Here is a 72089-nt window from a genome sequence, read left to right on the forward strand (position 1 = left end):
TCAAATCCTTCTTACTTTGGGTCCCACAACCTGATTTTTCGTTTGGAGGATAGTAGGTGACTACTAGTGGTGGTCCAAGTTTGTGATCAAGAAATAGACGATTGTTTCAGAACTACAATGGTAAATCTTCTCCTAAACCCTAATTCCTTTTAGTTTAGGGTTGCATGTTAATTAAGTACAATTAGGGTATTTTTTTGTTTTTTTTTTTTCGTGCGTATGTCAATTTTCTATCATCCCAAATTGTTACAAAAATAATTAATTTCCAACTCAACCAATCCATCACAAGAAGTCAACTGGGAGCCATTTGAATCAACCATAAAGAGAAAAGAATTACGACCCATACGAGAACAAACAAAATGATGGAAGAAGGCAGTATTCTGATCACCAAGCTCCGACCACTAAATCCTGGACTTCTGATGCAGAGAGGCTTCCTCCAATCTAACAGCCACCCAAAAGGCCTCAATGGCCAGACTTGTTTAATGACTCAAAACATCAGACACAAGATTCCACTCAACCTTTCTTTAAGCCCTATCCATGGACTCTTTAGCAATACAAACCTCCTCATTAAGGTGTTGGATATGCCTACAAAAATGTCTATGAAGGGCAGGCTTGAGGTTATGTAAATTCCTCATGAGACCACTAATGGAGAAACACCCTCATAGTGAACCCAAACCAAAGAGACAACTCAGTAAAGAATGGATTCTCCACCCAATGGTTAAAGAATCGAAATAATACCACCCTTCGACTCTACTGAAAGCTAGAATAGAATAAATTAGGGGAATGATCTGAAATACCCTATGGAAAAACACTAACCCTCGAGTTAGGCTAAGCAAATAACCAGTCATCATTCACCAGAATATGATCAAGACGGCGCAACACACCAGACCCATGAACTTTACTAGTCCAAGTAAACCAATTACCCTGCATCAATGGCTTAACTAAGTCAGCATCATGAATAGCAATATCAAGTTCCTCCATATCACTCAGAGCAGAAGACCTTCTAAAAGCTTCATAATACAATCTACTAACATTAAAATCTCCCATGACGACACCCGAACCCGACCAACCAGAAGTAATCTCAACTAAACGATTTTAAAGCAATCGTTTCTCAATATTACTATTAGAGGCATACACATAGAACACCTTCACACTAACACCAGAATGCATATCAGTTAAAGAACCAATAACAAACTACTCATCCACAACACGAGGCGGAAAAGCGAAGGGACTTCGGTTCTACATCACCAAAATGCGGCTAACACCACTGTTGCTGTAACTACAAGAATAACCCCAAGAATCACCGAACCTCCTAGATACTTGTCCAAAATTTGCTTCAAGACCACTAGTTTCTAAGAGACAACAAAACCCCATAAAAGACAAACCTAAAAAATCAAACACTGCCTTACACTTCACCTAGTCATTCAGACCCCGCACATTCGAAGTACACCAACTAATCATGGGGATCATAAAAAATATGCATTCCCACAGACCACCCTCTGAATTCAAACCACTCAAAATAATAACACTATCATTCACTTGTAAGGGAGGTGGAGATCCATCCACAAAAGATAAGGCCAATTTTTCACCCTCTTCTAGCTCTAATAAACTGCTAAAAGAGTTAGGCATAGTCATCTCCAAACTTTTACCACGATCTCTTATAGAAACCAACTCCCTCTCTTTACGAGTCACAAGAGTAAATTCATCTTTTTTACCTACCTCCCTCTCCACCTGAGTAATAGACCTATCTGGAGAACTTCGTATTCCACCTTCCTTTTCTTCAGAAGAAAGAAAGGGGAGCAGCATACGTAAAGATGTACGATGACTCTTCTAAGAAACCTAAAGGTACTATGCATAATCTCTTTGTGAAAGAAAATATATATTCTTTTTTTCTCAAAAATCCTTTTGGTTCCTACAAACCAAAACTTTTATTACTCAGAGGATAGGTTGGTTTTTTTTTTTTAAAAAAGGTAATATTATTATATAACAACAAGATGGACCTCATAGCCTGAGGCCAAGACACTAGAGTAGTAAACGCTCATAAACACAAGAAGAACAACCAAAGCACCAAAAGAAAGACAATAACAACTGAAAAATAATTCCACAAATCAGGAGAAATAAAAACAACATGAAGTGAACAACCCAACAACTCAAGGACAAGCAGACAAGAAAAGAAAAGAAAATAAGCTAGATAGATCTTGAGCATCCTCACACCAAGGTATATCACGAGCACAAGTCCGAATAAGTTGAAATAGGATAATGGGCTCATAAGCCTAACCACCATGGAGACGATGATTACGCTCCTGAAAGATAAAGTAAATCGTAGCACACTAGAGAACATGCCATAACTTCCTCCTCACACCCTTCCCAATACCTTGACTACAAATTTAAGACAACTAAATCCCCCAACCCCCAATCTTGTTAGAGGAAGCCATAACTTGAAGGACACGAGACCAAATATCACATCTAAAAAGACACGAAGAAAACAAATGATCACGAGACTCAAAACCCCCCCACACAAAATGAACAACTACAGAACCAAACTACCCCACATACGCAACCTATCTCCACTACCCAACCTATCTTTAATGGCCAACCAAGCACAAAAGGAATGCTTAGGAACATTCCCCCGCCTTACAATAAACCCGTCCAACGAACCCAAACACTACGAGGATGAATAGTATCCCACACACTCGCGATCGAAAAACCACCCTAACGACCTGGAACCTAGAGCCACATATCCCTAACACTCAGACACGGACAAATGACTTGAACCTTATTCCATAAATTAGTCAACTACACCCATGACCACCTCCACTCCCCATCCGGAACTATAAACTCTGAAAGTCTAGTCTCCTAACAACTCACAACATCATAAAGCACCCTCTCCCTAAACTGTTCAAGGATTAAACCACCTTGTAACCACAGGTCAAGCCATACTCTACATCGCCTACCATCCCCAGCCTCCATCTGAACATGATCTTTCGGACTATCCCACTTTCACAGGATAGCTCGAAGACACCAAGATCAACCAACCCCACAATCAACTGCCGATAACGACCTCCCCTTGTGACTCCAATTTTCAAGTGGTGACTCCAAGTAGTGGTGACTCCAATTTTGGCTATTAGTAGATATAGAGTCGACAACGAGAGTAAGTTCCTTTTTCTTTGTATTACTAACTTTTTTAAAGCATGCTTAGCTTTTAGGTTTCGTAATTTTTCCAATGCCCTGGTTTTTATAAATTCCAATTGAATATGAGTTTGATGGTTCTAATTAATCACTTCCATTGCAAAATGTTTTTATCTCTACAATTTAGATCGCAGATATTGTTTCATGGGTATAGATATTAAATGTCTAGGATTTTGTCTGAGTTTTAAATGTCTGGGATAATTAATGTTTGTGTTTAGATATGCAGAATAATTAGTGTCTGAAAGTTAAGAGAATATATTTGATTTACCAATTTGTATATAAAATCCAAAACTAAATAATTATTTAATGAAGTGGAAGAGAACAAATAATGTAGTCATAAATTAGATGAATATTATTAGTTAAGTATTATTTAAATTATATTTATTTAATAATTAAATAAATATAATTTAATTAAAATATTAATAATTAATTATAAATCTTGTATTAAATAGTTTTATATAGTTAAAATAACATAAAATATCAATGATAGATGTATTAGTTAAACATTTATCGAGTATAAATAATATATTTATATTCAATAATTAATTAAAATTAACAATAATGATTAATTAATATTAATTTATTAATTAATCAAGCTTCATTCATTTCTTAGGTATAAAAATTCCACAAGTTTGGATAGCATTAGAAAACTCATGTCATGTGGGTTTTAATGTTTCCTGAAAAACTCATGTCATGTGGGTTTTAATGTTTCCTGAATATTAGTATCTTAGGTTTTAACATCTAAATTTGTGAAACAAACAATGATAATATTTGTTTAAAATCCCACGACAATTCTCGTGAAACAAACAAGCCCTTAGATATTATTTAATATTCTTGTCCATGAAACAAAACTAATAATTAGACTAGTTGTAAAAGAAATGAACATAAAAGCAACCACTCCATATAAATGAAAGTCGTAAAAATATTAGATCTTACCTTTTATATCATATACGGTGGATCAATGGTAAAAATAATATAAATGTTGTCTATCATTAAGGGGGTGTTTGAGGTAACGAATAAGTTATTATAGTCTTAGGTTATTATTGTGAAGTCCAAGTTCAAGAGTAAAAAATGTGATGAAGAAGGAAGTTAAAGAATACCTAGAATGACTCATTTTAAGGAAGAAGGATGAGTTATGGCTAGTCGACAAAAGGAAGGGTAGTACATGTAATACAACTAGGCGATGTGCTAAACAAGTTAATGTGAGAAGGGTTGTTTAGTAAGCATTTTAAGTTAGGCTAGAAAGAGCTAGGCAAAGAAAAGAAAGTTGCAAAGAGAAGTGACAACAAACACTCAACCATTTATCAAGTGTGTGAGCTAGGTGAGGAGGAGTTAGTTAAGTGTTAAACCTAAGTGATTAGTCAGCTAAACAAGTGTTAAGCTTGAGTTAAGCATGTTTAGGGGAAATATTAGACCTACATGTGTAAGGCGTTAAGTAGGAGTTGTCGATCTAAGATGAGTTTAAGGATGACTAATCTAGTTTAGGATTTGTATAAATAGGCCTAGTGAGTTCAAAGGAAGCACTAGTGGAAGCTCTGCCAAAAAGACATTATGTGAGGAAAAGAAGAAGAGTGTTAATTAAAAAGGGGGTTAGGATAAATCATTTTAGCTTTTGCTGAGTGATTCTTCCAATGAAAAGAACATAGATTTCTAGAGCTTTTCTTTCAATGTCAAGTCATGTTATGTTATGTACAAAGAAGAGCATGTTATGTATATATTTTTATTATGATTCATAAGAAAAGTATGATTGTTTGAAAATTTGTTTCGAAGTTAAAGTACTCATTTTATGATGCTTGAATGAAATGCTTGTATGTGAGTAAACCATTAGCTTTATTCCTATCATTAGCTAGTTATTATCTACACATAAAAGTAGTGGCAACCATGCATTGAGTGGTCCACATGGTAGAAGGTCGCTGGATGTGTTGAGTGGTCCGCATTTGAGCTAACCACCCGAGTAACTGGAATTGAGCAAGAATTCTCTATCGATGTTGATAGTGAAATGAATGATCACAGTAGTCTATGCATACAAAAGGTTCAATTAGGCGAAAGGAATAAGTAGAGGCTAATATAGTGTTTATTGTTTAGTGCATGTTGAGGCATTGAGAAGTTCTTGTAAAATGTATTTATGCATGTACTTGAAATCATTTAAATACTTTGAAGAAAACACACTCACACTACTTAGACACTTAAACTTCAAAGGCTTCTCTTCTTCTTTTTCTTGCATAGTCTTCTCGCGTAGACACTTTGGCAGCACTTCAACACTTAAACTTTTCTCTTCAAATTCTAAAAATAACCATGACTAATAATTTGGCTGAAGACGCTTATTTATACTAATCCTTAAACAAGCTTAGTCACCCTTAAGTTCTAGATAAGTCACCACCTGCTACTTCTTAGTGCTACACGTGTAATTTTAAGATTTAACTTAATCATGCTTAACTTAAACCTTACACGTGGCCCATTAAGTAAATTAGGAAATTTCTGAGAAGTTTCCTTGTTTCTTCTCACCAAGTTCCATTTCGCGAAGAACTCTAATCTCCTAACCTTTTAAAAGTCTTCTTACATAACCTTTCTCGTGGACTAACCAACTTCTTCTCGTGTAGATCACCCAAAACGCATGTTTCAGGACACTTAGTCAAATTTTACTTCTTGTCTTAACTACTAGTTTTAACTACTTGTCTTAGTTACGAGTCTTATCTACGAGTCTTAACTACGGGTCTTATATTGGGGCTGTCCAAGTCGCATTCACATCGGGAAAAGCAAGGGAGGGACGCATTCCGAGTGGGGATGTGACAATTATACTTGAGTTATAATAGTTTGTGTTTGAGGGATGATTATTTTACTTTGGGTTATAATAGTATGCATTTGTGGTGTAGATTATTTTTGTTTAAGAAGAAAATAGTAAACAGTGTAGAAAATGATAAAAAAATTACCAATGTCAAATAGTAAAACCTATAGCAAATAGTAAATACTGTTGCAAATTGGAGGCTTTGAATTAGTGTTTATTGTAGTTAATTGAGAATTTTTAAATAGTGTTTACTGTAGTTAGCGGTGGTTATTATAGTCTTGTATAATCCTCATCTTAAATGGCCCTACTAGTTCATAGACTTCAATAATTGATAAATTTCTATCACCAATAAATTTACAATATTGATATAAAGATCTGTAACTTTTCACCTGCTTTAATCTAGAAGATGCTTAAAATCGTGCCATATTTACATTCTTAGTAGACTTGTTATTATTTTGTGTTAAATTACTACAATAACATGAATAAAGAAAACCAACTTGCAAAGAGAGATGTTCACGACCTCGCAGGGACCCACCCCAAACAAGATGGGGAATCCCTGAATACACGGGAAATAGGAAAGGAGTGAGGATTATATTTTTCCTGTTGACATTTCGGGATAGGGGACGAGGAATACATCCCCTGACCCACCCCGAAATATATATGTATATACATACATATATATTTATATATGTATATATGTGTTTATATAATATATATTGTGTTTAAATATATATTTATATGGTGAATTTTCATAAATATAGCAAACTACTAAAATATTTACGGCCCGTGTAACAAAGCCTATAAAGTTAACTATTTTTTAAATATTATAGGTTTACCTTTCCGTATTTCTTCTCCCATCCTCTTCGATTTTTTCTATTGTCTTTCTTCTTTTCTTCTTTTTTTCCAATTCGATTTTCTTTCCATCGTCTTTCTTCTTTTTCTCTTTTTTTTACGTCGTTTAGATTTGGGTAACCAAATCTGATTTCTTTCAATCATTTTTCTTCTTTTTTTTGCTACGATTTCTTTCTATCGTCTTTTTTCTTTTTCTCTTCTTTTTTTTATCTCATTTTGATCAGGGTAACATAATCTAAAAGATTACAGAATCTTGAAAAAAATCCTTTAGATTAAAATAGCCTAATCTAAACGATCGTGTACCAAAAGAATTTAAAAAAAATATTTAGCTAAATCCAAACGATCGTGTAGCAAAGAATCTTGAAAAAAATAAAAGATCATGTAAACAAATATAAACGATCGTATAGAGTGAAGCGGTCGATTAAGGTGCCCACGATTAGTAACAAGCTAGCAGATATGATGATTATTCATGGAGGAAATATGGCCAAAAGCCAATCAAAGGTTCTCCACACCCAAGGTATAAAAATATGATTGCTTTACTTTTCAACTTATTGTGTTGATGTTGCTTATTTCTTTATAGATTGATATTGGTTTTCATAATAATGTTATGTAAAAAAATGTTGATCATTCATTTGGCGGGCAATATTATGAGCTAATCAATTACAAGAGTTCATAGGTTGCCACATAAAATGTTTTTTTTTTTGGGAAAAGGATTGTATATGATTGCATCTATGGAATATTTCTAATAATAGATTGAAGAGATTTAGGAAAGCCTGATGACTGAGGTAGACTAAAAAGAGTTATGTGGATTGGGGTGTGAATATAAAATCTTAAAAACTTTTCATCCTTCTCTGCAATTTTAGTACTTCAAACAGCTTTGTTATTCTATATAAAGGGTTTATTTGGATATTGTTTGTAGATAATTGAAGTCATATCGGGTTGAAAGCTAAGCGATTGTGCAGAGATTGCCAAGCGACCGTTGAAAATTGAAGACTGAGAAGGCATTTAGGATTTTTAATTATTTAATTCTTGTATTAGAATCTTTTTTCATGTACTATTGTAGAATGTATATACATAATATTAAGATTTTATTTTGTGTATTCAAATGTAAAAGACAAATATTATAGTTTCTAACATAATATGAATTTCATTGATTTGTTGGCGTGTGAAAAACATATTTATCTACATTGATCCAATGTCGGTCTATAGGACAATAATGTGACAATTAAATAAAAATAAATTTGTAAAAATGAATCCAAAAACTAGGCTTTAATGTCGGTTTTAAACCGACATCAAAGTTCAACCGACATTAAAGGGCTTCAATAACACTATCAAAGATGTCGGTTGAAAACTGACAAACCGACATTAAAGAGGCCTTTAATGTCGTTTTTAAACCGACATTAAAGCCCAACCGACATTAAAGGGCTTCAATAACACCATCAAAGATGTCGGTTGAAAACTGACATTAAAGGCCTTTAATGTCGTTTTTAACCCGACATTAAAGAGGCCTTTAATGTCGTTTTTAAACCGACATTAAAGCCCAATCGACATTAAAGGCCTTTAATAACGCTCACAAAGATGTCGGTTGCCAAGTGACATTAAAGGCCTTTAATGTCGGTTTTAAACCGACATTAAAGGCCAAAATTCTTCTAGTGCGTGTACCAAAATAATCTTGAAAAATTTCGTTAAACCAAATTAAACGATTGTGTAACCAAATTAAACAATACAATTGAAAAAACAAATCATCTAGATTCGACAAATATTTTAGGTTTGTCTTTCCGTATTTTTTCTCCCCTCCGCTACGATTTTTTCTATCGTCTTTCTTCTTCTTTTTTTTCCACTTCGATTTCTTTCCATCGTTTTTCTTCTTTTCCTTTTTTTTTTACGTCGTTTAGATTTGGGTAACCAAATCTGATTTTTTTATATCGTCTTTCTTCTTTTCCTCTTTTTTTACCTCGTTTAGATTAGGGTAACAAAATCTAAAAGATTAAATAATCTTGAAAAGTCCTTTAGATTGAAGTACCAAATCTAAACGATCGTGTACCAAAGTAATCTTGAAAAAATTTGTTTAACCAAATTAAATGATCGTGTAACCAAATTAAACGATACAATTGAAAAAATAGATCATTTAAATTTGGAGTGTGTATAACCAAGTCTAAATGATTGTGTACCAAATATATTATGCGCGTTGTTGACGGCGTGATTGATGAGGCACTTTTGGTATTTTCTATTGTAGGCTTATGAACTTTTTTCGTTTTCGAAATTGTTCTATAAATATTTTAGGGAAACTTTCATAAATATAACAAACTACTACAATTTTTACAGCTTCGTAACAAATCGCATAAAGTTAGCCATTTTTTAAATATTACAGACTTTCCATCTTTCTTCTCATGTCTGCGATTTTTTATCGTCTTCCTCATTTACTCTTTTTTTTTAACTGTGATTTCTTTTCATCTTTCATCTTTTTCTCGTTTAGATTTGGGTAGCCAAATCTGATTTATTTCTATCGTCCTTCTTGTGTTTCTCCTTTTTTTCGCTGCGTGCATCGTTTTTTTTATGTTGTTTAGATTAGGGTAACCAAATTGTATAAAGAACTTTGAAAAAAATCGTTTAGCCATTTAGATTAGGGTAATCAAATTTAAAAGAGCTTAAAAATCTTTTAAAAAATTGTTTAACCAAATCTAAAGATCGTAAAAAAAAAAAAATTCATTTAGATTTAGGGTAGCCAAATATAAACGATGCCAAATCAGGCTACACGATCGTGTAACCTAATTAATTAAACTATCATGTAATCAAATTAAACGATAGAATTGAAAAAACAAATCTAAACGATCGTGTACCAAACAAGAGTTAAATCTAAACGATCGTATAACAAATATATGTATTTTTTATGGCGGGCTTGTAGGCGTTTTTCGTTTTTAAAATTGTTAAATATTTCGAAGCATTTTATATTTTTGAAAAGATACCTATTTATATTTATAAAAAAACAAAAAAATACATTGGAACAAAAGTGGAAAGTCCGATTTCCCACCGCGTTTCCGTGAAAAAATTCGTGAGAAAAAGGAACGGAGAAATGGGATAGGGTGGTATGTGCACATCGCTAGTTTGCAAACATTATTTTAGGAGCAAAATTTAAAACTCAATTGTTTTTTAATTGTTTTTTTAACTTAAAAGGAGAAAGATTTTCTGTAATGGATTGGCTGGTAAGGAAACGGAAGAACTTTTTCATAATCGATCGAATCAGCTCTGCAAATAACGCGGCTCGGGGAACCGAAGGCTCACACCATTCAAATAATTCTTCCAAGGAAGACTGTTCCGACCTTAATATTAAAAGGGCAAAAAGAAAAGAAAAAAAAAAAAAAAAACAGTACACACACATTCATCTTCTTCCTTTAATCTTCAATGTCACTCCTCAATCAACTCTTTAACAGAGGTGTCTTTGCCGGAAAATGGTCAGCTGCCGATTCTTCTAACTCTAAACCTTCTCACTATTTCATTGACTATTGTTCAATTTTGGTTTCGATCCTCAGCATTATTTTGAGTTCATTGGATTTGTTGTTCGTAGGTGATCTTTCCGTTTCGTTAACTTACAAAACCCAGTACGCACAAACCGAATTTGGTTTATGATCAGCACTCTCTTTCGTTCGCTCAAACTTTGACAAATTTATATAATAGAACTATTTTTCTAGTTTCTGTACAACTTCGTCATTTGAATATTGATTTATGGGCTTTGTTCTTTTCCATCACTAATTAGACTGGGCTATTCTGATTTAACAAATTTTTTTGTCGAAATCTCTAATAAAAACCTGTTTACGTCTTTTGCGTAATATTTATGTCCTGGTAAGCTAATAGCATCCTTGCATTTTTCTGGGAATGATAAGTGTTATGTAAAACTGGTGTTTTTGTAGCAAAACTTGCTTGAGCTTAGCAATCTCGCGGATCAAGTTGCTGCAGAATAAGAGGGATCTGCAACTGAAGCTTATGCGAAAGGAGATTGCACAATTCTTGCAGACAGGGCAGGAACAAATAGCTCGAATTCGGGTACCCTTTAGAATTTTGGTGTCAGTAATATCTGTACAAATGTTTGGTTTTACTATCTATTAAAATAAAATGTGTCGTTGTCTTCTCTCAAAATTCATTTTGTTTTGGTTTTTGACTTCTTAATGTGGTTTGTGAGCTCCTTTTCTTGTTTATTCAAATTTCTATTACTTTCATTCGAATAGGGAAGCGACAAATGTGGCCTCTCTTCTTTCTTTGCTCAAGAGGCACTCTTTATGTGTGGGAGAAGGGATGTGAGGGACTCTCCTTATGTTGTAGGAGAAGGGATGTGAGGGACTCTCCTTATGTGTGGGAAAAGGAATGTGAGGGACTCTCCTTGTATAAGTCTTTGTTTCGTAGTTTGGTCGATCCCTCTCCTTTGTGAGTGTTGATCTTTTTGGTGCTTTGGAAGATTAAGATTCCTAGGAAAGTGAGGTTCTTTACCGGGCAAGTTTTACACAGCTAACCCAATGGATTGGCTTGTGAAGACTTTGTCTTCACTTGTTGGACCATTCTACTGTATCCTCTTTTGGAAGGCAGAGATATTCTCTAGCTGTGAGTGCGAGTTTTGTTTGGGCCTTTTGCTTCTAGACGTTTGTTTCTAGCAACAAGGAGTTCCTTCCTTAATCCACCTTATCGGGAGAAGGGTCATTTTTTATGGTTTTGCTAGAGTGTGTGCACCCTTATGTGTTTTGTGGGGAGAGCAGAATGGTAGGGTGTTTAAAGAGGTGGAAAGGGACCCCAGTGAGGTTTTGGTCCCTTGTTGGCTTTCAAGTTTCTATGTGGCTGATTTCCATAACCTTTTGCAGTAATTTTATAGGCCTTATTTTGCATAATTCAATTATTTTTTTCTTTGTCAAGGGAGTTCCTTTAATTAGGTTTGGTTTTTAATTTGTCCTTGTATTCTTTTTTTTTTCTCAATGAAAGTTGATTAAAAAAAATACATAACATGTGTTGTTATCTATTTGGGCAGGTGGAGCATGTAATACGGGAACAAAACATATGGGATGCATATGAAATTTTAGAGCTGTTTTGTGAGTTTGTTCTTGCACGTGTCCCAATCATCGAAAGCCAGAGGTAATCTATAGCTACCATATTTGTTCTCGGTTGTGTTCTGAACAGTTGGAGTTTCTATTGACATTCAAATCAAACACACAACACCAACACCACAATTCACATTCAAATCCATGTCGATTATAAGATTTGGTTCCTATACCTTACCTGTTGGGATTACTGAATTTTAGCCAACCAAAGTAGCCAACAAACTGTAAATCTTTTCAGTGTTGGTTCCACTGAACTGGTAACTCAAGATTTTTAGGATTTTAATTTTCAACCCTTGGTGCAATGCTCGTCTGATGGATTACTTATGCTGATGGATTACTTATGTTTGGAAATTGTGATTGGCTCATATGCATCTCAATTTTCTGTTTTTCTATCCCATTAGAAGTTACGTAACCATGAAACTAACTTTGAACTCATATGTTAAGGCCATTTTGAGCTAGGCTTAGTATATAGCACAACAATTAGAATTACCTTAAAGTCGATAGTTTGATATCCCCCCTGCCAAAAGTTCGAAAGAAATGCAAAAGGATCCTATGTTATCGGGAACACAAAAGATGTTTCTAATAAGTATCAAAAAAATCTGATATAGTAGAAATATGGTATTATGGTCAAATCCTTATCTATTTGGATTAGGATCAGTTTATTTTATTTATTAAGATTAGAATTAGTTTCTTTTCTTAACTAGGATTAGGATTAGTTTCTTTGGTTTATTAGGATTAGGATTAGTTTCTTTTATTAATTAGAATTGGGATTAGTTTGCTACTTCTCTTCTTGTAGTCACAACTTTTAAACATTAATAAAATTCTTTCATTTGGTATACATCAATTTGTGTATTAGAGTAGCCGTCTAGGCCAACATTGACTGCCACTGGTGGAAAACTGAGAAACTCTTCGTGATATGGAAAAGGTAGCAGCATAATTCTGGGCTTGATTGTGGGCTGGAGTTGTTTGAAGGTCATTGTTACTTTCAAAGAAGATATAGGCGTAGGGGCCCAAAAGAATGACTTGAGTTTGGAGCAACCATGTAATCAAGGGGTTATGGGCCTAGCCCATTAGGGAAGAGATTGGTCAATTTGAACAACAATGCCAGTGAGGTGGAGATAGCCTCGTGGAAATATTAATTAAAGCTCAAATGTTAATAAAGCTGAAGAGGATGGGGCTGGTGGTCTGTTTAGTTTTTATACATTAGAAAAAAGAAGTAGCTCAATTTTGTGATTGTGTGTTGGAAGCACACATTGAGGACAAGGTGTGTTTGAAGGGTGGAGTGTTGTAAGACCTCTAGTTAGGAAATAATAGGATTATTAGTATGGTTATTTGAAGTGGCATATTAGTAATTTGATAGTAAGTTGGTTAAGGCTTTTTGGTTATAAATAGTAGGAGAGGGGTTGGGGTAAGGTGTGAAGAATTTTGTAGCAAATTTCCTTGGGTGGGAATTTGGGAGAGTCTAGCCCTCTCGAGAGGCTAGGGGTTACTTGAGCTTATGATATTATAGCTTATATTTCAATAGATTTTCCATATTTCCTCATTCTTGAGTTGTGTGTTCTTGAATCACTAGGTTGGGATCCTAACAGATTCCTGTTTATTACTTCTCCTTATTCAAAGCCCCTAACTCTATTTGCAAAAGAATCGAGAAGCTTATGAGAGATTTTCTTTGGGAAGTTATGGATGAGGGGAGGGGATCTCATTTGGTTAGCTGGCAGGTTGTTGGGCGCCCTATAAATCAGGGAAGGTTGGCACAGGATACCTCAAGGCTGAGTAACACAGTCTTGTTGGCTAAGTGGCTTTGGCGTTTAGCCCATGAGCTTGAATCTTTGTGGCAAAGGATCATTATGAGCAACAAGGCCTGTGAGAAATAGAATAGTTTGGTGAACGATAGAAGAGTAATACAAAGGAAGAAGAGGATGGTTAGAAGAAGAAGAAAAGTCGGGAGATACTTTAGAAAATACAGATCCAAAGAACAGAAAAGGCCGTAGAAGAAGAGTCTCATTTGAGACATCTGTGTTGCTGCATGAAATTGTACCACCGTAACTCTCATTTTTTTCTAAAATAGTTAAATTTTATATTAAAAAATAATTTTATGACATTCATATGCTAAGATTTGAGTATTTATTATTATTTTAAATATACTTCTCTGCATCCTTCGTTCAGCTATTGGTTGAAAGGCAATTGCAAAATAGCTTGATGTCACGAGTCCTGCCTTAAGGGATAATTATAGTCATTGGGAGCTTTGAGCCTTACGTCCATCCTTGATGGACCACTCACTCCTATGACTATGGTAATCCCTATGCTCAGCCATGGTATTACTATCACACGCGAGCCCCGGCTCACTTATTCTCTTCTTCCCCAATGGACAAGTTGTATTCTGTGCTATGGAAGTTTAGCAGCCCAAGGAGGGTTAACATTCTTATTTGGATAATGTTAAATGGTCATCTTAATGCATCCTCTGTCATGCAGCATAAACTTCCTACCAGTTGTCTTTCTTCTTCAATTTGCCCTTTATGTTATCGACATGGAGAAGATCCATTACATATCTTCTTCATGTGTTCGTACGCAAATCAGTGTTGGGAGAAGCTGTTTTTTTTTTTTTTTTTTTAAACTTATTTTGGGTGTTTGGTGCTAACTTGCAAGGAAATATCCAGCAACTTTTAGCTAGTGTGCAATTAAAAAAAATCCCTTGACCACTTTTGGTACCTGTAGTAAAGTTGCTTTTGGCGGCATTATGGTTTGAGAGGAATCAAATGGTATTCCATGATAAATCCTTTGTTTGGTTGGATCGTTTTGAAATTGCCCGCAAGAATGCCTCCTCGTAGTGTTCTTTCTTCAAGCCTTTTGAGAGCTAAAACATTCAAGATATCTACTCAAATTGGAGATTTTTTATTTTCTCTACTCAATGTACTTTGTTTTGAGTTTAATTTCTTTTTGCACTTTTTGATTTAGGTCTTCTGTATGTTTCAATGTTGAAACCTTTGTAAGGCTAGTGATTTATCGTTTTTTTGTCCTTTCTGTAATGGCTGAATATATAAGTCGTGGGTCATGATTTTTGATGTTTGTTTGAAGGATATGACGAGGGCGCTAAGGGGTGGTCAACGAAGTTGAGATGTTCGGGTGTGCCTGTTGATTCTGTTTATGCTCTTTGTATAACCCTCATGTACTTAGAGCATTACTCGCTTTTAATTTATATCTATTTGAATAAAGAGACTCGTTTCCTTCTCAAAAAACTGATGCGGTTGGAAGACGAAGATCTCACTTAAGGCCACCACCTGAGGGGAGGAGCAGAGACAATGGAGGAGATCAAGTTCAAAACAACAAAATGGGGATGATCAACAAGTCGAGGGTACCAAAGTTGATAGATCGTTTGTAGGGAAGTCGGAGAACACAGGATGAACTAAAGAACAATCAAATATGAAAATATATGAAATATATTCTATAATACCACAAGAACAAGAAACATAGTAACCCCTAGTCTTTTGAGAGGGCTAGACTCTCCTAAATCCCCTCACAAGGAAATCTCTCTACAAAATTCTTTACACCTTTTGATAAACTGACCAAGCATCAAAATATTAATTAGATTTTATTTAATAATTTTGATGTAATTTTAGTATTTTTACATTTTTATGATATTCAAGTAGGGTCGGTTTAGTTTTTTCTAAATGATGCATTAGGGTTTTTATTGGAAGACTATTTAAGTCTTGCTATTCTGTTGTTTTAAGTAGTTTTTGACGATGAAGTAAATTTTAGCCTTTGTATTTTATTTGCAAGATTAGCATTAAAGCTTTTTGAAACTTTTAAGAATATTCAAGTGAGATTGATCATCCTTTCCTCACTTCTGGTGAATCCATAACTCGGAAGTACTTTTCCAACAAATTCAACCCGGCTTTAGCATTGGTTGGGTCCGTAGAACCCTCATATACTGTGGCTCCTAAAGCTTTGAGCCTTTCTGTTCCGAACTTCTTCTCAGGATCATTGGGCACTGATCCTATCGATTGTACTAACCTTTGGGCAAATCTTGTAAATGTCCTATGCTCTGCCTCAGTTTGAACTTGCAGTGTACTATACTCCCATTCAGACTGTCTCTGGGTAGAATCTCGTGTCCCTTCTAGTCCCTGCCTACCCTGTTTGCTATTATGTGGCAGCATGACTCCTATAGCATGATGCCTCTAACTCAAATGCATGATACTTAACTAACTTTAACTTTGACTTAGCTTACTCTTTCTTACTCTTAGACTCTCTTAGGTTTCCCCAAACCTCTTGCTTTGGTACCAAATTGTCACACCCCCTTCCAGACTACTTCTCTAAGCCTAAGAGACGACGTGAAGCCAGCAAATACAGTTCTCCTCTCAACAATACCTGTTGACCCTTAAACTAGAACTTTAACTCTAACTCATAAATGGGACAACTTAACCATAATATAAACTCCAGACTTGCCAACAACGTAAACTTACCTAGTAGTGTAGCCCATAACATAACACTAAAATTTTACTCATGGTAATCTAACGAGGTCTTAAGTAGACATAAACTAAGGTTTAACAAACAACTAGACAAAACTTAAGCGTACCATATGGGAATTTCTATACCACTTCCAAAACTCTCATAGTGTAAATATATACAAACCAGATGCATGGTTCAAGTACAAACATACTATGATAGAAACTAAAACTTGATAGCAGATATGCAGCGGTATGATAGAACACTAGGAAGTGTGTTCTTTTGTATTCAGAAAATACCCCAAATTTTACAATGTAACAGCAAATAAACAGTCTAAACACAGTGCAAACCTATCTCAACACAGAAAATTACAAACAAGTACAATCCATAAAACCAGAACAGTAATTCAATAGAACAGAAAGTAAATCTACTGAAACCACAAAGTTAACTGATCACATCTGCTTTCCCAATTCTTCAGGAAACTAGCAGCCCACCATTCCAGAACAAAATAACCACCCCTCTCTTCCCTTCCTCCTATCCTTTTAATACACCCCTCATGTAACTAACTGTGGTCCCCACCAAGATGGTTTCCATTTCCTCCACTTTCGACCTTCTGTGCACGTGCCACTTCACTTTTTTTTTTCCTTCTGCTATATTGCATTATAATTGGTGGTCTATCGTTACTCTCCCTCTCCAAACACACCTTGTCCTCAAGGTTGAAATGAGGAAACTGCTGATAACCAAAGATATCTGCTGGTTTCGCCACCTATTCCACATTTTCAGTCAAGAACGAAACTAGTTGATGTACATCAGTATGATTACCAATCACTTTCTTGAGCTGGGACACATGAAATACAGGATGAATGATAGCTGCAGATGGTAGTTCTAGTTTATAAGCAACCGGTCCCACTCGTGCAATCACCTTGAAGGGCCCAAAGAATTTGGCTGACAACTTCTCATTCGTTCTCTTCCTCACTGACACTTGCCTATATGGTCTAAGTTTAAGAAATACCATATCTCCCTCTTGAAATTCTACGTGCCTCCTTCTCTGATCAGTGTATTTTTTTCATTTTATCTTGTGCTACCTTGAGATGCTCCTTCAGTGCCCCCAAAATCACATCTCTCTCTTGCAATTGTTGATCCAACGTTGAGTTTGGTGTCTTCATATCTCCATAATAGATGAGTGGTGGTGGAAGTTGGCCATAAACTGCTTGAAAGGGTGTGATGCCAATTGGTCTTTGGTACTTCGTATTGTACCAATATTCAACCCAGTGTAGCCAACACATCCATTCTTTCGGCCTTTCTCCACAGAAACATTGCAAATATTCTTCCACTCCTCTATTGACCACCTCTGTTTGTCCATCCGGTTGAGGATGATAAGCAGTGCTTCTATTCAATTTTGTTCCGGATAGCGTAAACATCTCTTACCAAAAATGGCTCAAAAAATCTGTCATGGTAAGACATGATGGACTTAGGATAGTCGTGTACGTTAACTATCTCCTTAACAAAAACTTCCGTAACAGTCTTTGCTGTGTAAGGGTGTTTCGAAGCTATGAAATGACCATATTTACCGGCCTATCTACAGCAACAAGTATTACCTCATGTCCTTCGGATTTAGGTAGGTCATCAATAAAGTCTATAGATACCTCACTCCAAACAGCATCTGGTATTTCTAGGGGCATGACTCACGAGTAATCTGATAGGTGATAAAGCCAGTGTTTTGTTGCATTGACAGGTCAAACATTTCTCACAATACTTTTGTACATCAGCTTTCATTCCTTCCCAGTACAGCTCACCTGTTAATCTTTTATAAGTTCTCAAGTATCCCGAATGTCCTCTAAAAACTGAATCATGATAAGTATGAAGAATTGTAGGCAATAAGGTTGAATTCTTTGATATCACCAGCCGTCCCTTATACCTCAGCATGCCTTGCTGCATAGTAAATCCAGAAATTGCTTCACCCTTCTCAAACTTGGCTATGATTTCCTTCAATATCTCATCCCCTTCCACTTTTGTTTTAAGGACTGATGTGTCTAGTAAGGCTGGAGCAGTGAGATGATTGAGGTGTACCCGTGACAACGCATTTGCTGCTTTGTTTTCAAGGCTCGGTTTGTACTACATCAAAATTGTACCCCAATAATTTAGCAATCCATCTCTGATGTTGAGGTTGAATAACCCTCTGCTCTAATAAAAACTTCAATGAGCGCTGGTCCGTTTTAACCACAAATCTCCTTCCCAAAAGATATGGTCTCCATCGTTGCATAGCTAATACCACTGCCATTAGTTTCCCGTTCATAGACTGACTTGGCTCTATCCCTCATGGCGAAAGTTTGACTGAAATGAGCAATTGTTCGATTATTCTGAGTAAGGACAGCACCTTCAAAGGCCATAACCTGATGCATCAATCTCTATTTTAAAAGGCAATGTAAAATCTGGCTGTGCTAAAATTGGTAGAGTCATAATGGCCATCTTCAACTTTTCAAGGTCTCTTGTGCTTCTACTGTCCATATATAAGCTCCTTTCTTCAACAATTGAGTCAAAGGTGCAGCCACACTCCCATAATTCATAACAAATCTTCTACAATATCCTATCAATCCTAGGAATCAACGAACTTCACGAACATTGGTTGGCACGGGCCATTCTTTGATGGATCTGATTTTCTCGGGATCTACCTCCACACCTTTGCCCGATATTACATGACCAAGATACTCCACCATCTCCTTTGCAAATCAACATTTATTTTCATGAGTCCTAAATGCCGTTTTCTCCACATGTTATTTACACATTTGTATTTGATGATATCCTGCTTTGAGATCAATTTTCGAAAACGTACTAGCTCCATTGAGTTCATCAAACAATTCCTCTATAACTGGAATAGTAAACTGTTAGGTTTCCCAAAAAGAAAACTGTAATAACCTAACTTATTGGCAGGAAAACAGAGTATCCTCTGTAGTTTTATTTATTTATAATGCCAAATACAGTCATAAGCTTAAAGCAGTAAAGAACATCAAGGAAAAACAATAACAATAGCATACCAACATGTAGTCTACCCTAGGGTAACCTTGGCTACAGCAGCCGCCCTCCCAAGCTTTTATCAAAATAAAACCTACTTCCCCAATCCCCAAAAGATGCTATATATAGGCATTATCCAACATTCTCTCTCTCCCTGGGTCCCACACGCACGATCCCCCATTTATTTTCCTTTTCCCACATTCCTGTCCAGCTGAATTACTTTTCTGTCCCTCCTCTTATATGTGTGCAATATGGGAGGTCTTACAATACCCCTTGGTTCCACATTCACCTTGTCCTCAAGGTGGAAAGAAGGGAATTGTTGATTCATTTGATAAACTGATTCCCACGTAGCATCACTCTCCTGTAGGCCTTGCCATTTGATTAACCACTCGTTAGCCCCTAACTCCTTATTCCAACGGATTCCGAGGACATTTTCTGGCTGAAGCTGTAATTCAAAGTTTTCTGTCAACATGGGGTGCTGGTGCTGAACCACTTGCTGTGCCCCCAGCTTGGGTTTGAGCTGAGAAATGTGGAATACATTGTGTATTGCTGCCTCCGGAGGAAGGTCCAGCCGGTAAGCCATAGCTCCAATTTCTTCAATGATCTTGTAAGGCCCATAATATCTAGGAGCCAATTTTTCTGATTTCTTCCGTGCCAAAGAGCGTTGTCTATAAGGTTTTAGTTTGAGATAGACCTCCTCTCCCACCTTTAGCTTAAGCTCCCTTCTCTTTAGATCAGCAAACTTCTTCATGCGATTTTGAGCTAATGTCAAATTTTCCTTCAAGGCACTTAGAGCTGAATCACGTTCTTTCAGCAATACTTCCACTTCATTGTTAGTGGTTTTCTTGTCCCCGTAGGATAGCAAAGGGGGAGGGGAACGACCATAAACTGCCTCAAAAGGAGTAGTTTTTGTAGATGCATGAAAGGTAGTGTTGTACCATAGTTCGGCCCACGGTATGAACTGATCCCACTTGTGTGGCTGCTCATTGCAAAAACATCTCAAGTAAGTCTCCAAGCATTGATTTACTCTTTCAGTTTGTCCATCCGTCTGTGGGTGGAATGCTGTACTTCTTTTCAGTAAGGTCCCCATGGATGCGAATAGTTCCCTCCAAAAATTGCTGAGGAAGATCTTGTCTCTGTCAGATATGATAGAATTTGGAATTCCATGGCGCCTAACTATCTTGTCAATGAAGGTTAGCGCTACTTGTTTCGCCGAGAAGGGGTGTTTGAGAGTGATGAAGTAGGCATACTTAGTGAGACGATCCACCACCACCATAATTACATTCATGCCTCCTGCCCTAGGTAATCCTTCAATAAAGTCCATTGTCCAATCTTCCAGGATTTTGTCCGGAATGGGTAGGGGTTGAAGAACACCAGCCGGTTTAGTAGCTTCATATTTGTTCCGCTGACATACTTCACACTGCTCCACGTATTTTTTGATATCATTCTTCATCCCCTGCCAATAAAGTTCCCCACTCATCCTTTTGTACGTTCGTAGGAATCCCGAATGGCCTCCTAGCACTGAATCATGGAATGTGTGCAGCAATCTTGGGATGAGGGAGGAAGTTTGGGGTAGTACAAGTCTTCCTTTGTAGAGTAATCTACCATTCTTCCATTCGAATTTTCCATCCACTTCTTGTTCCTTCTTCAGCTTTGCCACAATTTTCTGTAGCCCTTCATCTTTGTCAACTTCCTCACACACAACACTGATGTCGACAATACCCGAAGTTGTCATCTCATGAAGCTCTATCCTTGGTTCCACTCTTGAGAGAGCATCTGCTGCCTTGTTGAGTTGGCCCGGTTGGTAGAGTATTTCAAAATCATACCCTAGGAGTTTGGTTAGCCATTTCTGGAATTGGGGCTGCACTTCCCTCTGCTCCAGCAGAAACTTCAAAGCCTTCTGGTCTGAGAGTATAGAAAACTTCCTTCCCAATAGGTAATGCCTCCACCTTTGTACAGATAATACCACAGCCATCAATTCTCTTTCATATATGGACTTTGCCTGGGCTCTTTGCGAGAGTTTCTGACTATAAAAAGCTATGGGATGCCCTCTTTGCGATAAAACTGCTCCCAAGCCGCTGCCTGAAGCGTCAGTTTCTATGGTAAAGGGCAAACTCCAATCGGGTAGTGCCAAGACTGGTATAGTTGTCATTGCCACCTTCAGCCTGACGAATGCTGTTTCAGCGTCTTCATTCCATTTAAAAGCATTTTTCTGTAATAGTTTAGTAAGGGGGGTTGCAATGTTGCTGTAACCCTTAACAAACCTTCGGTAATATCCAGTCAGCCCCAGAAATCCTCTTAATTCGGTCACATCTGAAGGTCTTGGCCAATTTACCATACTTCTAATTTTATCTTCATCTGCCTCTACCCCTGCCTTAGATATTTGGTGTCCCAAATATTGGATTTTAGAATGAGCAAACACACATTTCTTGTGATTGGCATAGAGTTGATTATCCCTTAACACAGCAAAAACCATCCCTAGGTGTTTCTCATGTTCAGTGATGTCCCTGCTATATACTAAGATATCATCAAAAAATACCAAAACACAACGTCTAAGGAAAGGCTTGAAAACCTGATTCATCAGTGATTGAAACGTTGCTGGTGCGTTGGTGAGACCGAAAGGCATCACTAGGAATTCATAATGGCCTTCATGGGTGCGAAACGCTGTCTTCTCTATATCTTCTTCCTTCATTCTAATTTGGTGGTAACCCGATTTGAGGTCCAGTTTAGAGAAAACTGCTGCTCCATATAACTCATCCAATAGTTCTTCAATCACCGGAATAGGAAATTTATCTGAGATTGTAGCTTGATTCAACTTCCGGTAATCAACACAAAAACGCCACCCCCCATCTTTCTTTTTAACCAAGAGAACAGGGCTGGAATATGGGCTTCGGCTTGGGCGGATGACACCATCTTGCAGCATTTCAACCACTAACTTCTCTATCTCCCCTTTTTGGATATGTCCATATTTATATGGTCTTACATTGATCGGCTTTTGGTCGGGTAGTGTCAATATCTTGTGGTCGATATCTCTCTTTGGAGGGAGTCCCTTTGGTGTGGTAAAAATATCTGTGTACTGTTGTAGTAAGAACCGAATCATAGGGATATTTGCTTCATCTCCTTCCTCTTTCTCATCAGTCTTGTAAGTATCATCAGTTTCTACTTCCATGTTTGCCCACTCCAATAGAAATCCTTGATCCTCCTCTTGCCATGTCTTTTCCAATGTCCTTAGTGAACATTCGGCCCTGATGAGGGAAGGATCTCCTTTCAATACGATCTGTCTACCTCCGTTCCAAAAGCTCATCGTCAAGGAAGGCCAGTGGATCTTCATAGTACCTGTGGTGTCCAGCCACTGCATTCCTAAGACAGCATCAACCGAGCCCAGTTCTACCGCTAGGAAATCTGCTATGATGGTAATTTCGTCAAGCTTCACTTCCACTCTTCGACATATCCCCTTTCCCCTACAGCGTGTTCCATTTCCTATGGTATAACTGAACGGAGTGTGTGGATCCAATCCCAGCTTTAAATCTACTGCCAAGGATTGATGGATGAAATTATGGGTTGCCCCACTATCAATTAGTACCACTATCTCCTTCTGCCTTATCCATCCCTTAAGTTTCATCGTTCCTTTTGAGGAAAGGCGAGTCATGGTCTTCAGTTCAATTGCAGCCTCATCGGTAAGTTCCAAAGTCTTCAGCTCTACGGTTCCCTCGATTACTTCCTCTTGGCTGTCTCCTTCTTCATCCTCTTCTTCTTCATTCATGATGAAGAACATCAGTTCTCTTTTCTCCTTGGTTTTGCATCGGTGACCAGGAGAATACTTATCATTGCATCTGAAGCACAATCCCCGGTCTAGTCTTGCTCTAAACTCTGCATCCGACAGCCTTTTCACCGGTGGTTCCCCTTTCTTGAAGTTACCTTTAATAGGTATGGTGATCTGTTTCATTTGGAAATCGGTCTTCCTTGGTGGTGGCTTATCCACATCTCCCAGCTTCTTGACCTTAGATGATCCTCCTACCTCCCAATCTGTCATTCCTAACTCCATTTTGGACAGCTTTAAAGCGAGGTTCCGATCATTTACTAGCTGTGCTTCCCTCATACAATCCTCAAGTGTTTGGGGATGCCTACTGATTACCTCGGCTTGTAGGGAAGGTTCTAAACCAGTGACAAACGCATCAACCAACACACTTTCTGCCATGTAGGGTAGTGGGGCTGAATAGGTCACGAATTTTTTGACATATTCATTATAGGATCCTTCTTGTTGAATCCTAATCAATCTTGCTCCCAAGCTCTTTTGTCCCGAGTCTCGAAAAAACTCAAACATTCTACTCTTAAGATCCTCCCATGACTCCACCTTCTTCCTATTATGACTCCAACGGTACCAATCCACCTCATCTTGGCCAAAACTTACCACAGCTACCTTGACTTTTTCACTCTCAGGCAGGTTGTTTATCTCAAAAAAATGTTCAGCTCTGTACACCCATGACTCAGGGTTTTCTCCAAGGAACATCGGCATCTCCAGTTTTTTGTACTTGCTCCGGTCAGTTACTGTTCCATTGATCTCTGTTATCGGGTCGGTTTCATCCATCTTCCCCTTTAACTTCATCACTGAACCGTCTGATGTGGTACCTGACTCTTCTTTTTTTTTGTAACTATGATTTTCCTTCATTTCGTCAGCCAATCGTTCTACAGCCTTCTTCATTTCCAGCAGCATTTCTTTCATACTCAGGAGCTCCTTTTCAGTACCCTCAACTCTTTCTTCCATCTGTCTTTGAGCCATTTGTCTCGTGATCACCCCCAGTTTCTAGAGGCTCTGATACCAAATGTTAGGTTTCCCAAAAAGAAAACTGTAATAACCTAACTTATTGGCAGGAAAACAGAGTATCCTCTGTAGTTTTATTTATTTATAATGCCAAATACAGTCATAAGCTTAAAGCAGTAAAGAACATCAAGGAAAAACAATAACAATAGCATACCAACATGTAGTCTACCCTAGGGTAACCTTGGCTACAGCAGCCGCCCTCCCAAGCTTTTATCAAAATAAAACCTACTTCCCCAATCCCCAAAAGATGCTATATATAGGCATTATCCAACATTCTCTCTCTCCCTGGGTCCCACACGCACGATCCCCCATTTATTTTCCTTTTCCCACATTCCTGTCCAGCTGAATTACTTTTCTGTCCCTCCTCTTATATGTATGCAATATGGGAGGTCTTAAATAAACTTGTCAGGGATCGTCACATTATTCAATGTACGGTAGTCTATACAAAACCTCCAACTAGCATCCTTTTTTCTCACTAGTAACACCGGGCTAGAATAAGGAGTAGTTCTTGGCCTTATTATTCCGGATGCTAACATCTGGTCAACAAACTTTTCCATCTCCTCCTTTTGTTGATATGCATATGTGTAAGATCGAACATTGATCAGATTAGTCCCCTTTTTAAGATGTATGTGACGCTCAATGCTCCTCTATGGTGGTAATTTTACTGGCCAATAAAAAACGTCATCAAACTGAGCTAGCACTACTGGTATAGATTCTCTAATTGTAGGCATCTCATCAACTCCATACAATTCTGCAAACATCATTCCGCCTTCCAAAGCTCTACCCTTTATCAAAAACCCCTGATCAGATGGTGTCCATGTCTTCATCATGTGTTTCAAACTCACCCTAGCCTTCGTCAAACTTGGGTCTCCCTTTATAACAACCTTCTGTTCATTTTGTATGAATGTTAAGGTGAGTTTCCGCCAATCTACTTCAATTAGCCCCAGTGTGTGCAACCATTGCATTCCAAGTATAACATCCACCCCTCCCAACTCTAATGGTAGAAAGTTGTCAACGATCTTCCAATCACCCAATATCAACTCCACTTGATTGCAAATCCCCCTGCCTTTCACAGCCATACCAGAACCCAAAATGACTCTGTAATGAGATGTTTCTTCCAATGACAATTTCAATCGAATCACTAATCAGAAATAAAGTTATGCGTCGTGCCGCAATCTATCAATACCACCATTGACTTATCTTGGATTACTCCTTTTATTTTCATCGTACTTAGATTAGTTAACCTAACTACCGAGTTCAATGACAATTCTATCAATGGTTCATCATGTTTTTCAATTTCGATGGCTTTTACCTCATTTTCATCTATATAATCTTCTTCTTCCACTACTTCCAATTCTTCCCCATTCGCTTGAACAACCAATACTCTTAGTTCTTTCTGTTCCTTCACTTTACATCTATGGCCTGCATAAAATTTTCCTCTCAATGAAAGCAGAGACCTTTCTCTTGTCTGGCTTAAAACTCTGCATCAAAAAGCTGTCTTTATGGTCCTTCCCGTCGATTAGTGTCCATAGTCATGCCCCGTAGTGTGATTGTCCTCATCGGAACATTCCATCCCGACTTAGTATCATTTGAAACTATAGATAATTGCATTTTAAAATAAGTAGAAGCTTGGGCTTTACCTTCCCTTGCACGCTAAAAGCCCAATTCACTATGTACCACTTCACGATTTGCAATTTTTTTGGGCCAACTTCATCATCTGGGCAAGCCCAATGGGCTCCTAACACTCTATTTTGGCTTTGATCCATGGTTTCAACCCGTTCATAAACGTCTCTTCCAACATTGCCTTCTGTAGAAAAGGCAGTGGTGCCACCAACTTATCAAACAAATTGTAGTACTTTTCCACTAAGGATTCTTGCTTTATCGCTAGAAATCTCCCCAAAATTGAACCCTCATGCCTTGATCGAAATCAAATAAGAAGCCTCTTCTTAAATCTTCCCACTTTGCAAATGGTTCACGGTCCGCATGAGACCTGTACCAATTCAAAGCTGGTCTATCAAAACTGATTACTGCCAAAGTCATCTTTTCTGATTCGGTGAGTTTGTGTATTTGGAAATACTGTTTTGCCTGAAATAACCATTGGTCAGGATCAGTTCCCTCGAAATCCGGCATTTCAAATTTTTTGAACTTGCTTCGATCTTGCCTAGACTCTTCCCCTTCCAATTTAGTGTGTTTGTCTTCAGATTTTCCTCCCATCACAGTCGAATCACTTGCATCAATCATGCTTTCAATCTGACTTGACTATTCTTCTGGTACCTCTTCCATCGTTGGCTTCCCTTTAGTCATGCCGTCAATATATTTCAGTTAAATCTATTGTTGTTGCTGTTGCTTCTCAGCCTGCACAGTTCAATACTTTTTGTTAAGGACGAAATGTCTTAATTGTTGGTAATTCATGTAACTCTGTTCAAATGCCTGAAATCTCCTGATCAACCGTTTCCAACTTTTCCTCAATTCGCTTTTGCGTCATGGAAGACGTCTTCACATGTTCGAATGTCTTTGATACCAAAATGATAGAACGATATGAAGTGTGTTCTTTCGTATTCATAAAACACCCTAAATTTTACAATGTAACAACAAATAAACAGTCTAAACACGGTGCAAACCTATCTTAACGTAGAAAATTACGAACAAGTACAATCCTCAAAACTAGAACAGCAATTCAACAAAACAAAAAGTAAATTTACTGAAACCACAAAGTTAACTGATCACATATGCTTTCCCTGTTCTCCAGGAAACTAGCAGCCCGCCATTCTAGAACAAAATAACCACCCCTCTTCCCTTCCTCCTATCCTTTTAACGCACCCCTCGTGTAACTAACTATGGTCCCCACCAGGGTGGTTTCCACTTCCTTCGCTTTCGTCCTTCCGCGCACGTGCCACTTCACCTTTTTTCCTTCTGCTATATTGCATTATAATCGATGGTCTATCAGGGTAAGTCAAGCTTAGGGACCATGATCTTTACCTAGAAAGTGAGAAAACATTTCGAAGATGTGAGCTAAAGCACAGTGAGCGACTATCTTTAAAACAAAACATGCTTTATAAATATGTAGGTAAGAAACATAGCAAAGCAGTAAACCAACTTTTTAAACTTTTCTCTTTCTCTTTATACCCTGAATCTAAACACGGAAATGGCAGATCTAAATTGATACCATAACCCTGATAATATAAACCTCGGCTCTAATAACAGAATGGGATCAATGCAATTTGTCCCGCTCCAAGATGGAACTAGGCACCTAAAAGAGGCCCTCATCTTAATATTACTTTGTTCACAATAAACTCCCCTGTAGAGTTACAATAGATTTCTAGATATCTCGAGTATAAAATAAAACATGCTTCAAAATCTCAAGCTTTAAAACTTAAAAATCTTTTCTACAAATAGCATGTTCAAATTATAGCAACCTTACATTTTTTAAAACATGCTTTGCTAAATTATGCTCTAGGTTATATAGTTTCTTAACTCATGCTTTACACTTGCTTTCAAATGCTCATCAAACTTGTAAAACTCTAAAACATGCTTTTGCTCAATCATTTACTTTGCTTAAATCTCAAGTTTAAATAGAAAACTTAGTTAAATCATTAAACTCAAGCAATTGCTTTTAAATAAGTTCTCAGGCTTAACTTAAATTCTTACTTAGTTAAATCTCATGCTTTGTAGATGTCACACCCCATCCCTGACCACCTCCTCTTGGTCTGAGAGACGGTGTGGAGTCAACTGATATTGTTTCCATTTCAACGATACCTGCTGACTCTTAACCTCTAAATGAAACACGTGTAGAAGCAAATAATATAATTTACCAATAAAACTTCAGTGCAACCCATCTATTAACAAACTCCAAAGTAAGTCTTACATACACATATAATAGAAACCATTTAACTTAAATACAAGATTCACTGATAACGAACTCTTATTCTAGACATTATCATGACATGACTATATGTACCAAGTTCAAAACAACAAAGACAACATATGGAAAGTAAATGTGACCCTTCAGCAGATAGGCAACAGCGAATCAAGACTTTGGGAACACGACTTCTACCTGGAAAGTGGAAAACAATTTGGAAAGTATGAGTTAAAAGAGCTTAGGAAGTGACTAGGTTTTTAAACAACATTTCATAAACATTTTAAACATTAATCATAACGAAGTCATGAATACATTAACTTAGCAAGCACTTAGAAATCAGTATCTCAAGTATTGGTTTTTCCTCATCTAAAACCCAAGAATCTACTCAAGAGATGTCAGAGCTATAACAATACCAAATCCAAACCTCAGAGATGGGCATCCCCAAATCTGTTCCTTAGAGATATGCGTACCTAACTCTGTTCCTTAGAGATTAGTGTCTTCACCTCCCTCAGTGCCCCATAACCTACCCCTAGGGCTATTTGAGATAATTTGATTAGACAAAAACATGTGTAAAAACATAAGATTTGTAAACAATGTCTCAATATGTTAAAGAATTTTTTGCATAAAGCGAACCATAAACCATAATCATATCTTGTGAACTCATTTTCTCTTGCTAGCTATAAATATTTTATAAACGGAACTACCTCAATCACGTTTGATAACTCCTCTTATTCTAGGTGAACCCCCACAACAATAATAAGAATAACCCCGATTAAACAAATAGTACACTCTGAATGCCAACCTTTGACACCTCTTGCTTGTCGTAAAAATGGACTTGGCCAAAAATTCTCTTTCCAACTCTTTTCACAACCAAATGCCCGACAACCTCATTTCTTTTCACTTTCCATCACTTGACTTCCTTTAATCATGCTAAATATTAAGAACCACCTAATAACCTTAACATGACTTTCTTCTTCCATTAACCATTACACTTAGGCTACTATTAGAAACTTCAACTTAACCCTTCTTTGAGTTACTTCCTCAACTTAACTCCAACCTAATCCTATCCTTTCGAGCTCTTAAAAGATTTGAGGGTTTATAGGTTTAGGGTTTATAGTAAATAACTTGTTAATAAGTAGGCAAAACATACACATTTAACTCAAATTCTACCATTTTCTCCTTGTGGCCGCCTAAATTAACCCCGAAATCCTTTAACTCTTGGCTAATTCCCACCATAAAATCCTTCTTTGACACACCAACACTTCTTTAAGACTACCTATACAACAACAACAAAACAACTTAACTTGCTATATAGCTTAAAAAATCAAGGAAAAAGAGATCTAGGGTCTACTCTATTTGTGGAGTTTTTGAATCTTGGTGCAAAGGACCTGTTTTTGCTTCAAGACATTGATCTTAAGGCAATTTGCATCTTAACCCAATTTTTAGAGTTGAAATCATATTGATTTGGGGGGTTTTAGTGATTGGGAATTAGGGGTTCTCATTCCGAAAGGTTTCTTAATACCAATTGTTGGGGTTTTCATATCATTTGGTGTGAGAGCCTAGGTGCTCTATATTAGATACTATGAGTACTCTTAATTTTTTATCTTTACATTTGTTTTTCTATTTGAGTTATGATTTTGAAAAACAAAAAAGATTGATTTCAACTTGAGGTTGAAGAAGAATTAAGAAAAGAAAAGTCTTGTCACACCCCGTTAACCTAGATCATGGCATGAAAACACTTTTTGAAAACATTTTCAACCTAAAATTCTATAGGAATTTTTGCAACATTTCCTCTAAAATATGGGTTAGCCAAGCCTGAAAAGAGAGGGAAATTATACTTCTATATATATACACCTCAGACTCAAATTAACGTCTAGTGTGTCTCACCACACACTCATCCAGACTATTCTAGAGTTTCAAATAGAGTTTATTTCCAACTAGGAATTTAGTTACAAAGTGATTACAGTCCACTAATGAATCTCTTAAAACACATATCCAAAGCACGATCCTTGCTACTTCTAACTATTCCATAAAGTAATACAAAACTCAAGTATATACATACAAAAGTGAGAATCTACAAATGGTGGTGGGAGCTCAACAAAAGCTTGGACCTTGACCGCTACCTGGGGGAGAAAACATTGAAAATGTGAGTTAAAACTCAGTGAGTGATAAGTTTTTAGAAGTAAAAACTCGTAAAACATGCTCTCAAACTGTTTAAATGACATCAACAACGAAATAATAATTAAAACGTTAAAATCACATATTACTCATATGAACCACAAATATTTGCCAACAAACCTGTTCCATATGAGGGTTTATTGTAGCAGAGTGCCTAAATATACGGCTGAAAATAGCTCACACACGGTCTAGGAATCATGTGGCCAAACTAAGCTCATACACATTTAGTATTTGTCACAATAGCAACCTCCATCCAACCAACCATGGTGGAATACTAAATACACGATTGAGAATAGCTTGCATGTGATCCATATCCATAAGAAAACATGCGGCCAGACTGAGCTCATGCATATTTAATACTTGCCATAGTAGCAACCTCCATCTAATCCAACCATGGTAGAATACTAAATACATGATCGAGAATAGCTCACACGTGATCCATATCCACAAGGAAACATGTAGTCAGACTAAGCTCACGCATATTTGGTACCTGCCATAATAGCAACCTATATATCCATGCTCTTATATGCAGATAGAGCCACCCGCCATGGGTTAAGCTAGGCCCAAAGCCAAATCACAATCCTACATACATGTCCTCACCTAAGCTCAGGTTCTCGGATCTTTGGTCACGGCCTCTTTCAGCCCCAAAATCCCCTGACAACCATAGGTGGTGCTATAGAAACACATTCACGTAGCTTTTAGGGAAATCACCAACATTATTTCATAAACATCACATGTTTAAAGTTCAAAACCAAACATGGTTAGAAACACATTTTCAATCCTTAGCCATCAACACATATTTGAGAATAACATTTCATTCAAACCATCCAAGTTTAGTAACAGATCAAAGAGTATTTTTTTAAACCCGTTGTCATCTAAATCATGATCAATAAGTTCAAATTCAACCATATTTCAAAAATATAAGGGTTCGTGGAAATCAGAATCATATTTTAAAAACATTTGACACATAGTTCATAAAACAATTATACTGGAAATTGTCACAATCATGGCGAACTAGAATAACATATGTAGATTTCATACTTGAGAATTAAACCACTCGCAGTCAATGGCTCGATCTCCTACGATTATACGCTTCCCCCATTTTGGTTTGGCCTTATACAAAGATTAATGTCACATCAATTGTCTTCACAAGGTAAGACGACGCAACAATCTCCAAAAGACTTCATTACGACAGGTCAAGCTATTTTATGGTTTAATGACTTCTTCCCAGATTTGGATTGAATTATTCCCCAAAAGTCTTGATTTAGGCTAAAGTTCCACCTTGGGATCTTTAAACTCCCGATATAAACTCTTAATACAATGAGTATCTAGACTTGAGTCAAACTTAATGGACCCCTTGTTTAAATACGCCCTTAAACCTAATATTAATAAATTAAGAGATTTAGATCCATTGACAATCTCAACGTCAAACTAACGAGTCAAAAACTTAGAAACTTACCAAAACTGTCTAAAAACGACCTTAAACGTGTTGATCAATGCCACCAAGTTCTCCAAATCTTCAACCTCTCATACATAACAATATGGGTAAAATCAAGTTCATGCTAAAACTAAATGGGTATTCAAGAACTATGGGACAACTCACTAAATTTACTTCAAACCTTATCGAAAGCTTGTCGAAATCACCTTGACAGTACATTAACGGCTTTCTAAATTTGAATCTAGTACCTAAAACCATTTCATGTTTCGAAGCTTATAGAAGTAACACCCGAGTGAACTCCAAAGTTAAAGGAAAGTCTATTTTCAACCTTTAACATTCAACTCAAGGATCTGAGTAGCATGGATAATTTTATCTAAATGCTTAAACTTAATGTGCATTCGAGAACTCTAAGAAAACTCAATAAAATTACTCCAAAACATAACAAGAACTAAGTACCCTTAACTTCAATAGACAGCATGCTAACTACCTTCTAAATTCGAGATCAAGCATCCAACATCATGGGTTACTTAATACTATCACTAAATTTAGATGGACACTCAAAACTCACTCCATAAAGCTTAGAATCTACCCAAGTTGTGTAAAAACACCAAATTCTGAGCTTTAAAGGCTGGACATCAGCTAAAATCTCCCCAGAACTCAATTTTAATACCTAACCATGATGGGTATTGTTAAATTTAAGTTCAAGCTTAATGGGTGTTTGGAAAACTTCAAGAAACCCAACTAATTTACACTAAAATCATCCGATCCTTACCCAAATCTACAAGAAAGAAATTTCAGTGATAACTTGTAGGAATGGGGACTTACAGCATGACAGTGGCGCAACATTTTCAGATCTGGCGTAGATGGCGTATGGCGCGGCAACTGTGCAACGGTGTATTGAAGTGGAGCGGCGGTCGATGATGTTTAATGGCACGATTTGTGAGGGAGTCAAACTAGCAGAGAGACAGATCCAACCTCGAGGTGATGGTGGCAAATGGGTCGGACGAACTCTGACCAATGGATGGTGGGGCTTGCTGGTTGTCGTCGGGTGCGTTGAGCAGCGCAAGGTGGTCGGCTGGAGGAGAGAGAGAGGGAGTGATGATTTGAAGAGAAATTTTGAGGAGGGGGAGGGTGCTGACTTTCTCAAAGAAGAAGATGACTCCCTATTTCTCTCTCTCTCTCTTTTTTTTTAATACTAATAATATGCAAAAAAACAACCATAATGCCCCTCACTTCAAAATAAACTTATTTTTTGACCTGAGTTACCTTCTTTTCAACACTTAAATTTCCTAGTCTCAAACTAAATTTGTTCCAATTTTCTTATTAAAACAATTCAACCTTAAAGAATCGACAATGGGATTTAAATTTGTTTTTCCACAACTTAGAAAATATTAATATAAATAAAAGGAGAATAGAATGAGAGCTTACAAGTTTGGACTGCAGACGATTGAAAATCGGAATTAAAAAAAGTCTTCAGATTTGTTTGTTCATGTGATTTGCTTATTATGAAAAAGTGGGGATAAATTGTGCCGTGGATGGAGGATTAGAAATCAAAAAGGTAAAAGAAAAGGAATGGGGACTTATCGCTCGACAATTGTGGGCTATTCAAATTTAAAAAAAAAGCATGTCGTTTGTGCAAGAAGTGGAGTTGGAGTAAGTGGAAAAAAAGTTGAAAATATTAAGGGGATGGTGGATGTACAGCGGAGGAGAAAAAAAATAGCTCAAGCAAGCACGTCAAGCAGGCACATCAAGCAACTAGGTCAAGCAAGCACGTCGGTTAAGCTACTTAGTTATCTCAAAGCGATGTTTTATCAAAGAAGAAGGCAAGCTGAAATTTGAGGTATAGATGCAAAGCTTAGAGAGGCCATACTAGAAAATTTCACAGTATTACACAGTGCTATAAGAAAATTTGTCACAGAAACAATTCAATTAGAAGGGAGTAGGATGTGTCCAGCCTCAAAGGAACAAGCATGCAAAGCAGAGCACGATCAATCACCCAAGGATGAAGATGCAAATTTTCCAAGAGCACAAGAAGAATTAGACTGAGAGATTTGTGGCAGTGAGGAAGGAAGAGCCATTGGGAGTAAAGAGATGAACAAATTTCAATCAAAATTATAGAAAAAGAACGAGGAGACAGAAACTTTGGTAGAAGAGAACGTGGAAGAAGATTTGGGCAGTGGTGTGCAATGTTATAAAAATGAAGGAGAAATTGAGAGAGTGAGTTCAATTTAGGAGTATATGAAGATGAAATTATCTTCTCAAAGCCACTTATATCTGAGCCTACGCACAAGAGAGCTTGTTATCGCCTAGGTGGACTTAATCTTAAAGTATTATCTAGCACTACTTCTTTTGAGTTTTTGCATGATGTTGAAGCATTAACCTTGAAACAAAGCTCAACGATTGGCCCAAATTTCTTCGATGATTACAAATTGAATGAGGATTGGAATAACCAATATTCTTTCCAAAGTAGATGGGATCCACCATGGTATCAACATTTGACATCTCATGACTACAAGGTTGCTTTGTAAGAGAGACCATCCAAGAGAACTTCAAGGAAAGTAACACCATTTCCTTCTCATGTCTTTCGTCGTCATTAATACCAGTTCCTTGCTTCTTTAAGCACGATTTATGAGTGCTTTACAAGACTTTGATTTGGATTTGTGAACGAATCCTTCAAAAGGAGAGGATGATATGAACCAATCAATCTTGCATTTGATTTAATAATTTTGATGTAATTTTGGTATTTTCCCAATTTTTACCCTTTTTATGACATTTAAGTAGGGTTAATTTTGTCTATTTATGATGCATTAGGATTTTTGTTGAGAGACTATTTAAGCCTTGTTATTAAGTTGGTTTAAGTATTGTTTGACGAAGAATCAAGTTTTAGCCTTTGTGCTTGTTTTTAAGATTAACATGAAAGCTTCTTGAATTTTTCAAGAACATTCAAGTGGGATTGATCATCCTATTTGTGGAGTGTTCGAATCTTGGGGCAAAGAACTTGTGCTTGTTTCAAGATATTGATCTTAAGGCAATCCGCATCCAAACCAATCCTTAGGGTTGAAATCATATTGATTTGGGGGTTTTAGTGATTGAGAATTAGGAAGGGTTCTTGATTCCAATTGTTGGGGTTTTCATATCATCCCTCAACCCCTCACCTTCTATTTACAGCAAAATAACCTAACCTACTTACTAACTATTTACTAATATGCCTCAACTAACCGCCATATTAATATTTTCCAAATAACTCTACTATTTCTATCACTAGGGGCCTTAAAGATGCATCATCGGTCAGCACTGCATGGCTGTACTCATTTCTGCAGTTTTAATGTTTTGGCTCCTGTTGCTTGCTAAGTGTTCCGTTTTGATCCCTTTTAGACCTTGAACACCTTAGGAGTCTTCTTTTCTCTATTTTCTTTCTAAGAATTCAACTAAAAGTTAGATTCATGAGAACTAACACGATTTAGCTCGGGAAAGATAAATCTTTTACAGGGAGCTATTAGTACCTTTCTGCCAGTCAAGGACCTCAGTTGTCTAAGTTCTTTCTCTTTTCCTCATTAAGTCGCTCAATATTCTTCTTTCAAAACCCTTAAAATTTTCAAAGCAATGGCCGCCATGGTTTCTTCCATAGCTCCAGTAGCCGTCTTGTTCGACATCTTCTCCCTCGTTGTGGCTCAATCTAAAGAGTCTCCTGCTCTTGCTACCTCTGTTGTTTCGTTATTGAGCTCGCTTGCGTTGGTGCTTTTGTTGCTCTCACCTTTGGATCTACACTCAAAGCTTGATTCTCACATTGATGATATTTCATATGCGTTTTATGACTTTAACCTTGAATTCATTACTGATGCTCGTTATTGAGGGTTTTATTGACTATCAAATTGAGTGTATAGGATATGCTTTTGGATGTCGGGAATTAGATTTTATTAGATATTGCTGGTCTGTGTTTATGTTTTCATTGTGTTATCTCTTCATTATTTTCTTTTTATGTATCCACATTATTTGAGTAAATAAATTATTTCAGTTTTTTTTAAAAAAATTCAAGGACCTCAGTTTTCTCTTCTTTGTGGAAGGTCAAAGTTCCTAAGAAAGTGATTTCGTACACGGTAGATTAGACACCCAGGATTGTATCCAAGGGCTCACTACTTTGGTTTGCGCACAGAGATGTGGTCTTTGTAGACCGCAGGAGGAGGATCTTCATCATCTTTTGTGTGGCTGCGGCTGTTTGTTTACTTACTCTCTCTGAAGTCCATGCTAAGTTCGTGGGTTGATGTGATAGTAGGGATTGCTGGTCTTTCTCCAAAGAGATTGTTATGAACTTGCCGTTTGTTAAGGGAGAATCTTCTGGCAAGTTTGTTATATTGCTATCTTGTGGGGAATGTGGATTGAGAGAAACAGTAAAATTCTTGGAGGGGCGGAGTGATATTTGGATGAGGTTTGGGAGGGATAAAGTCTACTGCTTAGTTATGGGTGCTCGTTAGTGCGATTTTTGTAATTATCAGCTTACCAATAGTTTTTCTTTTTTTGTTCAAGCTTGTTCTTGTACGTAGTTGAGTTGATGTAACTGAAAGAGATAAGAGGAGAGTTTTCTCCAAGAATCAAATTGAAATTAATAAAAAGTTATCTACAAACAAGGGGCAATCTGTATATATAGAGAATTAAAAGAATCCTAAAAGAAAATTAAAAACTATTTAAGAAACTAAAATGTACTTATTCAAAGGATTAATCAAGATTAATTTGAATTTTCGAAATTATTCTAATTCTATTACATCATGAGGGTTTTTTTTAAAAATAAATAATTAAATTTTTTATCTCTTTTAATTGCCCGTTACATTCTTTCATTTTTTTCAACTAAAGCTCTTTTCTTAACAAAAAAAAAAAAAAAAAACTTAGAACATTTTGGAGGCGTTTTATATAAATATACATTTTGGAGGCGTTTTATATAAATATAGATTTTCTTACCTTGTGCTTATGTCTGTCCGTAGCTAATATTATATTTACCATCACAGAGAATGTCCCGTTGAACTGCGAGAGGCTATTGCAAGCATAATATTTGCTGCTCCTAGATGTTCCGACCTTCCAGATTTGCTTCAGCTGAAGAATTTGTTTGCAGTGAAATATGGGAAAGAATTTGTCTCTGCTATTTCAGAGCTTCGTCCTGATTCTGGAGTTAATCGATCAGTTAAGTGTATCTCAAGTTCATTCATGAATAGTACTATTTTGTTTTCTGAGAATGAAAAGCGAATTATTCATTCACATTCACTTTGTTTTCATTTCAGATTATTGAAAAGCTTTCAGTCAGTGCTCCTCCTGGGGAACTAAAGCTCAAGGTCATGAAGGAGATTGCTAAACAACACGGACTCAACTGGGATTCTTCGAGCACAGTATCTGAATTTAGTAAAACCCACGAAGATCTGCTGGTATGATTGCATACTTGTATTTTACATGTTCCTGAAATTTTGTGTTGATTGAACATTAGAGCAAACTTAGTCTTTGGTTGATGACTGTCTTGACTTTCATGAGCGTTAACAAACGACCTTATTGATCACTTTAAGCACAACCCTATAGTTGGTATTCGATTCATAACACTGTAGTGAAGTGATTAAGGGTTGATTAAGGGTTTATGTTTTTGTTACATCCTTGCCCTTATATCGTGGCTTGATTTGCTAAACCGTTGTTCCCAAAAGCCTAAAACGAACTAAGATTTAAAACAGAACTGAATTGGGAAATGCTTGCCTCTGAATTAAAATGTTCATGAGATTCTAGATTTGAAGAAGTCGGGAGCTCTTCCTTTTCCAGGGGACTATATTTTCTGACCTAAATTCTTTTGCCCACCCACATCTTTACTTATATTAAACTGCTGAACCCTAACAAATTGCCAACATCACTCAGAACCTTATTTAGTAAAAGACTAACAAGCTAACCGACTCATTTACATAACTAGGTCACAAATTCAGATGAAGATTTTTGTTTCCTCTGCTTAATATTATATCATTTTTACACTAAAACTTCATTTTTTTATGAAACTGAAATGGAATCATTTGTACGCTTACAGTTGACTCATTTGTCAGGTTTGACTGTGATTGGTTTGTCAATAGTTCCTTTATTTTGTTTTGTCAGAGGATATATCCAAAACTCATTTGATTAAATGTTTAAATGGATAAAACTGAAAGATGACTTCTTTTGACATAATGGGAACTGTGGATATAAATCCCTCAAGTTTGAGCTTGTTAATTTTTTCCAGAGAACTTCTAGTTGATTAGCATGCCAATTAAACGAGATGAATAGGAACATTGAAGGAAGGTCATTCTCCCTTTTTGAGCTTGTAAATTTATGCCTCGTAGATAATGAAAATGCTAGGAGGTATCAGCCTAGTTGAGATGTTCGGGTGCACCTGTCGATTCTTGGTTTATCTTTATTTGGTATCACTTGTACATTAAGCATTAGTTTCATTTCATTATCTTAATAAATAGGCTTATTTCTTGATTAAAAAAAACAAACATTTATGGACTTCTTTCTCATATGGAGTAGTTATGCGTCGCTATAAGCATTGTTGTTATAGTCAACTTGTTCCATTTTCTGTTGTCCATTCTGTGGCCTTCTTTATGCAGGGCGGACCCAAGGGAGTACAAGGAGCAGCAGTCTCTCAAACTCCTCAACACAGCTTCTTGAATCCTTCCATTTCTTATGGGTCGGCACTTCTTGCTGCATCTCCCATGGGAAAGAAAGAACCCGAACACCACCATGCAGTCGGCCCAATTAACTATAATACGAATGAAATCAAACCAGAACCTAAAAGTTTTGATGTCAAACCAGAAGTTGCTGCTAAATTAGATACAAGACCACCACCATCTGACGTATTAGAGAAAGCCAAAGCTGCCATTGCTTCAGCTGAGCGTGCCACTGCAGCAGCCCGAGTAGCTGCAGAGCTAGCAAATGTCAACCTTGGAACAATGAAGTTCGAAGGAGGACAAACTTCGGAGTGCTGAAGACAAAAAGAAATGTAATTTATACCTTTGTTTGATACCGGACTCGTGCATAAAGTCTGTTTGATGTTAGTTGAGTCTTAAAATCTTGAAGAGTGATGAGTCAGTCAACCAGTGGATCCAAATCTATGTAATTAATACAGTTTCAAGTAAACTTTATTTTCAAGTATTTGTTGTAAAATACTCAAGTTCTTATTTCACAAAGTCTCACCTTTGGTGATGTTGGTCTAGTTCTAATGGTTCAGCAGTTTGATATGAATGTCACATTAGATGAAAAGTAAGTTTGCTCTAAAATATGAGCAATGTTCTTCCTTCACATACGTGGATCCATGCTTCCTTTGCTTCTCTGTTTGGCAAATGTTCCCGTTTTTCATTTATAAAGCTTTTCACAAAAAGGTACAATATACTACTAATACAGTTTCAAGTAAATTTTATTTTCAAGTATTTGTTGTAAAATACTCAAGTTCTTATTTCACAAAACCTCACCTTTGGTGATGTTGGTCTAGTTCTAATGGTGCAGCAGTTTGATATGAATGTCACATTTGATGAAAAGTAAGGTTGCCCTGAAATATGAGCAATGTTCTTCCTTCCCATACAAGGATCCATGCTTCCTTTGCTTCTGTTTGGCAATGTTTCTGTTCTTCGTTTATTAAACTTTTTGAGTACAATGTACTCTTAATTTACTTTTAGTCTATGAAATTTGAGGTAAGTATTTATTTGTTTTCAAAATTTGTTTTAAATAATGAGGCATTGTAGAGGTGAGTTTTCAAATGATGTATTTTATTAATATTAACTATATTGACGATATCATTGTATTTGTAGGTTTGAGACTACGATATAGTGTTGTCCATCAATAGATGAGTTGTCAATAGGGATATGATACCAAGCATCATGAGATGTAGTTGCACGCACTCACTCGGGTTGAAGTGATTCAGTCATAGGTCTTCTGATCACGAATGGTACATTACGATTCATTTTCTTCCTCCACGACCTTCACTATAGTATTTTAGGGTTTATGGGAATAGATGAAAGCATTTAGACTAGTTCAAAACATGTGTTTGAAAATTAATTACTACAATAGTTAATTACAAGACATTCATTACAATAATTAATTATAATAATTATGTTAATCTACCAAAAATATTTATTGCTCCATAACTCAGTTACATATTGTTGTTTAATCAGTTACATATTATTTTGGTCTAGACAATCCTTTGAAAAATTACTTACAAGACATTCAAGGAATTTAGCACAGAAATACTACAATGCAATGATTTCCCATATTATACTACTTCTTCGCTCCTATTTACTGGCCATGAGCCGTAGTTGAATCGTGTAGTTGATGTGTCAAGTTCGACCACTATCATTAGTGAGGGAATGATACACTACCATTTAGAGAACTCCCTTAATAATCATTTGCTCGTTGTAGTTAGGCATAGAGTTAAAAACATGTATTTTCCAATGTTTTATGTCAGTCGTAACCATTAATCAATGTTATTTTGTGTTGAATCGCACGAACACCCAGTTAACTTTTGACCATGATCTGCTATCCTCAATGTTACCAATGGTGAAGTCGAAGAAGTATCTTCGCTTTGGATCGTTCCATAGTTGGGCATGGACAATTTGGTTTGTCCATACAATCGCGTCACCATTTTGCATGAACACCTCATTCTCATCCAGATATGCAGTAATCATTTCATCCACTTGAATTGCATCCTTAGAGAACAGAAAAAAGAAAAATGGAACCAAAACATGTAGTAAACGTGTGAAAACGCGTAGTTTATAGTGCAAATTCATAATTATTAGGAAATACATCTTACATATGTCCCATGCCTGTTTTACCTTGGTTTTCAGTGTTTTAACGCATGATTAATAAGAGAAGAAGAATAGTGAATTGTAGAGGAGCATATGCAAAAGCTACACGAGAAGAACCTTGTTGGTGAAACATCTCTAGATGAGGAACGATATCATCACGCGAGGAAGGTTCACTAGAAGAAAAGAATGGTACTTGGGGTTGATGTGACTTGACAAAGGTTGTAATCACGTTGATATGATCAAAATAATAGAATTTTTCCGTCGGAAGTTGCATATAAAAGGATCCCATCTCTACTAGACAAAGTGTGCTTCAATGGGCTAAAATCTGGAGAGTGGCAGAAAGAACTAGCCTTTCTGCTGCCTTTAAAAGCTTTCTTCTTCTTCTTCTTCGGTCAGTTTGCAAGTAAGATCTTAGAGAAAGAATAGAGAAGATTCCGTTATTTTTCCTTTTCCCAACTTGTAATGTCATTCTCTTTACTTTTCATTTTTGTATATTTCATTGTAATGTATATGGTTCATATTGTACAGTAGCCTAAGGCCTACATTCTTTAATACATTGCACATTTATCCACTTTCAATCCAACATCCTTTACTGTTCATTTGTCAATGTTCTATGAGTTGCTTAGATTTATGATAAGTTCTTAATAAGTACTTTAGCTTATAAGGTATATTGCGTTAGTTGACCTATAATCATCACATGGTCAGCGTTTGTCGTCAATTAATCGAGAGATTAAGTAGCAAGGACACGATTAACGTGCGTGCAAGGAGGAGTTTGGAGACAAACTCCATCTTGGCAAGATAACTTCCATCACTTGTATCTCGAAAGGAGAACAAGTGTGGGTATTTGACATCGAGAGGTTGTCACCCTTAAAAGCGACGTGCTTTAAGTCTTATAAGCAACAACTGCTAGATACATATTGCTTAATGAAGCTTAGTCATTTGCATCCGGAGAGGCAAGCAAGTGTGGCGTTTAAGACACTGAGAGGTGCATGCCTTAATCATAAGCTAGCTAACTGATCTATATCACATCGTGGCTTATCACGTAAATTAATCGCTTGCAATACAGAGAGATCCTTCACACCTTCTTAATACAAGTTAGTTCATATTCCATCTCACCATCATTTTTATCACCTTTTATAGATTCTCTAGTGTAGATAATAGATTTAGCTTAGACACACTTTACTTTACTGTATAATTATTTTATACCGCCTAGATGATGAGTGAGCCTTAAAACTAAGCTTTGATATCAACTTCTTATGTTCGACTTTGGATTACCCAAAAAATCTATTGTTTCGCTTACACTTGGGCAAATGATAACTTGTAGAAATACAAGTTATTATAGTCTTTTAAGTAAAATAATGAAGTCTTATTGCATGAAAACAGAAGAATTTAGAGGAAAAAGTAGGCGATTTGATTATTCTGCGAAATGTATGATACATATCCTTGTTTTACTATGGTTTAGTGCTCTTATCACAAAATTTTAGGCAAAAAGAAGTGAAGCTCGGTGATATCATGTTTACGTGAGAAGACACGTTCAATGCTTGCGGCAAAAAAGTATAAGCTAGGCATTTAAGGCACTAGCAAAGAAAATTGGTTGGCGGGAAATTCAGAGGACAAAATAACGTCTCCGTAGCGCCATTGTAGCTTTTTAGCCAAACAAAATTGGTTAATGACGCGTGGCGTCTTGTCAACATTAACTCTCATCTTTAAATAGAGCCACTCACTCCAGACCAAGGTGTGCACATTTTGGCCAAAGAGCAAGTTCTTATATCGTCCATCTTCTTCCTTTCCTTGAGTTTAGGTGAGAGCTTAGAATAAGAGAAAGAGAGAATCATCCCCTCCATCTTCCTCCTCATCAATAGGCAAAAGTCAGAACCAAAGAGTATGAGAAATTAGACTCTGCGGCGTGACATCTTAATTCTTTTGTATTTTGTTATGTTGTTTTGTAAGATGAACACCATGGCCGAGAGGCCTAAAGTTGTTTGTTTTAGAGCAATGCATTTCATCTTCCATCCTCCCATATTTCTTATTCTTTCCATGTTCAATCTGTTTGGTTAGCTAACTAGTAATGAGTTATGTTTTTGATACTTAGAGAATCAAAATGGATATACTATGAGTTTCTTAAGTTAAACACGAATATCTTAACATTGTACATTTGAGAGAAGAACAATGATATAGATCGTAATTGCCTGTCAAGTGAGAATCACATTTAGCTAATCAAGTGGCCAGAAGATTGTAGCAATGCAATCTTATTGCCAAACTCATCCTTTGCATACATTACCAAGAGGATACTATATGTGGCGATAGCACCGAGAGGTTACCCACCTTAATTAAGGATAAGTTACTAATAGCACATTCAAGATGATCAGATACAAATTATTGCTTAACTTTGTGTATTTGCATCTCGAAAGGCGAGCAAAATATGACAAGAGCGCTGAAAGGTTGCTCAAACTAATTCCGAGCTAATACATGCTTTGTATCGCCTTGAAGTATTAAAGCACAAATTATTGTGTTTAGAAAATTAAACCTTTCCTTCCTCGCCATGTTTATAATGAGTTCATATTTCATTGTTCCATCTCGCCATGCTCACCTTGCACCGCCAAGCACAATAGTGTAAATAGTTAGGATAATTAGCATACTGTTCATATTAAACTGTATAGCTTATACCCCCATGATTTAGTGCACGATAAGATAAATTAGGAACTTGAATTCCCTGTGTTTGACCGTGGACTTACCAGGAAACCTATCTTCGCTTATACTTAGGCGATAAAGAGGAAAACTTGCACGATAACGTTTACTTTAGCAATTTAGCAATGCATGAATAGGAGTGCACCTTTTATCACATCACCCTATTTAGTCGCTTAATAGTCACTTACTTAGAGTCCTCATGTTAAATCTATAAGCACAATACTTTTACAAATATAACGCATAAGCAAACAAGCAGCAAGCAATAAGAAAAGTTGTACTCAATGAGGATTTAGTAGTTACGTGAGGATAAGAGACATAGTGAGCGTCTCGCATGCAATGACCATGGCTTGCTGCATAGAGAAAATATATATACTAGAACACACGCCATAACACTAAACGCTAAGTCCGAATCTAATCTTAACAAGCAATTAGCAATATATTATATAATTAAATGTGATGTGGGGCACTTACATTTCCTAAAATCCATGTGTTTTTCTCAAATGTTTGGAAGAAATCATTTTTTCAGAATGTGTGGGCAACAATCTGTTCTTCATTTTTGGCCTTTGGATTTTCCTTCCAAGACAAGTAAGTCTTCTATAGATTTTCATCAAATGGACAAAAGGCAACATATCTCAGTATTCACCTCTCTTTGACTTCTAGAACAAGCACTATAGGCGGTGTTTCATCAATCGATTATTTAGTTTCTTTCCCTCATCTGGTGGAAACTTTTTCGGCTTCTTCCTCTTACGTGGTGGTAAAGGTGTATCCTTATCCTACAATCCATTTAGATTTAGTAATTGACCTTAAGTGATCTAATTATAAACCTTAAATTGTACATGTCATACATACCTTGTCTTTATCTAGTGATGGTTCAATCACTTTTCCTTTGATGAGAGGTTTGTATGTTGAAAGGAGGTTTTTTGAACTGTTTTTCATCTGATGGTAGGATTGGAAGCACTAGCACATCTTGAATCAGATTCTTCACCATGGACTATTGACTTAACCATGATATCTTCGATTGGATCGTTCGATGGGTCTACCGTTGGTTCAACCGAATCTTTGTCAGCTTGATAGGTCTCATCCACATCAACATTGTGATCCTCATGTATGTGTCCATCCTTATTAGCTCCTTCCTCACTAACCTTTCCATCATTGGTGTCTCTGTTGATGCATGAGGATTCTGAGACACACTCTAAAAAGAAGTAAAAAAAAATGTCATACCTAAATGATCATGTACCGACTAACTAAACATTCAAGTATTGCTTAATTTAAAAAAAAAAAAAGAATGCAAACATATCATACCTTGACTAAGACCATGATAAACTCCTTTATGGTCGATAACTCGATCATAAAGGGTGACACCATGTAGTCCAATCAAGAGTTATGTAGTCCAACTTAAATTCAATATCATCTAGTCTGAAGTCCACGCGACATTGGCTTTCGACCACTCTAGAAGTGGTTGAACTTCGATTCCAATCCTTTAGTCTAATTAGGGCTTCGTGTATGTTGAAAGTGAAGCAATGTCATAAGCAGGGGCAGTGTAGTTATCCTCATGAGGAAGAGTGTTGAGGCAAATATTGACCCGTTTAAAGATAACTTATTCTCAATCTATATCATGCATATATTCATTATTTTGATATTTTTATCCATAATATGAAAGTAGACTTTGATACAAATCCAACATAATAAAAATCACTTAAAATGGAGTTCAAACGAGGGAGAACGGTCAAATTGAACATCAGGGGTAAATTTGTAAATATTCAAAAGTTATGACACGTGTCAGCCATCCACACTCGCGAACAACCCAGACTTCACGTGTTCAAATCCTAAGCGAAGCATTTATTTTTCAAGATTTTTCAAGCCAAAACGACGCCATTTTGGTCATCCGTGCGCCTTAAATGTCAACGATTCGATCTTTAGCCGACGCAAAATAAAATCTGAAAATTTCAAATTTTGGTCCGTGCGCGTTCTTTCGTACTCCCCTATCAGCGTTTACACGTGTCACCTCTTGGAGTCGCTCGCCTCTTCCACCATCCGAGGTTGAATCCGACCCGACGTAAACATTATTTTTCACATTTCTTCAATGGCAATTTGGTAATTTTTTACCAAATTTCCGAAATTTCTCTAAATTTCCGTCATTTGAAGTGCTTTTTTGACCTAGAGGTCATGGTTTCGAACCCATAAGACGGTTGTTCCATTTCTTTTCTATATAAACCCTTAATTTCTTATATTTTCATCATCAATTCACCATTTTCTCTCAAATAAACTCCCAAATTCTCCCAATTTCCAGAATCCTATCCATCATTCTGCCATTTTTTCTCTCTTTAAATTAAATTCCAGATTTCTTGATGATGAAGGACTAATTTCTTGAGGTAAATGGGCTTAGGTTTAGTTCTTTCTTTGAGAATTTCTCTTCTTTAATTTTTCCATGTAATTAGGGTTTGATTCAATCTTGAATCAAAATGTAAATTTTTGTTGGAATTCCTAATTTTTTTGTATCAAGAATTAAACACATGTGTCAATTTTATAATTCTTGTCAAATTCATTCTTGATTTCGATTTTGATTCAATCTTTGTATGCAAGGTACTTATGTATGATAATTAATGCAAGATTAATTAGATTACTTTTCTCTATACAAAAATTTACTTGATTATTGATTGTTTTTCACCAATTCTTGAAATTGAATGGTGTTTGACGAATTTCTCTTGTTATTGGCATTTTTTTAAAATTAATTGCATATTTTTTGACTACACAATTAATTCCCAATTAATTCTTGAATTGCCAAAATTGTGAAGGAAATTTTTAAAGAACAAGTTAAGGACTTTAGTTAATATTGCAAGAATTAAAATAATTTTCTATGGAAATCATCACTTTTCTTGTCTTGATCAAAATTCTTCCAAGATCAAGCAAGTTGATCTTGTGAAGAATCTTGAATCAAGAACCCCTCTTAATTAAGCATGATTCAATTCTTAATCATCTTTGATTCAATGATAAGAATAGATTAATAGCTAAGCCTATTCCTCACTTTTCTTTTTGAGTTTCAATCTTTAATTTCTTTTCTTGTGAATTGACCTGCAATTTAAAATTTCCCTTAATTCTTGGTCCTTATTGATTTCTCCCAGATTGTTTTTAATGCCTTTATTTTTGTTACTAATTTTATCTCTTTGAAGCTTTTATGTAATAAATTTTACTTAGCTTCATTCTCTTGGGTTTGACACCCGTGTTTGCACCTATCTACGGTAAGGGTAAATTACAAATGTCAAAGCGAATCTAGGTTAATACCATTATTCAACAATTTTAATTTTCGAACGTACTTGTGTTTAATAATGTTCTTACCTACATTGCATAATTCTTTATGCATACAAATCACCTTTGTCAAAAATGGCGCTGTTGTCGGGGAGTGACACGATATAACATATTTCTTAAATCTTTGCTTACATATTTTTTGTTAGTATTTTCAGAAAAGCATATTAGATTTTTAGTCTTTCTTTAATATAAAAAAAAAAAAAAAAATTGCATGCTATTTTCTTTTTCTTTGCTTTCTTTAGTGCATGACTAGATTATCCAATGCATCTAGATTAGAATTTGTTGAATACATAACCTTGCATGAAAGAAGACTAAGGAAAGAAAAGAAAAAGCTAGTTAGTTCATCTTTAGAATCTCACATTTACACATTTGAATCATCCTTTGAAGAGCCTTTAGAGTCTTCCTTTGAGAACAATTTGAACAGTCCAATGGGAGAAGTGACACTCGAAAAAGCCTTTAGAGAAGTATATGAGCACGATGTCCATCAAAGGCCAATAGGTATAGTGATTCCAGCTACCATAACCAACTTTCACCTTAGGTCGGATTTGATCTCAAATTTACCTATCTTTAGAGGATCCAATGGAGAAGACCCACATAAACACCTTAGAGAATTTTCTTGGACATGTGATCTCATTAGACCTCATGGGGTAACCGAAGAAATATATGAGCCCGATGTCTATCAAATGCCAATAGGATATGTGCTTGATTATTTGTAAATGCAAATTCATTCATAGATGTGTCATATTAAACTATAAGTGAGCGACTTAGTAAGCGAAAATAGGATTATGCGATAAAAGGTGGAATTTCTATCTCTGCGTTGCTAATTTCCTCATGATATGCATATAATACAAGTTTTCCACTCTATCGCCCAAGTGTAAGAGAAGAGAGATTTCTTGGTAAGTCTTGGGTCGAACTTAGGGAATTAGTGTTCTGATTGAACTTATCGCATAACTAATCCTATGCGGTATACTCTGTACAATGTGGATATGAATAGTCTATTTTGTCCTAATTATATATACACGAAGGTGCAATTGGTGGTGCAAGATGATCATGCAATGGGTGCATGGTAATATGAACTCATGTAGTAGGCATGACATGAAAGAATATTTAATTAACTAATCTCAAGATATTGTGAATTAATATTTTGAGGCGATATAAAACATCTATTAACTTCAGAATTAAGGCAAACGTCCTCTCAGAGCCTATACCATACTTGCTCGGATCTCGTGATCCAAATACTTAAAGTGCAGCTATGATTTGTATTTAATCAATTTGCATGCATTGCAAGTAACTTATTTAATTTAAGGCGGGCATCCTTTTGGATCTTTCGCCACAAACGTAACATTTCTGTAAACTATGCAAAGAATAAATTCGACGATGAGATTGTATTGTTACATTCTCTTCGCCGCTCGCTTAGTTAAATATGGGTTCTCACTTGCCAGGTAATTACGCTCAATGCGATTGTCTTTTCTCTTGGATAAACAATGATTGATGTATGTGTTTAGCTAAACAAAACTTAGAGAACATACATCCTAATTCTCTAATATAATAACATAATACATTGCTTATAAACTTATTAAATGCATTGAAAATGGTTAGCAAAAGAGAAATGAGAGTGGTAAAAGAAGTGCATTAATATTATAAACATAGCTTTAGGCCTCGTGGCCATAGAGTACATTTTACAACTTAATACATGAAAATATAAAATGGGATTCAAAGAACTGAATCAAGCCTCATAATATGATTTCTCATACTCTTCTTCTTTGATTTTTGCCTGATTTGATGAGAGAAAATGGTAGGGACAGGACTCTCTCGCTTTTTATTCTAAGCTCTCACTTAAAACTTAAGACATAAAAATGGGATGAAAAATGAGCTTGCTCTATGGTCCAATTTTGCACACCTTGTTATGAAGTAGTTGCTTCTATTTATAGGTGGGGAGTGATGTTGACAGGACATTCCATACCTTATTAATGCTTGTAATAAAGATGTATCAGTGCCACGCAAACGTCCTTTTGTCCTTTTTCTAACTTCTGCACCAACCAAATTTGTCTGCTAGTGCTTCAGATCGCCTAGCTTGTTATGATCGTCCCCTCATTTATTGAACGCATCTCCTTGCTTGATGTTCTATCACCAAGCTCCACTTCATTTTGCCTAATATCCTATGATAAGACACATAAAATGCGATAAACAGAGATAAAGTTCTTCTGTAGCCTGCGATACACAAGTTCATCAAATTCTATACTATTCCCTGCATTTTCTTCTAATTTTATGTGATGAGGCTTCATTATTTTACATAAAAGGCCACAATAAATTTTATTTCTATAAGTTATCAATATGCATGCTCCTCATCCATCGGCTTAATCGTCTGTGTACAAGCTTGAATTTGGAACATCAACCAATAAGTATTAGTTATTAAACCAACCCTAATGTGAAGGCGGAAGAAGAAAAAAACCATGACGTACCATTTATGATTTGAAAACCTGTGTCTCAATCACCTTTAGCCCAGATGAGTAAGTGCAACTTCACTGCATGATGCGTGGTACCGCATCATGGGAAGCTCTATTGGTTAACTACGCACTTATGGAGGATGCTATCTCATACACTCAAACATCAAAATGAAACGATAACATTAACAAAATAATAACAAGTATAAAATTATTGAATATTGAAAAATAAAAACATGGAAAACCATAAAATTACTAACCTGAAAGCTGAAGGGAATTCCATATGGGCTATAGGACTTTAGGAACTTCTTATTTGTGGGTTTCTTCTTATGCAAGGCTACTTTTCCATTCAATACTCCTTTCAAGCTACCAAGGGTCTTAGACTCTTAACCCATATCAACTCACCTAGTTGTAGCTAATGAAGTCCTTAAAATCATCTATGAGATCAAACATGGTCCAATCCATGTGCTACCTCCCCTCCCTCCCCATTATCACTAACTTGATGCAATAAAGCAAGAACATCTTCACCGCATCCTTGTCACTCTAAAAAATTTAGGGTTGATAATCTTTATCCAACTCAGACCCACTCATATTTGTCCTATTGCTCAAGTATAACCGTCTTGTGTAAGGGCTTTCTTCTATAATAATTGAATTAGACGTCTCGGCCTAAACCTCAACTTTGTGATAATGTAAAAATCCTCTCACCCAAAGGAGAACTTCTGACCGAGTAATTGTTGTAGAATTATTTTTATACATAACTTTTTTCGCAGATTGAATGCCAGATAGAGTATGAGAATTGTTTTTGTGCCTCTCATATGCTTAATTATACTTTGTCGATTCATCATTTAAGGATCTATTTCTGCAACTTGCAATGTGTGTAGACTAAGTTATCCAATAAAAAGTACTAACCTTTCTTTTAAGTGAGGACTATACTAGAAAAGGTACACTTCCTCACCATGCGTTGACATTTCTTCTACTTCTACGTTGAGTACAAGTTTTTCTCACCCTTGCCCAATCACGCTTGCCCAAGTGTAAGCAAAGCGAAAGATTTCCTATGTATGCAAGGGTCGAACATAGGGAATTTCTATTAAACTTAGTTATAAAGCCTACTTCTGATTTCAAGCGGTATAAATTCTATACTCTATAAATATAAAACTATACTAATCTAATTATTTACGCTGAGGATTCTGTAGAGGGGAATGGTATGGATGATTATGGGTTGCGAACTAACTTGCATTAAGAATGATGCAGGAAAGTCTCTGAATTCTTAGCGACCTAAGACATGTGAGATGTTCTTGATGCGATATAAATCATTTAACCATCTTATATATATTTAAGACGAGCAACCTCTCGACGTCTAAACACCACACTTGTTCTCCTTTTGGGACATAAATAGTAAAGATAAGTTAAGTAATACATATATAGGCTTCCTCAACCATAAGAATCACATTGGCTTTCTATTTAAGGTGAGCAACCTCTCGACGCCTAAACAACACACTTGTTCTCCTTTCAGGACACAAATGATTAGAGGCGAAATGCCATAATGGAGTTTGTTTCCAAACTCCCTTATGTGCTTGTTTAGCAAGGTCCTTGCTACTTACTCTCTTGAATAGTTAGTGATGAGCGTTAATCAGACGATTGAGTTAATCTCAGGCTAAACACGATGAGTCTTATAATTAAAGCATCCTTATCAAGCACATAACGCACACTTAGACTGTCACACCCCATCCATAGACGTACTTGCTTGTCATGCTAGACGCGGCATGACTTCAGTATCTTCAATGCATTAAACGCCAAAGACACTCAATTTTGAGGTCTTTAAGCATTGCTTAGTCGCCTATCCTCTTAAGCTTAACTTAGGAAATATGCCTTAGGCGACTAAACAACTTAACACAAAGAATAAGATGTAAACACTCATTTTATTAACTTGAGTCACGCAATTACAACACTTACAACATTTAGCCAAAAATACATAATCAATATTTAAACTTAAGATCTAAACACCTAGTAGCTCTTCTCGCCTAGCAAGCCTTTCAGCCTTCCTTGACCTTAATGCCTAATCACCAGGAAGTAAAACTTTTAAACATAAGTCAACAGATTTAGTGAGGTTTGAAGAAATCCTTTTCATGAAATATCTTTTGTAAACATCATTTCATTAAACGTCAAATCGCATAAATCCACCGTTTCGTATAAACACATCATTTTGCATAAACACACATTAGTCAATAATCATTCCTTTTGCCAAGAATCCCAAATCATTCACCATGCTAAATCTAATAACTTGGCAATTAGACTACTGTAACAACAATATCCGAGAATATTCTGATTCGATCTTGTTGCTCAGGACGTTAAACACAATGCAATATTTTTCCACATTGGCCAGCTTCGCTCCACCATATAGTCCTTTTTTACATGGCTGCCTTCACTCCTTATGTGCAGATAACAATTAGCTCATTGATAGGAAATAGACTAATGGTTTGAACACCATTTCCTTAATCATTGAAATCACATAAAACATGCTTTCAACATAACATAAACTTTTCATGGAAATCTCTTTAAAAAACATGCATATCGAAATCATTATTTCAAATCAGTACAAACTTAATAAAGGAAGCTTGAAATCATGTAAATCATTTTGAAGAAACACTCACTCTACTTGAATACTCAAACTCGAATTACTTCTCTTCTTCTTCTCGTGTAGACACTTTGGCAGCACTTCAACATTAAGCCTTTTCTTTCCAAAATTTTTGAATAACAATCCTCAATAATCTGGCTGAAGATTTCTATTTATACTACTCCATAAGTAAGCTTAGTCACCTTTAATATCTTATCAGTTGCTTGCCAGCTCCTACTCTTAGTGGTGCACGTGTAAGCTTAAGGTTTAACTTAATTATGCTTAACTTAAACTCCACATGTGGCCCATTAAGCAAACTTTAGGAAATTTATGGCCTTATTTCTTCTCGCCTAGTCCTTCATCTCGCAAGACACATTAAATGCATAAAAACACAACTTTCAAAAAAATCTTGTCACATAACCTTTCTTGCGAACTAACCAACGTCTTCTCGCATAGACCACCCAAAGCGCCTATTTCAGGACACTTAGCCAAATTTTTACTTCTTATCTTAACTACGGGTCTTACATAAACTACTTAAAACATTTCAAGAAGATGAATGGCAAAGAAATGGCAAGGAGATAGTGTATAAACATGCATTGCATTGATAACGTAGGCCTCTTGGCCATGAAAATGCCATACTGGGTGTAAAAACACTTAAAAGCATAATTAATCAGACGTGATGACTTATGTAAGGTGCATTCTCTTAACATTATAAAATTTTCACTGAAAGCTACACATTTTGGTCCCTTATCTCAGGTTTTGACTCCATTGTTTTATCTAAAAGGCCACTATAACTTGTAATTCTACAAGTTATCATTAATTTTAAACTAATTACATCGTCCGGTTCATCCTCGACCGCTCTCAACAAGATGTAATGGCATAAAGGTCCATTGAACACCAACTTGACATCCAAGAGATGTCCAAAGACGGTTTTCCTAAACATATAAAGTTGTCTAGGTGGTAACTTATTTTTAATATTTGAGATGTGATTACATGTAGAAATACAAGTTATTATAGCCTTTTAGGTAGAATAATAAAGTCTTAACGCATAGTTTTAGAAAAAAACATGTAGGAAAGTGAGTAAAGTAATCGAGTTGTACATTGCAATCACAAAAGAGCGTTATTATACTTGTTTATCGAGTTTTAGTTGTCTTATTGCAGGATTTTAGCCGAGATAAAGAGTAGTCTGAAGACATAATGTTAGGTGATGAAGCCTTAACGTATAACTTTGGAAGAAAATATGTAGGAAAGTGAATAAATTAATCGAATTGCACATTGCAACTTACAAAAGAGCCTTATGTCTGTTTATCTCGTTTTAGTTGTCTTATTGCAAGATTTTAGGTGAGAGGAAGCACTAGCAAACAAAAAGTGGTTGGTGCGAAAACCTGCAGTAGGTACGGATATCTGTGAAGCTGATGAACAACCTTTATGTCACATCACAACTCGTCTATGAATAGAGGCTTCTTCTTCATTGAACGTGTGCGAATTTTGGCAAAACACATATTGTAGAGAGCAAGCTCCTTTCCACCGTTTCTTCTTTATTTTTAGGTGAGAGTCTGTAAAAAAGAGAGAGACTACCCCTTTCCATTTTCCCGTCGTGTAAAGGCAAAAATCCAGAGCCAAAGAGTATGAACACCCATACTTTGTGGCTTGGCTCATTCTCTTTATTCTATTTATATATTTTGCTAATGTTAGCTTGTAATTTTAACTCTATGGCCGAGAGACATAAAGTTTTATCTATAATAATGTTTTCCTTCTATCATTCTCCCATGTTTCTGTTTCTAATTCATTCATTATACATTTAGTTAATTGGTTGCATAATGTAGGATGTTTTAACACTAGAGATTATGCTTGAATGCATTATAAATGATGTTTAGCCAAATATGAACATTAATACCTTATCTCTGTTAAGAGAAAAAATAAAGTATTGACTGTTTTTACTTGACGCATAATGACCCACGTTTTGCTAACCATACATCGAGGAGTTTGTAGCAAAACAATCTTGTCGCTGAATTTGTCTTTGGCATATTTCTTACAAATGCACGATATGTGTGGCAAAATAGCAAGAGGTTGTCGCCTTAATAAAAAAAAATTGCTTATAGTTTAAACAAGCAAAAAAGATACAAATCAAGATTAACTTTAAGTATTTAGATCCCGATAGGCGAGTAAGTCTTGTGAAAGCACTAAGAAGTTGCTTGTCTTAATTCTAAAGTTAATAGATGGTTTGTATCGCCTCAAAATGTTAAACTCTCATGTTTTACATACGATTAATTAAATTTTCATTTACTTCCATGCCAAAGCACCGAGTTCATGTTCTTCACATTTCACCGCCACATCCACCTTGCTACTTTTATTTATAGTATGGAGCTTGAGTGATGTTGCATAAATAACGCAATAGAGGGTGAGGCTTCCACGATGCCACGTATGGAGATGTGGCAAAAATGTTTAATTTAAAGAATAATATAGGCTTTTCATGATGTCATGCATGTACTCGTCGTCGATGCCCCAATTGCTACTGACGTTGCATGCAATTCATCATGAGAGGTTGACCTTTTACTGATGCTGCTTTGACCGCGTCGGCCAAGGTTGAACATTTAAAAAATTCTGACAACCATATCACGATGCCAGCTTGCATGGTGTCTTGAGAGGTTGAACCTTTGTCGACGTGTGGTAAGTAACGTTGTGAGATGTGTGATGTTTTGACTAATTTTGACAGGGTTCTCACGACGCCAGAAGTGACTGTATCACCAGTTGGGAATCCTATGCTGACGCCATAAGTGAAACGAGAGTTTCTCTATAAAAAATTAACTTTACATTATGTATTTCAAAGAACTGAGCAGGAGAAAGCTGAGAGAAGAGAAGGCCAAGAGGGAGTTGACAGAGGCCGAGAAGAAGAGCAATAACCACCGCTCTTTCTCTTGTTCCATCTGCCATTGTCGCTCTTCATTCTGATAAGTAGTTTACTTTGGTTTAATTTTGTTTTAGTTAATTAGTTTTAGTATTTAAATTTAAAATTAGTTTTAGGTTTTAGATTTTAAATTAGTTTTAGCATTTAGATTTTGATTTAGTTGTTAAATAACTTTTTAATAGAAGAATGAAAGTTTGGTGTAAAATTCATGAAAGAATGTGATTTCTTTTTTTAGTTTGAGAATACATCAACTGATGAATAAATGTATATTGTATGGGAGTTTGCTGATGGATGAATGTATACATTGCATTGTATGAGAGTTTGCTGATGGATGAATGTATATTGTATGTATGTTTGATATCAATTTTGTTTTATATTTTAGAATTACAATCTGCTATATTGAATGCGAAGAAAGAAAAGGAATAGTATGAAAAGCCTATAGAGGAGCTTATATGCAATGGAGGAGCTCAAAGAAAGTCAAATAGTAACAGTCAAGGTTCAACATGTACTGTAGCTAGTATGGTCATAGAGATATGGGTAGAATTAGGAGGTGCATCGAGAAAAATACGAGGTTGCTTCAAACAGAAACAACCCTTACTTTGGTGGTTTGGAAAATTGATTCGGAAGAGAGGAGCAGAAAGTGACAAGATCAAGAACCGAACATGTAAGTCATAGAAAGCTCCTCAATTGCATATTACGTAAATATGATTGGTTGTTAAAAAAGCAATCAATCACATTTACTTAATATGTAAGTGAGGAACTTTCTATGGCTTACTGTCTATTATTGATCTTGTCATTTACTGCTCCTCTCTTCCCAATATTTTTTCTGGAACCACAAGAGCAAGGATCATTTCTGTTTGAAGCAACCTCATGTTTCGTTCAACAAAGCTCGTAACAATATTCAACTTCTTTGCATATTCTGTCCATGTCCCTATGATCATACTAGCTACAGTCATGTTGAGGCAATGTGTAACAGTTGAGAAACTGGCATTGGCGCTTAGAGCTATGTTTTAAGTTATGATTTTTTACTTGTTATTATTCATGTAACTTCTGAACTTACAAACGTGTTTTTTTAATATTTGAATTAATATTAATATAAATTTGATTTGGAATTTTAATAATTTCCTTTTAATTTTACGTTAATTGTAATTCTATTTGGAATTTGAATGATCTTTTTATTAATTTTAGGTTAATTATGTTTTCAGAATGAATTTAAATCAGATAACACTGCCGATGCCGCATACTAGACGATGTCGACGTACTTGACAATGTCGGCAGTAAGGTATTTTCAATGCTGTTAATAAACGTCGGTAGTTTCTCACTATTGACGTGTTGACCATTTCGATGAATAGTGCTGGATTGTAACCCTTTTGTCGATGTCAACCCGTTTGCGGGTCGGGAGTGCCTTTGACGACACATCTCTCATGACGCTCTTGCTGACGACCATTTCTATGTTGGTATAACCTTTTTCAACGTGGATCTGACATCTGCCGACGCATTTTTGTGTCGGTAGAACTTCTTCTTGTAGTGATACTCACTCCATAAGATTGTGACGCAAGATAGACTTACCGAGAAATGCTTTTTGCCACTTGCACTTGGGGGAGAAAGAGGAAAACTGGTACTAAAACGTTGATCATTATGCATTAAGCAACACATAGGTAGGACATGTACATTGTATTGCATAATCCTAAGCTAGACACCATCATTAATCACATTATCAGAGCTTCGCATGGCACATCTATGGATTAACTTTGCACATATCACATAAGATATACCTCCAAGAGAAGTAGTACAAAGTCAGTCTTCACTAAGTGGGAACAACATGTCAAATTAGCTTGGAAGAAGTCTTTAGTATTGATTTTATTGACAAGAAACATATGCAAAACATAAAACACAAATACCAGAAAAAAAAATTCCTTTTAAAATCTTGGTGGCATCTTGGGTCAATCTCAACTGAGAACAACACGAGTTCATCATGGTACTTGATCCAAGAGCACTAGAATGCCACGAGATAAGGATTTTATATGCAGTTTGTGATGTATCTTGGCCCAATCTCAGTCATAATCGTCTCCAAGATTACCCCACATAATGCATGTGAAACCCAATAAATCTTGGGACTCATTCAACAAATATCAAGGCAATTTCATCAATCTCGGCCAAGAATGTTCATCTACATGATACCATATTGATGAAATTGTCAAGATTCATAATGAAACCACCTGCATTAACTTAAAATCTTGTCTTACATCCATCTACAATAGAAAACTAACTACATATTTTCCTATTAGCTAGCCCTAGACTTCACATAAAACACTATAACAGAACTTAAAATCCACCTTTAAACTATGGAATTTTTCTAGGTAAACCACCTTCACGAATTTAAGATTGATGATGACTTCTTGAAAATTTGACAGGCAAAAATTAGTCAGATCTCTTCAATTTAGGGAGCAAACACGTTTCATCTCCAAAGGAATGAGCATAGGATTTAGGATTTACGAAGATCTAACATTTGGGGCTTCCATTAGTATTTTGGTCATTTGAGAATACTCTTTATTTTAAAATTTAAAAATAGAACCCAAAATCTCATTGTTGAAATAATTTTCTAAAATTTGTGAAGAATTTCGGTGTCGAGGTCGATCGAAATTGATCGAAAAAAATTTACGAGTTTTGTGTTTAACTTTTGAAATGTAAAACCAAAAGTGTGCTATTTTTGTCAATTTATGTTAATAAATGAAATAAATGCATGTGTTTAGGTGTGTTGTATAATTAATGTTTGGGTGTTAAATGTTTTTCTTTTAATATATAAATATAATTTATGTTAAATGATCTTATTTTTTCAACAACTTTGTATCTAAAAGTTAAACTAAATGAAACATAAAAAATAAGGGTCTTTTTAAAAATATAACAAAGCAGCAAAATATTGATACTGTATAGAACAATTCGAAAAAAGAAAAAAGCCCACAAGCTCACAATGGAAAATACTAAAAATGGCCCGTCAACCATGCCGTTAACAATGCGAGTAATATATTTTGTATACGATCGTTTAGATTGGGTTATTGTTTGATACACGATCGTTTAGATTTGGTCGTTTAGATTTGGCTATCCAAATCTAAACGATTTTTTTTTTTCAAAATTTGGTAACAATCATTTAGATTTGGCTAATTGAGTTTTTTCAAGATTCTTTTGGTACATGATCGTTTAGATTTTTTTACACAGTCGTTTATTTTTTAAATATTCTTTGGTACAAGATCGTTTAGATTTAGCTAAACGATATATTTTTTAAAAATTCTTTTGGTACATGATCGTTTATTTTTTTTACACGATTGTTTAGATTTGGCTACCCAAATCTAAACAATTTTTTAAAGATTCTTTATACACGATCGATATTTTTTGTACACGATCGTTACCTAAATCCAAATGACGTTTTTTTTCAAGTCTACATGACCTTGAACAGCCAAATAAAAGTTTGAAAAAGATAGATCTTTTATATTTGATACATGATCTTGAACCAAATAACAGAAGAAAGACGATGGAAAGAAATCACAGTGAAAAGCAGAAGAAAGAAGGAAGCGCAAACCTGGAATATTTAAAAAATGTCTAACTTCATGGGCTTTGTTACACGGGCCGTAAATATTTTCCTAGTTTGTTATATTTATGAAAGATTCCCTAAAAAATATTAATATTTATTTAATATTTTAATTGTGTTTAAAATATTTTTTTCTAATTACAAATGTAACGTATTAATTTCATAAGGAAAATTAGGTTAACTTTTATAAATATAACAAAATACCAAAATATTTACGACCCTGAAACAAAATCAAAAAGCCCAAAAAGCCAACAGTTTTTTTAAATATTCCAGGTTTGCCCTTTCTTTCAATCTTCTTTCTTCTCTTCTTTCTTTGCAATTTTTATTTTCCTTTCCATCGCCTTTCTTCTCTTATTCTGTAATTTTTCTTTTATATTTTTTTTGAAAACATGATCTTTGTTTTCAATAATTATAAATCTTGTATTATTCTTTTCGAAGTGTTATTTGGTTCAATATCGTGTACCAAATATAAAAGATCTTGTACTAAAGAATCGATTAGATTTTGGTAGCCAAATTTAAATGATTTTGTATCCAGAGAATGTTGAAAAACAATTGTTTAAATTTGGGTAGCTAAATCTAAACAATCATGTAGAAAAATCTAAACGATCGTGTAGTCAACTCTAAACAATAATGTACCAAGGAATCTTGAAAAAATCATTAGGATATTGGTACACGATCATTTAGATTTGGGTAGCCAAATATAAACGATTGTGTAGTCAAATCTAAACGATCTTTGTGTACAAAATATATTATGCGCGCAAGTGGTCGATTAATCACATTTTTTGTATTTTTCATTGTAGGTGTGAGGCCCTGATATGGAAAAAGGGAGTCCTGTTGAAAGGAAGTGTAACACTGCAAAAATTAAAATAATTTTTGAAGTTAATTATTTTAGTTTTGGGTTAATTAGGTTTAATTTATTGGGCGTTATTTTAAAGACTAATTGGTTCTTCTTTAGAAATTGGAATTAATTAGAAATTTTTGGGTGTTTATTTAATTAAATTGGAGGAGTGGATTTTGTAGAGATTTGAAAATTTTATATATATATGGATGTATATACATATAGTTATTTTGTAAAAGGAAAAGATAATTATGTGTTAAAATATGATTATTTAAGAAAAAGATTGTATTTTGGAAAAGTTTAAGATAAATTATTTGTTGAAAATTATTTGGAAAAGGATGTTTGTTGAGAAAGAAAAGGAAAATAAGGAAAATAATTATATTTTGATTTAATAGTAAAAGAAATTATTAGAGGAAAAGTTAAGAATGGATTTCATTAAAAGAGAGATGAGTTTTTTTTTTAAAAAAAAGGGAAAAAGGAAAGGAATAATAAAAATAATATATTCATTATAATATATTATTATCATTAGGTTATTAAGCAAGCGTCGTTTATCGTGCTAAAGGAAAAAAAATCAACCCATCCTGTCCTTCCTTGGCAAAACCCTAGTGTCGCCCACCTCTCTAGCCGACGCCACTATTCACCGCTCCTCATCACTTATTTAGTTGACCTTTAGAGCATGGACAGATTGACGTTGCCGCTCCCTACCAATCAGACAATGCCATCTGTCGTTACAAGCCATCCTGAATCTCACGTCGATGCGCTTTCCGTTTCGAGCCTCTCTTCAACGTCTCCATCTTCGCGAGTCACCCAATCGATCAACATCGTCTCCTCCATCTTTGACCAATCTTCTACCGCAAGCTACTTCTATGTTGAAGCTTTCGTCCACCACTTGTACCCGAGCCGTTTGTTCATTCGAGCTGACCTCACCCGAGCCGCATCCTCCACTTTGAATTTATGAGCCGAGCTCAAGCCGCATTCTTTGTACTTGAAGTCCTCTGCTTATATGAGCTGAGCCGCACGCCTCTCTCTCTGAGCTGCCCTAAGCCGTGTTTCCTTCCTCTCACAAGCTAGGCTAAGACAGTTAAATCTTTTGTGTTGGCTAAATTGGGAGAATTAATTTTGAGAAATTTTGTTGAATTGTTTTCAATCTCAAATTTAGGATTTGTTTATTGGAAAACTCTCAATTGCCAACTAGAAAATAATTGTTTTAGCTAATCTCGAGGTAAGAGATTCTATTGGACCTTCGAACTGAATTTAAGAGAGACTGGATGTATTTACGTTTATGCATTAGTGGTAGGTAAAATGCATAATGCAATGTTATTGATGATGATTGATATTATGTTGACGATGACGACTGATATTAGGTTGATAACGATGACTGATATGTTTCTGATGTTTATGGTACATGATGTATGAATCACATGTTGAAGGATGTTAGGATTAATATTCATGTCATGATATGATGCTTATGATGATGTTACATGCTTTTGGTGTGTCTGTTAACTTTGTCTGGTAAATTTCCCACCTGTATTGTAATCTATCTATGGGGTCACTAGCACGACTAGGGGTGTTCCTGTGGGACCACTCGCACGATTTAGGGGTGTATCTATGGATCGCATGCATGATTAGAGGACAATTATATTATGACTTCGTGAGTTCAAGACCAAGTACCTCTAGTAGAAGTGAGTCTATTCCTAACCTCAAATTAGATATGTCAAAATAGATCAAGGAATACAAAATATTATTTATGAAGATATCCTTTCAAATTCTCCAACTCAAACAGAAATGGATACTAGTTCACAATTAAATGTAATTATTTCAGAATCAAAGTTTGAGCTTGACAAAGAATCCCTTCAAAAGGAATTTGTCTAAAGAAAACTGTATTGAAAGAATTGCTTTTTTCAAAAATTACTCTAAAACAAAAAAGAACCTCTTCAGAGAAGAGTATTTCAAAACCCTTGAAATACTTCAAGAACATATTACATTTTTTAGATGCTTTAACCAAAGAAAATAATTTGACCATCTTTGTACTATCAAAGAAAAAGAATCATGAAAAATCCAAAGAGGTGAAATAAAAGCTGATTTTCCACCAATGAAAGATGCTGAATTCAAAAGTTTTTATAATGAGAATGTTATTGCAAAACCCTTTCAAATTATCAAAGAATCAGAAGAGCATAAGACTTCTACAAATAAGGAAATAAAAAGTATCCAGGTTCAAAATAACTATTCCAACAGAATGCTTTCTTCAATTGCAAGCCAAGTTTTTAAATAAGAAGAAATCATCAATCCTCCTTCTCTAAAAGAAATTCCTAGAAAAAAAACTTCTCGGTGAGATTAATAAACGCCTAGATAGCTTAAAAGGTGAAAGTTCGATCAATGTCATTAATGAAGAAGATGCTTCTCAATTCATGGAAGATTTTTAAAATCTCTCTGTCAATGAAGAGGAAAAACAAATCAATAAAATAAATTTTGGAAGGTATATCAATAAGAGAGATCAAATTAATTTCTATCCTTGACCTTCATTTCCAGGAGAAGGTTTAAAGCAAACATAGAGATATTCAATAAATACTGAGTTCAATGGAGAATCTATATATGTTTGGAACCTTGAAGGAACTCCAGAATTTAATATCTATGACATATTAAATAATATGTTAACTTGTGTCATAGCCTATGAATCTAATGGTCATTCAAATAGAGAAGCTACCATGCTTCTAATTAATGAATTTAGTGGAAGTCTCAAATTTTGGCGGGATCATGCCCTAACCACTGAACAAAAAGAAGCAATAAAAAGGCATAAGACAAATGTTAGAAGGACAATTAAAGTTGAAGAAGGAACTTCAACAATTCAAGATGTGGAAGAAGAAGAAGAGAATGCTGTAGAAACTCTTCTCTACACAATTGACCTGTACTTCGGTCTAGGAAATGACACCGATGTAGAAAATCAAATGAACATAATAAGAAATCCAAAGTGCTCCTCTATGAGAAATTTTAGATGGTATAATGATATGTTCTTAATAAGTATTTATATCTTCAAGGACTGCAATGCTAGACAAAAATTAGATGGTTTTGGATTTTTCTTTAGCCTTTGGTATAGTGGTTTGCAAATGGACCTGATGTTTTGAATAAAATCAGATACATAATTTAAATAGCCCAAAAACCTTTGAAGTTGGATTTTATCTAAGATTTAGTCAGGAAAGTTTGAAGCGAACTCAGTTGATCTCTAAATGGGCTTGACTTTTCCTAGATGGATTTATAAATCCAAAAATCTTATTTTTGTTTCAAATAATTTGACTTTTGGTAGAGATACTACCAAACCATTTCTTTTTATAATATCTATAAAAATATTGATATGCTTAAAATGTTTTTCTATGCTTGGCGAAAAAACTAAAACATCTTCAATATAAACAATTGTAAAATCTTGAAAGTTATTAAAAAATATAATTCATAATCTTTTGAAAAATCTGATGGTGCATTTTTTAGCCCAAAAGGCATTACATTCCATTCGTATTGTCCGAATGGAACATTAAAAGCCGTTTTATATTTATCTTTTTTGGAAATTTGAATTTGCCAAAATTCTGATTTCATATCAAATTTTGAAAATATTTTTGCATTTGCAATTCTTTTGAGTAAATCTTGTTTATTAGGAATTGGATATCTAATCCATTCAAAAACTTTGTTTAAGTCTTGAATTTCTTTCCTGCAATGTGTTAGTAAGTCTGAATTTATTTGAATCGGTCTAGCCTTTGTTGGGATATCCGATTCTTTGAATTCTTTGGAATATGGAAGATCAACTATGTGTTTTTTCTTTCCCAAAATGCATTTGGTAAATTGGAACAATTGTTTTTTTCAATTTTTAATTGAATTTCTTTTATTCTATTTTGTATTGAAAATTCTTTCAAATTTTCTTTAATTCTTTTGTAATCAATTTCTTCTTTTAGAAAACTAATTTGCTTTTGTTTTCTTTTTATTTGCTCACTTTTTAAAACATTAATCTCTAAAAGTTTATGAGGTAAAATTGGAGTGATAAATTCAAAAATCAATTCTTCTCCAAATTTCTTTGTTACTAATCCTTTTTCTGTTATCGTTAAAGGATATAATTGAGTAATAAAAGGTGTTACAAGAATTAATTATTGACGAAGATCTTTGACTAAAAGAAAAGAAGTTTGAAACAATGTTCTTTATTACAAACATGTACTTTTGAAAGTTTAAATTTGATATTTAATCTTTATCCATTTGTTCCGATAAGAACCTCTGTGATTTTTTCAAAATATTTTGTAGGAATTAAACCTTCTTGGACACAATTTTGATCAGCACCCGAGTGTGTTAGTGCCTTTAAAGTAATTTTGAAATCTTTTATTTTTAATGTAATTAGACAATACCATTTTTGAAAACTTATTCTTGAAATTAAATTGATTTCAAAATTTAAATTACTTAAGAAATCTTTTCCTACATCTAAATCTCTTAAATTATCATTTTGTTTCATTTGAGAAATTTCTTTTTTAATTTCTAAAATTTCATACTTATGTTGAGAAATTTCTCTTTTTAAGCAATTTACTTCAAATTTTAAATCATCAATAGAAATTGGTGTTTCTTCTTTTGGAGCTTTTAAAATTTTAGGAAAACTTTTTTCGGGAATTGTTTTCCTTTTTGGAATTGCTTTTAAAGATGACTCATTTGTTAGAGAGTCTCTAAGTGTTTCTAAAATATTTCTTTTTAATTCTTCATTTGAAACATGGTTAATAGTTTGAAATAATAAATCCTATTCGAAAGTTAAAACATTTATTTCATTTAAAACACATTACATGGATCTTTGATACAACCGCATGCTCTTGGCTCCTCATCTGAGGAGGATTGGCTTGAAACTTCTGAATCGGTTTCATATGCAATTTCCTGCAAATTAAAGTCAGAGATATAGGATGAATTTGAAGAATATTCTTCTTCATTTATCTCATGGATTCCTCTTTAGGGCACTTGTTGGCATAATGTCCTTTTCTGCATTTGTAGCAAAAAACCTTTCTATTTGATTTACCTCCTTTTTTAGCTTCCTTTTTCTGTTTTTCAGCGAGTGTTTTGTAATTTTAATATTTGCGATATCTCTTGGTGTATAAGGTTTAATGTACCTTCGAGATTTTTTATAATATGTGGGTTTCATATTATAGTTTTTTGGACAAACTTTTCTTGAAGATGAACCTGGTTCTTTTACTTTCTCAAATCCATATTGAGAACAAAAAGTCTTCATTTCTTTCTTATGAAGATTTGAATGCTTTTGAACTTTGGTTTGAATTTTTATCTTGTTGCAGATATCTAAACCACACTTTATAATTTTAAAGGTCAATTGAGCATAAGTAAGGTTCTCCCAAGGTATTTGCTCGGGGTATGCTTTGTTAAGAGAGTTGTTGACATGTTCTACCATAAAGCTAGGAAGTCCATCAATGAACATTTCTTTCCAGTGTTTAGCATTGCAGTCCTTGAAGATATAAATTCTTAATAAGAACATATCCTTATACCATCTAAAATTTCCCATAAAGGAGCACTTTAGATTTTTTATTATTTTCCTTTGATTTTCTACATTAGTGTCACTTCCTAGGCCGAAGTGCAGGTTAATTGCATAGAGAAGAGTTTCTACATCATTCTCTACTTCTTCTTCCACCTTTTGAATTGTTGAAGTTCCTTCTTCAACTTTAATTGTCCTTCTAACCTTTGTCTTATGTCTTTTTATTGCTTCTTTTGGTTTAGTGGTTAGGGCATGATCCCGCCACAATTTGAGACTTCCACTAAATCCATTAATGAGAAGCATGACAGCTTCTCTATTTGAATGACCATCAGATTCATAGGCTATGACACAAGTTAACATATTATTTAATATGTCATAGATTTGAAATTCTGGAGTTCCATCAAGGTTCCAAACATATATAGATTCTCCATTGAACTCAGTATTTATTAAATATTTCTGTCTTTGCTCTAAACCTTCTCCTGGAAATGAAGGTCAAGGATAGAAATTAATTTGATCTCTCTTATTGATATACCTTCCAAAGTTTATTTTATTGATTTGTTTTTCCTCTTCATTGACAGAGAGATTTTAAAAATCTTCCATGAATTGAGAAGCATCTTCTTCATTAATGACATTGATCGAACTTTCACCCTTTAAGCTATCTAGGCGTTTATTAATCTCATCTAGAAGTTTTTGTTTCTGGGTTTTTATTTTAACATTTTCTAAAGGTAGGAAGAGACTAGGAATTTCTTCTGGAGAAGGAGGATTGATGATTTCTTCTAATTTAAAAACTTGGCTTGCAATTGAAGAAAGCATTCTGTTGGAATAGTTATTTTGAACTTGTATACTTTTTATTTCCTTATTTGTAGGAGCCTTATGCTCTTCTGATTTTTTGATAATTTGAAAGGGTTTTGTAATAACATTCTCATTATAAAAACTTTTGAACTCAAAATCTTCCATTGGTGGAAAATCAGCTTTGATTTCACCTCTTTGGGTTTTCCATGATTCTTTTTCTTTGATAGTACAAAGATGGTCAAATTCTTTTCTTTGGTTGAAGCATCTAAAAAATGCAATATGTTCTTAAAGTATTTCAAGGTTTTGAAATACTCTTCTCTGAACTTGTTCCTTTTTGTTTGAGTAGTTTTTGAAAAAAGCAATTCTTTAAATACAGTTTTCTTTAGACATAAATTTCTTTTGAAGGGATTCTTTGTCATGCTTAGACTTTGATTTTGAAATAATTACAAGTAATTGAAAACTAGTATCCATTTTTATTTGGGTTAGAGAGTTTGGAAGGTTTTCTTCATAAATAATAATTGGTATTCCTTGATCTATTTTGACAGATCTAATTTTGAGATTATGAATCAACTCACGTTTAGAGGTATTTGGTCTTGAACTCATGAAGTTTGTAGAATTCATGTTTTCTTTAACAACAGGGAACCTAGGTGATTCGTTTTCAGATTTTATTTCTACTTTCCCATCGGGATGCTTAATGATATGGGGGACTTCTTTTTCTTTCTTTTGAGGGACAAAAGTGTTGTCTAATACCCAACCCATTGGAGATTTTTTGTAACTTCGTCCCAAGAAAGGAGTTTTGAAACATTAACAGATGATTTATTGAGATTTATTTCTATCAACATAGTTTTTCTTTAGTTGAAGACAATAAAACTTTTGGATGCATGGTAGTAGTCAAAACTTTATAAGTAACTTTGTAAACAAGGGTTAATTTTTTAACTCCTTCAAAATTTAATCCTTGGCCAGTAATATCTAAGCTCAAGGTTTTGAGAATATGTGGGTCATCAAGAGGCACCATAAAATTTAGAAAACAATTAAAATATACAGGGTTATTGGCCAAATTTGATTCAATTATTCCTAATAAAGAATTTGAAAAATCTTTGTAACGTTTATCACGTAAAATTGCTAAGACTGGTGTATCTAGTCCGAATCTAAACATTGGAATTAAAGCTACTTGGACAGCTCCTATATGAAGAAATAAAAATTCTTTTTGATGTTTTTCAATATCATTTCTTGGAAATAATTGGAATGAATTTTTCCATAAACTGAAATTATTCTTTCAACAATTTTTGCACAAAGATTTTCTTTGAAATTGAAAGTATTTTGAAAATAAATTGCTTTTTAATCAAGTTTGGGAATTCCCTAATTGAGAAAATCATTTTCTATTTTTGCAACTCGAATTTATTCATTTGTCACATCACCTTTACTAGAAGAAACAGTATGTTGCTCCTCAATTTCTTTTTTAGTAAGATCTTTTGAAGAAGATTTAGAGGATAAATTTTTTTTTCAGGAAATTAGACATTTGAAAAATTTAAATTTTCATACTATAAAATTTATTTTTCAAAATTTTATTAAATCTAGAAATAAAATTTTTTGGATCAAGAATCTATACTTGTATGTGCTAAGACAGATTATTGCTGACCAACGATCTCACTGCACTTCCTTGCATCTTACTGTCGGGACCACAAACTTAGACACGGACGTATAGGCGGATGTAGAATCTGGATCTTCCAAATTGAATCTCTTGAATTCAACAAAATTTGAAGAATAAAATTTATTGAAGAGAACTAAAAATTATCAATCTCTTCTCCCGCGGAAATTAAATTTGAAAACGAATTGAAAGAAGTTTGAATTTTTATTGATGGCTCTGATACCAATTGCTCAATGCTAATTGCAAAGAAAATTAGGATCGATAGATTACAAGAAAGAAGCAGTCGGAATATTTGGAGCTTACAAAACCCAGTAAACTTAGGCAACATAAAACTCAAAATACAAGAGTATTATACTAAGAGTAAAAGAAAATAAGAGAAAATATAGACTAAAACTAAAACAAAATCATACTCAGGCAACATAAATATGAAGGGAACCTAAAAACCAACCTAAACAGAAAAATAAAGATTTAAAAAAGCTAGAGACAATTGAAACACATGCATCACATCAGTCCTATTGGACAACCATTTGGCTTTATGTTTTTGTTTTAAAAACTAAGTCTAAAGACTCTACTTCCACCTTCTAATTTTTTAGTTTATTTTGTACATTTCACCAATGGTCTAAAAACCAAGTCACATTTTGAAAACTAAAAAGGTCATGTTTAGTAACCCTTTCATTTTTTGTTTTTAGTTTGTAAAAACTAAGCCTATTTGCTTTCCATATTTTACAAAGATTTGTATCTTGCTTACGTACAATGATTGTATTTTTAGTTAAATTCTAAAAACAAAAATAACATTTTCAAAGCTTTTTTTTTTTTTTTTTTGAGTTTTAAAAATTTTGTTTGGTTTTTTAAACTATTGTTAGACTCTAGATAACAAAGAAAGAAAGTTGGAGGTTAAAATAATGTCTATAGAGTTAATTTTTTAAAAAAGATTTACCATTAGAATTGTAGCTAATGTTTACTTATTTTTTGTTTTGAAATTTGACTAAGAATTTAATCGATGTATTTAAGAAGGATGAAAATTATTGTAAAAAACAAAGAGAAAATAGACTTAACAAAAAAAGACAGAAGGAAGGGGTGACTAAACAGGACCACTATTTCCAACACCATTCATCATATACAGTGTTTTGCAAATATTGATCTTATAAAAGTGATGTCAGCAAAATCTTTTGTGAGTTCAAATGGATTGTAGCCTTGTTGAATGTTTGCTAACCTTCTTAGTTGAGAACTTGAGTTTCTGAATACAATGTTATGTTTTTAAGTTATTTGAAGGCCAAAAAAAAGTCTCAATTAATGGTATGCTGTTAGAAATAGTTTTTAAGTTCAAAAGGTTAAAAGACAACTTTTTCAAAAAGCTAAACACAACAAAATAATTAAAACCTACTCCATAGTTGAGAAATATTTAGCACATTTTAACCAATATTGTACAACGAAGCAGGAGTTGAAAGGATACGGGGGGAGGCAACTGTGAACATGTTTGGAATTATTGGTGAAAATACACAGAGAAAAGGACCACTTTAGAAAGAAATGATTCGACATATAGATTTGCAATACGCTGTTCAAATAATTGAATGTACGGACTTTCCTCCTTTGCTTATCCTTCACTTTACAAATTTTGTTCTCACCATCTCCCTTTTTTCATTGTTTAACATAACATATAGCTTTTCTTCATTTCTTTCTTTTCCTCTTAATTTGAATTTGGATGACATTACAATGAATCTAAAATGAGGAAGAGTGACAAGAAAGGAAGCGACGAAGGACAATCTTTTGTTTGTTTTAAGAAAGCAATTGGATACATCATATCTTGTAGGTATTTGAATTATCATATTTTGTCTTGTATTGGATGTGTGTGTGCATATATTTAAAGGTTGAGGAACTCAAAGAGATGCTTTGACATTTCAGGTCGCATCTTCATATCCAACAAAATGGTGATTTTTCTTTTTCAAATTATGGTCATCTCATTTGGATCCAAATTTGACAATCTTGTCATATGGATTTATTTGATTTATTTAAATTTGTCATATGGATGACAGAGTTAATATAAAAAGTCAGTTTGACCTTTCCTTTGCTCATAAAATTTTCAAAATTTGCAAATATAATAAAATATTGATGGAAAAAATACTAACAATATATATGTAATTAAGCTTGACTACAATTTTTATAAATAAGTGGATCTTCTACAACTTTAGGACACCCTCGTAAAATACAAAAGTGGGTTTAAACTATGAGTATTCAAGTTCGACTTTATCCCCAACTTTAAACTGCATGACAATACACTAGAGAGAGAATTTTGCAACCATGAGATAGAGATTGAAGTTTCTGCCATCTTATTGGGTCTCGATTTAGGGTTTGAAAAGTCTGTAGGATGTTGTAATTTTCTAGCAACTACTTGCTCATTAGCATGCCAAATCAAATTTTTAGCATTATCAATACTTTGAACCAATCTTTTCAAACGTGGAATCACTGGAAACTACCATACAACTTTTTCAGGAATCTATTTTTTCCCTCCGTTTACATTATTAGCATACTTCCACCTTGGTTCACCATATTCAGGAGATTCAGTTGCATTAGCGTATTCTTTTCTATACAAACAACAATCATTAGATCATGCATGAATCTTTTCATAATTCATTCCTAGTGCACCTAAAGATTTCTTCACTTCACACATGGATGTTGGGATCTCATTGGTAGTAGGTAAAATTTCCTTTAAAGTTTTCAGTAGTTCTAGAAAGCTAATATCACTTCATCTATACCTAACTTTTAAATTATGCAACTTGACTAATGTGGACAACTTGGTGAATTTTTTACATCCTTCATATAATGGTTTTTCGACATCATTAAGCAATTTCTCAAATTCATTTGGATCTTTTGAATACTCCTCATGAGCAACTTCAATCATTTCATTTATACCTCCAACATCATTCTCTTCATACATATGGGTGTCAACTTCAATCAAACTTAGAAGATTCTCTGTATAAGGATAGCTTAGGTAGTTGTTCACCATGTCAAAACCAAATTTTATAACTTTCGTCCATTCCATTGACATACAAGTGATCTCTAATAGTAGTACGACTTTGTTTTTCACAATTCATACATTTCAAACAAGGACAACGAATAGAGACATCTTTTGTATTAGAAAAATTCAAAATTGATGAAGTTTTCTACACCCAATTCATAATATTTGGATAACCTACTCTTGTGCATCCATGATCTATCCATAAGTGTAAATCCTAAGAGAATTTATTGAGCAATGGTTATCAATTTGAATTATAATATATGAAAGAATACAAGAAATTCAGAATATGAAAGAAATTCATGTGAAAGAATACAAGAAATACAAAATTTTAGCAATTCCTACTAACAAAATTTTAGCAACTCCTACTAACAAAAAGAATACAAGTTACTATAGGCCATAACCAAATTTATAACATTATTGGTACCATTAATACAAACAAAAATAGCAACATACATGAAGATTTTCTTTTCTAACTACAAACAAAAATATAAATCCAACTTGTACTTTTATCCATACATGAAAAGTAAGTTTGGTTCTTTTTCACTCTCACTATGGGTTGAACTAAAGAACCAAAAAGAAAACATAGCAAATACTAAGATATATATGATCATTTCACAATATTAAATGTATTATTCTATATTGTAGAAAAACTTAAGGAGATCTTATTTCAACAAGCGAGATATTATTACTGGAATGATTTAAACTGCTAAGCAAAAAGTAATGGGAATACAAATGTTTTTATGAATTGCATATTATGTTAAATGTGTAGCCTAAAACAATAAAGAGAAAGCAAACAGTAATGAGAAAACAAACATAACAAATACTAAGATATATATGACCATTACTTAAATGATTTTAACTAACTTATGAATTTCCCAACAAAAAAAAGTACAGATTATGTTAAATGTGTAGACTAAAATAATAAAGAAATAAATAGTGAGCTAAGAACCTAATGATGGTGGTGGACGAACCAACGGACGCAATAAGTAGACGAAGGTGACTGGAGGAGTGGATTGAACTAGACTAAAAAAGGGTAGAAATGGCAGCAACTTGAAGAGATCGATCAAATTGGATTGGAAAAGGATAGAAACGGCGACAGCGTGAGATCGATTAAACTAGTTGTGGGTGTTACGAGCATACGAACAGACGATGGCGACTCAGAGAAGATCGATAAAAAACGGATCGATGAATGCAACTTGACTTGAAACGGGCAGAAACGACAATCGGTTGCAGACTAGAAATGGAAGAGAAGACAAAAACATGTGAACTTATGGCGACGGTGGAAACTAGTGGCGAACGAACTTGGGACGAACTTGTGTCAAACTTATGGCAGACATTGCGAGTAGACGGAAAAGACGACGATGGCTTGAGGAGATCGACTGGAAATTCTGTGACTGGATTAGAAATATGGACAGAAACATGCAGCTTAGTGTTGCAGTCTTCGTCGAAGAGAAATATGGAAGGGGAAGTTAGGTTTTTTACAAAATTTGGGGAAAAGGGGGAAATTTGGGAAAGTTAAATTAAAATAGGGAAAATTTTAATTGAAATAGTAAAAAATGTATATTACTTGTGGGTTTTTTCACTCTTTCTTATTCTTGACGCTTTTTCTTAAAATTGTCAAGTATATCAATTATACAAGTGTCAAGTATTGCTAGGTTTCTAGTAGTGATCGATTATTATTGTGGGAACAATAATAAATTAAGATTAGTATGAGTTATAATTGATAATCATAGGAAGATTATATATGTAAAGACAAATTATAATCATATTTTCTTATTAGAGAATAAGAATTGGACTGACCTTTTTTTTTAGATTATTACACAAATAATATCTAATAATTTATTGTTTTAATTCTTAGACTGAGATTATCATGGTGTCAAACATAACAATTCATCTATTCTGATTCAATCAAACTTTATCTTTAACCGGATAATTATAAAGGTTGTACTCGAATACATTATGAATTATGTAGTGGACAAATGATCAATCAAGATGGAATTTATCCATCTTGTTATGAAGATCTGGGCCCCTCAATTAAGCGAGACTGTGGAAATGCATGGTCGTGCTATAAATGAATTAATAAGGGTATTAATGTCATTTATTATTTCAGTATGCTTATTGATCGAGAATGAAATTGAATTAGATAAGGTGACTTTGCCCATGCCTTATATTCAATTATAGATATCACGTGATAAAAGGATTAAAGAAATAATATTGGATATTACCAACTTAATTTAATATGGGTAGCTATAATGTCTTGCTAGAGACCAATTATGACTTATGGGTCATAAAACGAGTTATGGGCCC

The 72089-nt window shown here is 34.9% G+C and overlaps 1 protein-coding gene and 1 long non-coding RNA gene across 2 annotated transcripts; both read left to right on the plus strand.

Moving 5' to 3' along the window:
• The first annotated feature begins 7226 nt into the window (after positions 1-7226).
• LOC127150829 (uncharacterized) lies at positions 7227-7962 on the plus strand. The gene is made up of 2 exons (XR_007823422.1): positions 7227-7340; positions 7743-7962. It is a non-coding gene; the product is annotated as an uncharacterized LOC127150829 (long non-coding RNA).
• Positions 7963-10000: 2038 nt separating this feature from the next.
• Positions 10001-38949, plus strand: LOC103503383 (uncharacterized). The gene is made up of 6 exons (XM_008467559.2): positions 10001-10275; positions 10732-10864; positions 11835-11938; positions 36657-36828; positions 36927-37067; positions 38259-38949. The coding sequence occupies exons 1-6, from the start codon at positions 10226-10228 to the stop codon at positions 38634-38636; spliced, it is 978 nt and encodes a 325-aa protein (XP_008465781.1). The 5' UTR covers positions 10001-10225; the 3' UTR covers positions 38637-38949.
• Positions 38950-72089: the final 33140 nt, after the last annotated feature.

This window comes from Cucumis melo, chromosome 9 (assembly GCF_025177605.1).
Source record: "Cucumis melo cultivar AY chromosome 9, USDA_Cmelo_AY_1.0, whole genome shotgun sequence".
In the NCBI taxonomy this organism is placed as follows: Eukaryota; Viridiplantae; Streptophyta; class Magnoliopsida; order Cucurbitales; family Cucurbitaceae; genus Cucumis; species Cucumis melo.

Excerpts from the sequence above, each read along its gene's own strand:
- LOC103503383 (XM_008467559.2), top strand. The coding sequence starts at position 10,226 with ATGTCACTCCTCAATCAACTCTTTAACAGAGGTGTCTTTGCCGGAAAA. Across the intron at positions 10,276-10,731 it reads GGTGTCTTTGCCGGAAAATG|CAAAACTTGCTTGAGCTTAG; the intron begins GTCAGCTGCCGA and ends GTGTTTTTGTAG. Across the intron at positions 10,865-11,834 it reads AACAAATAGCTCGAATTCGG|GTGGAGCATGTAATACGGGA; the intron begins GTACCCTTTAGA and ends CTATTTGGGCAG.